The 60948-nt window shown below is 48.9% G+C and overlaps 2 protein-coding genes and 2 long non-coding RNA genes across 9 annotated transcripts; 3 read left to right on the top strand and 1 right to left on the bottom strand.

The window, feature by feature from the left end:
• Nucleotides 1–13706: 13706 nt before the first annotated feature.
• Nucleotides 13707–22133, top strand: LOC116759887. The gene is made up of 3 exons (XR_004351562.1): nt 13707–13794; nt 21271–21327; nt 21486–22133. It is a non-coding gene; the product is annotated as an uncharacterized LOC116759887 (long non-coding RNA).
• Nucleotides 22134–24905: 2772 nt separating this feature from the next.
• Nucleotides 24906–33767, top strand: LOC116759886. Its single transcript, XR_004351561.1, has 4 exons — nt 24906–25192; nt 29103–29144; nt 30036–30078; nt 31359–33767. It is a non-coding gene; the product is annotated as an uncharacterized LOC116759886 (long non-coding RNA).
• Nucleotides 33768–38368: 4601 nt separating this feature from the next.
• On the top strand, nt 38369–50846 carry DBNL (drebrin like). Of its 5 annotated transcripts, none has more exons than XM_032642981.1 (13): nt 38369–38522; nt 42169–42224; nt 44126–44238; nt 44850–44924; nt 45928–46074; nt 46868–46945; nt 47256–47407; nt 47515–47563; nt 47970–48063; nt 48666–48761; nt 48864–48976; nt 49211–49307; nt 49789–50846. In XM_032642981.1, exons 1-13 carry the CDS (start codon nt 38440–38442, stop codon nt 49926–49928), a joined length of 1293 nt encoding a protein of 430 aa, XP_032498872.1. In that variant the 5' UTR covers nt 38369–38439; the 3' UTR covers nt 49929–50846. The 5 variants fall into 5 exon arrangements, with proteins under 5 accessions (XP_032498872.1, XP_032498874.1, XP_032498873.1 ...); XM_032642983.1 differs by having other exon boundaries at nt 47988–48063; XM_032642982.1 differs by having other exon boundaries at nt 47518–47563.
• Nucleotides 50847–50985: 139 nt separating this feature from the next.
• PGAM2 (phosphoglycerate mutase 2) lies at nt 50986–58311 on the bottom strand. Of its 2 annotated transcripts, none has more exons than XM_032642987.1 (3): nt 56467–56477; nt 53342–55514; nt 50986–51890 (listed from the first exon to the last, which is right to left on the bottom strand). In XM_032642987.1, the coding sequence occupies exons 2-3, from the start codon at nt 54039–54041 to the stop codon at nt 51724–51726; spliced, it is 867 nt and encodes a 288-aa protein (XP_032498878.1). In that variant the 5' UTR covers nt 54042–55514; nt 56467–56477; the 3' UTR covers nt 50986–51723. The 2 variants fall into 2 exon arrangements, with proteins under 2 accessions (XP_032498878.1, XP_032498879.1); XM_032642988.1 differs by having other exon boundaries at nt 51694–51890; nt 53342–53522; nt 53628–58311.
• Between the last annotated feature and the right edge of the window lie 2637 nt (nt 58312–60948).

The following is a 60948-nucleotide window of genomic DNA, read 5'->3' on the forward strand; positions in this document are numbered from 1 at the left end:
TTTCATCAATTCTTAGTCATTATCTTTTCAGATATTGCTTCTTCTCCATTTTCTCCTCCTTCCCAGCTGGGTCCACAATTACATATATGTTAAACTTTCTCCATCTTCTGTGTTTCTTAACCCTTCTTCATATTTTCCATCTCTTTGACCTTTTGCTCCATTCTAGATAATCTTTTCAGTTCTATATTCCAGTTCACCAGTTTCTTTTCAGTGTGTCTAATTTGCAGTTAAACCCATCCATTACACTTGTGATTTTAATTATATTTTGTTTTGATTCTCTTCCAAATCTCATTCGTCATTTTTTGTATATATATTCAAGATTATCTTTTATTTCTTTCAAAGTGTTAAACATAGTTACTGTAAAATCTGTGTCTAATAATTCCATTTATTTAAAATTCTTGAAGGTCTGTTCCAGCTTTTTTTTTTTTTTTTGCATTCATGAGGCCTTGTTTCTGTTTGTTTTATTTTTGACTATCAGATGCTCATTTTTCTTGGAATTTTATTTCAGAAATTCTTTGAGGCCTGGAATAAATGTGTATTCTTCCAGAGAGGATTTCTGTTTGTGTCTTCCAGGCTCCTGGAAGGACTCCCAGTCCAGGATTACTCTAAATTTACTTCTCAATTTTCAGATTACCCAGACAGTATGAATTCAGGCTGTAAACTCATGTGAAGATCACTTATCACTTTGATATTCTCTGTTCTTCTGCCTCTGTTATTCTGCTATTGATTCCTTCTAGTGTATTATTCATTTCAGTTATTGTATTGTTCATCTCTGTTTGTTTGTTCTTTAGTTCTTCTAGGTCTTTGTTAAACATTTCTTATGTCTTCTTGATCTGTGCATTCATTCTTTTTCTGAGATCTTGGATCATCTTTACTATCATTACTCTGAATTTTTTTCAGGTAAGTTGCCTATCTCCACTTCGCTTAGTTGTTCTTCTGGGGTTTTATCTTGTTCCTTTATCTAGGACATATTCCTCTGCCATCTCATTTTTTCTAACTATCTGTGATTGCAGTTCCTGTTCCACAGGCTGTAGGGTTGTAGTTCTCTTGCCTCTGCTGTCTGCCACCTGAGGCTGTCTGGTGGGAGGGACTGGTACCTGCCCACTGGTGGGTGGAGCTGGGTCTGGTTCCTCTGGTGGGCAGGGTTGTGTCTGAGTGTGTGTGCATTATTGGGTGGCTGTTTATTAAGGAAGACACTAAGCAGCCTGTCTGCTGATGCATGGGGCTATGTTTCAGTCCTGTTGGTTGTTTGGCCTGAGGTGTCCCAGCACTGGAGCCTTCAGGCTGTTGCATGGTGCCAGGTCTTGGTGAGAACATGGCACCCTCCTAGAGGGCCCACGCCAATGAGCACTTGCCACAGCCACCACCACCAGTGTCCCTTTCCCCACAGTGTGTCACAGTTGCCTCCTACCTTGCAGGGTACCCTCCAACAATAGCAGCTAAGTCTGACCCAGTCGCTTATGAGGTCACCGCTTTTTTCCCTGGGTCCTGGTGCACATGAGACCCTGTGTACACCCTCCAAGAGTGGAGTTTCTCTTTCCCCCAGTCCTGTGGTCAAACCCCAGTGGCTTTCAACATCAGACTCTCTGGGGGCTCTTCCTCCCATTCCCAGGCCCCCAAGCTGAGGAGCCTGACATGACGTTCTGAACTTTCACTCCTGTAGGAGAACTGCTGTGGTATAACTATTTTCCACCCAGTGTGTATGGGATTTGATTTTATGGTGATTGCACCTGTCTTACCATCTTTTGTGGCTTCTTCTTTGCGGCTTCTTCTCTGCCTTTGGATTTAGGATTTAGGGTATCCTATCTTTTTTGGTAGGTTCCAGCTTTTTTTTGGTCAGTGGTTTTTCAGCAGTTAGTTGTGATTCTGGTGTTTCCATAAGAAGGGGTGAGCTCACATCCTTCTACTCTACCATCTTGCCTCCTCTCCTTCCATAAACTCTTTTCAGGGACATATTTTGTTGATATATTTTTTTCCTTTGAATGGGCCACACTTTCCTGTTTTTTTGTATGCCTTGTAATGTTTTTGTTGAATACTGGACATTTGAATCTAATAATGTGGTAGCTCTGGAAATCAGATTCTTCCCCCTTCCCCAGGGTTTGCTGTTGTTGTTGTTGTTGATTGCCATAGGCTGTCTCTGTCCTGAGAATCAGCCTAAGGTGTAAAGTTAAGGGCTTATGTCTTTTCTGAGACTCTTCTTAGGCATGCGTAATCACTTTCTAATTTTACCCATATATGCAGTTGTTTTTTAATAGTCTAGCCTTTAATGTCTGTCTCCCAAAAGAGGAAAAGCAAAAAAGGAAGGGGGGATGAAGAGTGCTGGCCTTTAAATATCTTGAAAGACACTTGAGCCAGATGGGGTAGGGGCTTGCAATAATGGGAGGAGGTGCAAAAACAATGGCTCCCCTCTAGCTCTATTTGTCTGCACCTCTGTGATCTGAAGCAGCAATCAACAATCATATAACAGATCCCTGATATTTGAAAGAAAAGGTACTTGTTGCCCACCCTGACTCTCACAAGCTGGGTGCAAGTTGCTCCAGGAACACAGTCACACAGATTGTGTGTTGGGAATTGGTAGCTGCTACTCTGCCAAGTGCTGATTATTGACAGAAGTTTACCATCCAAGGGTTCCCCTAAAAGTTACCTGTGTTCAACAGACTCCAGAGCTCCAGAAGTTACATCAGATGATTCTGCTGGTGCAATTTTTGCCTAGTTGGGTAGACAGGTTCCTGGTGTTTCTGGCTCCACCATCTTCCCAGTAGCTTCCTTTTTTAAAAAAAAAAAACAACAAAAGTTTTGTTTTCATTCATTTTCTCTGTCATTTTTCTAATTTATATTTCATTCATCATCTCTGTTCTAATCTTTATTATTTATTCCTTGTGCTAGTTTTTGGTTTAATTTCTCCCTCCCTTCTAAGGACAGTTTGGGGCAGATTTAGGATTCTTGATTGACACTTTTGGGTGTTTTTCTTTTGGCACTTTGAATATACCAGCCCACTGACCTCTGGCTTCCAAAGTTTCAAGTGAGAAACCTGCAGATTATCTTACTGAAGATCACTTCTATGCGATGAATCACTTCTCTCTTGCTGCTGTCAAGATTTTCTTTTGCTTTCAACAGTTTCTGTGTCTCAGTGTGACCTTTTTTGAATTCATCTTATTAGGAGTTCATTAAGGTTCTTGAGTGTTTATGTTCATGTCTTTCTTCAAATTTGGGAAGTTTTTAGGCATTATTTCTTCAAATAATCCCTTTGCTCCTGTCTGTCTCTCTCTTCTTCTGGGACTCCCACAATGCATGTTGATACTCTGGGATCTAGTGAGTTTTTCATTCAAGTTACTGTACTTTTCAGCTCTAGAATCTCTTTTTGGTGTGTTCTTATACTTTCTCTTTATTCATAGTTCCATTTTGTTCATACATCGTTATCTTGACTTTCTCCGTGTATTCCTTTAGTTTTTTGAGCATCTTTAAGACAGGTTTTTTTAAATTCTTTGTCTATTGGGTCTGCCATATGACCTTTCTCACCAGTTTCTGTTGATTTTTTTTTCTTTGCATGGAAAAAATTTTTTTCCTGTTTCTTTGCACATCTTATAATTTTTCCCCTGAAAATTTAATATTTGAATCTAACAATGTAGTAAGTCTGGAAATCAGATTGTTCCATTTCTCAAGGGTTTCCTTTCATTTTGTTTACTTTATTGGTATTTTTGTTGGTATTTTTATTGTTATTGGTATTTTTATTGTTTTATGCTCTCTCTCCCAGGGATAAGCCTGAGGTATAAACTTAAGGTCTTATCAGGTCTGAGTCTGTGTTTTTCCTTAGACATGCATGGTGATCTGTACATGGGTTGCTTTTGAATGGCCTAGTCCTTAAATGTCTCCCAAAATAAGGAGAAAAGATAAATAAAGATGGAGAGAAAAGTGCCAGCTCTTTAAATCTCCTAGAAGTTGTTTCAGCTGTAGGGCTTGGGGCTTGCAACAATGGGAGGGGTGGTGCAGCAATGACTGCCCAGTTCTGTGTCTGTACTTCCATTATCAGAAGCAGCAATCAACAATCAGAAAACAGGTCCCTGATATTTGGAGGACAGGGTCCTTATTGCCCACCTTGGGTCAGCAAGCTGCATGTAAGCTGCTCCTGGTCCAAATGCACAACTGACTGTCTCAGAGCTGAAGTTGGGGGATGGGTAGCAATTGCTGAAATTGACCAAAATTAACTGCAATTTCCCGTTCAAGCCTTCTCCTTGAAGTTGCAAGTCTGAATAGACTTCAGAGTTCCAACATAGCTATATCAAGCAGATTCTGCAAGTATAATTGTCCAGGAAAGAAGACAAGTTTCCCGGCACTTCCTACTCTGTCTTCCCAGAATCCCAAAGCTCTTTTTATATATTGCTGAATTCCACTTATTAATGTTTCATTGAGGATTTTTTGCATCTGTATTCATGAGAGATATTAATCTGCAGTTTTCCTTTCTTCAATGGTCTTTGTATGGTTTTGGTATCAGGATAATACTGGTCTCACAAAATGAGTTGGGGAATTTCTCCTTTTCTGCTTTCTGGTAGATAATGTGTAGAATTGCTTCTTCTTTTAATGTTTGGTAGAATTCTCTGCTGAAAACATCTGATTCTTTCTTTGGAGTTTTTATGTTTTATTTATATTTTATTTATTTATTTATTTGGCCACACTGCATGGCATGTGGGGTCTTAGTTCCCTGACCAGGGATTGAATACACACCCCTTGCATTGGAAGCATGGAATCTTAACCACTGGACCGCCAGGGAAGTCCCTTCTTGGGAGGTTTTAAATTAAAAACTCAATTTCTTTAATATTTATTTATTTATTTTAAACATCTTTATTGGGGTATAATTGCTTTACAATGGTGTTTTAATATTTATAGAACTATAAAAAATTTATATTTCATATTGGATGATTTTTGAGGAATTAGTCCATTTCACTTTAGTTGTCAAATTTATGTAAATTATGTAAATTATTTATATTTCCTTATTACTCCTTTGAGATCTACAAGATTTGTAGTGGTATCCCACTTCATTTCTGATATTGCTAATTTGCGTCATTTGGCAATGTTATTGATCTTTTCAAAGAACCATCTTTTGCTTACTTTCTCTATTGTTTTTCTACTTTCAATTTCATTATTTCCCTACTTCTGCACTGGATAGGATCCTAAAGTGAGAGCTTACATGATTTTCTTGAGACTTTCCCTTTTTTCTAATGTAAGAATTTGGTGCTATAAAATTTTCTCTAGCACTACTTTAGTTATAGCCCACTCATCTTGGTATGTTTTAATTTCATTTTCATTTAGTTCAACGTGTTGTTTTTATTTCCCTTGAGAGTTTCTATTTGACTCAAGAGATTATTTAGCAACTTGTTTCCAACTGTTTGGAGATTTTCCTGTTATCTTTCTGTTACCGATTTTTAGCTTGGTTCATTTGTGGTGAGAACACACACAGTATGATTTCAATTATTTTAAACATGTTGAAGTTTGTTTTATGGCCCTATCATGGTAAGTGGTCTATCTTGGTAAACTACCCACGGGAACTTGAAAAGAATGTGTATTCTGCTGTTGTTGGGTGAAGTGCTGTGTGTGTGTGCATGCTGCATACTGTTAATTTATGGTACTGTTGAGTTATTATATAACCTTGCTGATTTTCCATGTAGTTCAGTCAATTATTGAAAGAGGGGCATTGAAGTCTCCAACTATAATCATGGGTTTGTCAATTTCTCCTCTCAGTTCTGTCCATTTTTGCTTTATTTTGCAGCTCTGTTGTTTGGTACATACAAATTTAGGATTGCTATGTCTTCTTGATAGCCTGACCCTTTTAGTATTATGAAATGCCCCTCTCTGACCCTAGTAATTTTCTTTGCTCTAGAGTCTACTTTATCTGACATTAATGTAGCCACTACAGCTTTTTTCTGATTAATGTTTGCATTGCATATCTTTTGCCATCTTTTTACTTTCAGTCTACCTATACCATTAATTTTGAACTGAGTTTCTTGTGGGGAGCATATCGTAGGGTCTTGTTTTTTATCTACTCTGTTCTTCTCTTTTAGTTGGTATATTCAGACATTTACATGTAATGTAATTATTGATATGCTAGGACTTCAGTGGGGTTTTTGGTTGCATTTTGTTTCTTTCCTCTGTTTTCTTCTGCCTTTTCTTCTGCCTTCCTTTGGGTTACTTGTACCTTTTTTTCTTTTAGAATTCCATTTTGCTTTATCAATAGTGTTTTTGAATGTATCTCTTTGTATACACATTTAGTTGTTGTATTATATTATGCACATATAACTTTTCATAGTCCTCTGCTGTCAAGATTTCACCAGTTTGAGTGAAGTGTAAAAACCTTTCAATCCTTTCAGTTCCTTTACCCTCTGTCATTTATAATACAATTGTCCTAAATATTTCCCGTACATGCTTTGAGATCCATAGACAATGTTACAATTTTTGCTTCAATCACCAAATGTAATTTAGAAAACTTAAGAAAAGAAAAAATTCCATTGTATTTAACTAATATTTTTACTCTTTCTATTGTTCTATCTCCTTTCCTGATGTTTCAAAAATTCTTCTTCTTCTTTTCCTTTCCAGTTCAAGAACCTCCTTCAGCCCTTTTTTAAAAATATAGGGTGGATCTACTGGTGACAAACCCTTCTAGTTTTCCTTCATCTGAGAATGTCTTGATATCTATACACTTTATTCCTGAAGAATATTTTCACTGCATATAGAATTCTTAGTTATAGTTGTTTTCAGCACTTGGAAATGTGATGCCCCTTCCTTCTGGCCTCTTTGGTTTCTGATAAGAAACTTGCTGTAATTCAAATTGTTTTTTACTTATAGGTAAAGTATTATTTTTTTCTTTCTGCTTTCAAGATTTTTCATCTTTAGTTTTCAGAATTTTGACTATGATGTATCTTGGCGTGATATTTTTGGGGGTGCATCCTATTTTGGGTTAGCTCAGCTTCTTGAATCTGTAGTTTTATGTCTTTTGCCAAATTTTTTTTTCAGTCATTATTTATTCAAATATGTTTTCAACCCCACCCTCTTTCTCCCCTCCCTCTGGGATGCAGATGAGATAAATATTAGATCATTTGTTATACTACCACAGGTCCCTGAGCCTGTATTCACTTTTTTTTTCCAATCTATTTTTCTCTGGTTAATTTCTATTGTTTTATCTTTACTTTCACCAATCCTTTCCCTATCATTTCCACTCTGCTGCTGAATCCTTCTAGTGAGTTTACTATTTCATTTATTGTAATATTCAGTTTTTAAATTTCCATTTGGTTCCTCTTTATATTTTGTATTTCTTTGCTGAGACTTTCTAGTTTTTTGTTTCAAGCATTTTCAGAATTTTTTAATTAAAGTGTTTTTATCATGCCTGCTTTAAAACCTTTGTCAGAAAATGCCCATCTCTGTGTCATTTCTGGTTTGGTGTCTGATGATTACCTTGTCTTTCTCAAGTTAAGATAGTCTTGGTTCTTGGTATAATGAGTGATTTTCAGTTGTACCCTGGACATTTTGATTACTGCATTGAGACTCAGATCCTATTTAAATCTTCTGTTTTGCAGGCTCCTCTGACATCACATCAGCACAGAAAGGAAGACCCCACCTCAATTCTGCCAAGTGGGGGTGAAATTCCATCACCCTGGCTGGGAGGGTATGATGATTAATTTTATATGTCAGTTTGACTGGGCTATAGAATGCCTTGATTGTAAAGATTATTTCTGGATGTGCTGTGAGAGTGTTTCCAGAAGAGGTTAACATTTGAATTGGTGGACTGAGTAAAGCTGATGGTCCTCCCCAAAGTGGGTGGGTATCATCCAATCTATTGAGAGCCTGAACAGAACAAAAGCTCAAGTGCAAATGCTTGAGCTGATACCAATCTTCTCTTGCCCTTAGTGTTCCTGGTTCATCTCTTCTTCCCACCTCCCTCTAGTTTCTCAGGAGAACCCTAATACGAGGCATGGGCGGTGGGGGGAAGAGGGGAGAGTGCCTTGTAACTGCTCCCTACATGTTCATGACTTTCATGAACACTATGAAGGAGGAAAGGTCTCATTATTATTGGGTGGCCATGACAATCCCAGCTTCTCTTGGTCTTTTCTGAAATCATCCCAGCAAGACAATCATGGAAGTCTAGGTTCCCCACTTAACCTTTGCTGAGGGGGATGACGGCCCATTTTGTTCCATGGTGTCTGGCTGCAGTAAAGCAGTTATTGTCTGTAAGTTTTCTGTCTTGCTAAGTTGGCTCTTTCCTGGTCCTTGTTTATTTCCCCCCCAAATTCATATTTTGAAGCCCTACCCCTGAGTGTGGCTGTATTTGGAGATGGGGCCTCTAAGGAAGTAATTATGGTTAAATGAGGTCATAATGTTGGGCTTTGATCCAATAGGGCTAGTGTCCTTATAAGGCACACCAGAGAACTAGTGTTCTCCCCATGCAGCCCCACTCCCTATGTACGTGCACCAAGGAAAGACCATGTAAATATATAGTGAGAAGGAGGCCATCTACACACCAGGAAGAGAGCCCTCACTGGAAACCAAGTCAGCCAGAACCTTGATCTTGGACTTCTGACCTCCAGATCTGTGAGAAAATACATTTCTGCTGTTTAAGGCATCCAGCCTGTGGTACATATGGTAGTCCTAGCAAACTAATACAGATTCCCTTGGCTCAAGGTTTTAAATGGGGTTGCAGACAAGCTGTCAGTCAGGATCATCCCAAGGCTTAAATAAGGAAGGATGAATTTCCAAGCTCATTACTATGGTGTTGGCAGGATTCAGTTTCATATGGGGTGTTGGGCTGAGGGCCTGTTTTTCACTAGCTATTGCTAGGAGGCCTGTCTCAGTTCCTTGGCAAAGGGGCCTCTCCACAGGGCAGCTCACAATATGGCAGCTGGTTTCCAACACAGTGAGGAAGTGAAGGAGCAAGGGAACAAGAGAATGAGAAAGCAAGAGTGTCTGCTCAAGAGAGAAGCCAGTCTTTTACTTAACCCTAATCTCAGCAGTGACATCCCATCACCTTTTTGATTCACTAGAAATGTCACTATATCCAGCCCACACTCAAGGAGAGATTAAGAAAGGGCCTGAATACTAAGAGGTAGGTATTGTCAGAGGCCATCTTAGAGGCTCCCTACAAGCTTTCAATGGCCAAATTTGGGACAATTTGAGCAGCATAATAAATGACACTAATGGATTAAAACTGATAGAATAAACATCCATGAGTCCATACTGTTATAAACAAAATAATTGAGTAAATAAATACAGATCTTCAAAATATGGTGGGGTTATGTCCTGATAAACCCATAAGTTGAAAATGCATTTAATACACCTAACTTATGGAACATCATAGCTTAGCCAAGCCTATCTTAAATGTGCTTAGAACACTTACGTTAGCCTAAAGTTGGACAAAGTCATCTAACACAAAACCTACATTATAATAAACTACTGAATATCTCATGTATTTTATTGAATACTATGATGAAAGTAAAAATCTATAATGGTTGTAAGGGTACGGAATGGTTCTAAGTGTACTGGTTGTTTACCTCCCTGACTGTGTGACTGACTGGTTCACTGCCACTGCCCAGCATCACAAGACAGTATCATACTACATATCACTAGCTCAGGAAAAGATCAAAATTCAAAATTCGATGTACAGTTTCTACTCAACTTCTATTGCTTTCACACTGTCGTAAAATCAAAAAATTATAAGTCAAACCACTGTAAGTCAGGGACTGTCTGTAAATAAATGGAGGGGAAAGGACAGCTCTTCCTTAGAGTAGAATTCCATTTAACAAAGGTAGAAAGAAAACAGGAAATAGAAAATCACCATTTGGTAAATACCACAGTAATAATTGCTGTGAGCAAGAATGAAATCTAAAATTACTGGATGAAACTCTGATTTAAAAAATAAGGTAAATGCAAAGTCTTAAAGTTTCTCCCCACAAGCTACTTATTAATTTAAAAAGAAAATTTTTTAACTTTACAGTGGAGAAATCTGATAAATAACAACTTAACAGAATGATCAGACGTAACCATTAATGACTTACCAATTTCACGTACCTCTAACATGATGCACCAAGAAGGGCACATCACTTCTGTAATCGTCTTGCCAAAAATGCATCAATCAGAAAACCCAAATTGATTGATTTCTCATCAATCAGAAAACCCAAATTGAGGGACATCTTACAAAATAATTTTCCCATACTCTTCACGTGTCAAGATCATCAAAGATCATCAAAGACAAAGAAAGACTAAAAATTGTCTAAGATTCCACGAGGCTAAGGCGACAGGATAAACCAACACAACATGGGATCCTAAATCGGATCCTGAACCAGAAAAAAAGACATTGCTTGGATAATTTTTTTTAAGAACCATCTTTTATTGAACTATTTTATTTTTAAAAATTTTTATTGGAGTATAGTTGCTTTACAATGTTGTTAGTTTCTACTGTATAGTAAAGTGAATCAGCTATATGTATGCATGTAACCCCTCTCTTTTGGATTTCCTTCCCATTTAGGTCACCACAGGGCACTGAGTAGAGTACCCTGTGCTATACAATAGGTTCTCATTATTTATCTATTTTATACATAGTATCAATAGTGTATATTGACCCCAATCTCCCAATTCATCCCACCCCCCTTTCCCCCTTGGTATCCATGTTTGGATAACTAATGAAATTTAAATGGAGTCTGTAAATTAGTAAAGAGTATTGTATAGATGTTAATTTTCTCAATTAAATAATTACAGTTATGTAATATACTAACATTAAAAGCTGGATGAAGGGTATACAAGAACTCTGAGTATTGTTATATTTCAAACAACTTTACAGACGTATAATTTACTCACTAGCAATCCTGCTCTCCCTCAGCCCTAGGCAGCTACTAATACACTTTGTCTCTAGAGTTGCCTATTCTGGACCTTTCACATAAATGGAATCATACGGAAATGGAAGCTTTTTGTAACCGGCTTCTTTCTTTCAGCATAATGTTTTCGAGGTTCATCCATTGTTATGTGTTGAATTGTGTACCCCCAAAAGATGTTCAAGTTCTAATCCCAGTACCTGTGAATGTGCCTTTATTCGAAATTTGGATCTCTGCAGATGTCAAGTAAAGATGAGGTCATTAGCTGTATTGGGCCCTAATCCAATGATTGAGTCCTCATAAAGAGGGGAAATTTGGACACAGCGATAGATACACTTAGAGGGAAGATGAGATCAAGACACAGGAAGAACACCATCTGCAAGCCACAGAATGCCTGAGGCTACAAGAAGCTAGAGGATAGGCAAGGAAAAGATTTTCCTTCACACCCCTCAGAAGAAACCAACCCTGCCAATACCTTGATTTCAGAATTCCAGCCTCCAAAACTATGAGACAATAAATTTCTGTTAAGCCTCCCAGTTTCTGGTACTTTGATATGGCAACCCCAGAAATTGAATATATTCATGATACAGCATATTATCACTACCTCATTCCTTTTTATTGCCAAAATTATTCCACTGTGTGGCTGTATGACATCTGGCTTATCCACTCAACATCTGGGTTATTTTGACCTTTTGGCTAGCATAAAAAATGTTGCTGTAAATATCTGCATACAAGTTTCTGTGTGGACATGTTTTAATTTCTCTTGGGTATATGCCTAAGAATGGAATTGCCAGGTCATATAATTCTATGTTTACCTTTTTAAGGAACTGCCAAACTATTTTCCAAAGTAGCTGCACCATTTTATATTCCCACCAGTGAAGTGTGAGGGTTTCAACTTCTCCACATCCTCATCAACACTTGTTACTATCTGTCCTTTTGAACATAGCCAAGAGAGTATGAAGTAGTATCTAATTGTGGCCTTGATTTGCATTTTTGTAATGACTAAGGATGTTGAGCTTTTTTTGTTTTATGTGCTTATTGGCCATTTCTATATCTTCTTTGAAGAAATTTCTACTCAAATCCTTTGCCTAGTTTTTAATGAGTTTATCTTTTTTATTGACTTGCAAGAGTTTATATATTCTGGATACTGAATCCTTATCAAATATATGATTTGCAAGTATTTTCTCTCATTCTTTTTGCTTTCTTGATGGTGCTGTTTGAAGCACAAAAGTTTTACATTTTTATGAAGTCCAATTTGTCAACTTTCATATCTTTTATTATATTTGCAAGACTTCAGTACATCTAAAATTACTTCAACATAAAAAAACTATAAAAATCTATGTAAAAAGTTTAGAAGACTATGTTCTAGACTACCAAAAGGAAGGAGAAGTGGAATTTTTCATTTGCTATTCAACACAATTCTGTTTCTTTTCTTTTTTCTAGATTATACAAGTGATGCAAATTCTCTGGAAATTTTAGAAATTAACATTATTAGTAAACTCACCATACAAGGATAACCATCACTGTCACTGAAGTTTATAGTCTCACACAAGCTTATAAACACTCATAAAAATTAAGGATCATTTGTTCTATGAGGGGCGAGCCATGTAAACAATGTGGGGATGGATGACTCATGGACTAACAGGAATTTGTGTTGCCATGCTACACCAAGGAGAGGTGGTGCCCAACCAGGGCCATTCAGCGGGCAATGATTTGAACTGGCTTTACAAGGTGAATGATGGCTGTGCTTTAGGGGAAAAAGAGAGAGGAGGTTTTCTAGAGGGCAACCAGGAGTAAAGGAATGTCAACGGAGCAGTGATGTAAACCCCTGATAGTAAGCCAGACTGCATGACACTGGATTTTGAAGGGGCTTCCATGGCATGGGATGCAATCCATGCAGGCCACGGGGCATCCTTGAAGACTTCTGGACAAAGATATGGCCGGGAACCATGGAAATGTCTGAGATACATTTTATATTCTGCGTACATCCTGGTTGGTCAGAGACAGCCTCAGATTACACCTTTGGTCCTGGAGTTGCACCCCCTTTCATTCTCAAAAGTGCCCAAATTTGGAGGATAAATATTATCATCCACACACACACACACACACACAAACACACACAACAGAACTTTCACAGTTATCACATTTATTATGCGAAATGCACTGAGATTTTGCATTCTATTTTATTTCATTAAAAATATATATATATTGGTTGCAACCCATTAAACTGACTTTGACACACTAATAGCTCCTGGCCCAAAAACTCTGACCTAGATGCCTGTCAGGTCTTGGGAAAAGGGGGAAGAAGACAGTTAAGTTTGGATATGTACAGTTTAAGGCCGTGGTTCTCACCCTTGGCAGTGCATCAAAATCAACTAAAGCATTACTGAAAATGCACATCTGCAGTTCCACTGCATATAAAGCTCTACTACGTGTATTTCTACGGAAAGAGCTGTAACATATTTGACAAATAACACATGAAAGGGGATGAATACTTACAGAATTAAGTTCAAAGCAGAACCACTACTTTCAGGAGTATGTGACAGCCTGGGATGGAACACGGCGGGGGGGTGGGTCAGAGGGCATGGTTGCGGTACCTCCTGGGTGCTCGGCGGGTCCCTGTTAAAGCAACGACCGCCCCTCTCTCCGCCAGCCTCCCTAGACCCTCACTGACCCGGGAGGTAAGGTCGCGGGGCGGCAGAGATCAGTGGAGAGGCAACCGGCGGCGCGGTCGCTCCGGGTCGCCAGAGCCTGCATCGCTCGCCGGCGCCAAAACGCGCCGACACGCGCCGAGACGCGCCACAGGCAGAACACCGCCCCATAGTGCCCCGCGGCGCGCACGCGCAGGCGGCCGTTCCCAGCTTGAAGCCCAGCGCGGCGGCCGAGCCGGCTAGTGGCCGCCTCTGGCAGCGGGGGCAGGATGGCGCTGAGGCGGACCCAAAAGGTAAGGAGTCCTCCCGCCCTCGGGCTCCTGGCTAGTCCGAAGCGTCGATTCGCGGGCGGGGGTGGCGCAGCCGCCAAGTGAACGGCGGCTGAGAAGGAACAGGGTATGGTCACACCTGCCAGTGAGGGAAGCAGAACCAGCGCCCGCGTGGCCTGAAAAGGGAACCGCGCTGTGCGCGGGGCGGGGCGAGGTCACGTGGGGCTAGCGTGGGGCGGGGCGGGGCGAGCGGAGCGTCTCCACCCGGCACTTGGAACCAGCTGCGGACTCGCCACGCCTTGGGCCATGTGCGCGGGCCTCCTGGGCAGAGTGACGGCGGCTGGCCCCAGAGGAAGGAGGGTATGCCCTTGTCCGGGGGTCTGGAGGGCTGAGCAGAGGAGTCGAGGTTTGAGCTGGGCCCTAAGGGATGAGTAGGGTCTCTGCAGGTGCAGAAAAGGGACAAGGGGATTCGTGGCCCGGGAGAGACGTGGTTGGGCTTGGGGCGGGGAGGGGATGACTGGGGTTTAAGCGCAGCTGGAGCTGGGGATGGGAGTGGGTGGGCCTTAGGGGCAGTGCTGGGATAACTTTTTTGTCCTGTGAGTAATTGGGAGTCCTTGCAGGCGTTTAATATATTAAGTAGAATTTGGAAAATGCACAGCAGTAGAAGAAAGAAAAGGTATTTTCAGTTCTGCCAGATTTCAGTTCTGTTTGTTGACATTCTAGCATATCTACTACCAATCTTTTACCTATACTTAAAATAAATTATGCTATATTTTGTATCCCGCTTTTTCATATAGCATTAAACGTGGGCATTTTTCATGTTGTGAAATAGTATTCATAACTGTAATTTTTTTTTTTTTTTCCCGCTACGCGGGCCTCTCACTGTTGTGGCCTCTCCAGTTGCGGAGCACAGGCTCCAGACGCGCAGGCTCAGCGGCCATGGCTCACGGTCCCAGCCGCTCTGCGGCATGTGGGATCTTCCCGGACCGGGGCACGAACCCGCGTCCCCTGCATCGGCAGGCAGACTCTCAACCACCGCACCACAGGGAAGCCCCATAACTGTAATTTTTAACATTAGCATTCCGTAAGTACATTACCAGTAATTTATTTAATCATTATGTGAATAAACACATAATGAATAAACACACTGGACATGGATGTCAGAGGGCAAGGCACTTAATCATTCCCACCCTCCGTGTCCACATGTTTTTACAGGTGTTTTTTTGAGACTTAGATGATACATGTTTAGTACATGCTTGGCATATATCAAGTGCCCGGTATGAGTTAACTGCCCCTGATATTCTAAATTTTATATAAAGTAAATAATGCTGTAATAAGCATCGTTGTGTGGTGAGCTTAGGCTTGATTGCCAGAGGTGAGATAGCAGGATCCCTAAGGGTATGGCTCCTTTTTAATAAACAGCTCTCCAAAAAGGAGTGTTTTCGGCAAATTATTCTCTGAAAGAGGTCGTCTGTCATCCTAGGACTTTGAGACAGGTGAATGACATGCTCAGATCTGTGTTGCAAAAAGAGCCTTCTGGCTCTGATGTGGCCTGGAGTGGGCCAGACACTGGAACAAAGGGAGAGTGGAGGGTATTGTGAAAGTCCAGCAAAGGCTTCATCCGAGTGAATGACCATGGAATGGATACCGAGGCAAGAACTGTACTTGGATGATGTGGAAGGGTAGAATTGACAAGACTTGAAGAAGAGTATGTGGTGAAAGTGAGAGAGGGAGGTGCACAAGATGGGTAGCTGGGTGGGTGGTAGTAGTATTGCCTATGTTGGGGAATCAGACATTGTGAGGGCAGGGAGCAGGGTGCGGGAGATAAGGAGGGTAGGTTTGAACTTACATGTGTGAACATGTAGGCTGGTAAGATTTACAAAAAGGAGAACTGAGAGTAACAAGTTTGGACCTTGAGGATGACATGGGAACTGTAGATGTAAGGTGATTGAGGTCACAAGGGCAGGGAGAACTTTCCTTGATAGGAACCAATAAAGGAAGTAAGCAGAGCTGGCGTCACCAGTATGTGACTCGTAACTCGTAACTCATAACTCGTAACGTCTCACTTGCTATGAAGGGCCCTGCCCTTGCTTTAATGCTGTGCAGTCACCGTCTTGAAATTCTCAATAATTTTGACCAAGAAACCCCGCATTTTCATTTTGCACGAGGACCCCGCAAATTCTGTATCAAGACCTGGAAGAAACAGCCCACAGTGGTCAGAAGACATCACTGGGATGAGTTAGGAAGCCCTGGCTGCAAGTAACAGAGACCCAGCCACCCTTGCTCACAGAATTGGAGGTCCATAGAGCTTTGGAAGTGATTTTGGAGCTCCTGCTCTGTTTTTGTGAAATTCTCTAGACTGAGTAGCTCTGGGCCCCAGAGCTCACTGGACATACCCTGGGAGACAAGGAGGCGTTGGCTTCCAGAAGTTCTCAGAAAGCCCAGCAAATCATTTTTTTTTTCTTCACCCCTTGTTATGAATCATTTCACATGCTCTTTCTTGAACCGGTGGATGGTAAGGGGTGCAGCTACTCTTAGACCTGGAGCTGAAGGTGAGTCTGCCTCTCCTGAGGGACTGGAACTGAACAGGAGCTCTTCAGGACAGAGGAAGAGGAGTGGCTGAGGCCTGATCAGGAGGTGGCCTTGCACTGGCTGTCCCCTTAGCTCCCAACCCACAACCCTTGCCAACCAACTTCATACCTTTTTAAAAAGTTTCTTCCAAAGAGTTGAGTATTTGTACGTGAACTTTCAGTTTATTGATAAAGTATTTCCTTCAATTAAATAAGAATTCACATTTAAAAATCTGAATATGTGTCAGTGTAACATTTCTAAACGTCTTCAACAGGGACAGGGATTTATGTGGCAGCATTACATTTATGTTTACATTAATGATTATTTTTTGCTTTTTAAGGCAATATGTATCCTTTAGAGAAAATTTGGAAAATACCCCAAAATGCAATCTTTTAAAAAGTCATCTGGGGCTTCCCTGGTGGCGCAGTGGTTGAGAGTCCGCCTGCCGATGCAGGGGACGCGGGTTCGTGCCCCGGTCTGGGAAGATCCCACATGCTGCGGAGCGGCTGGGACCGTGAGCCATGGCCGCTGAGCCTGCGCATCCGGAGCCTGAGCTCTGCAACGGGAGAGGCCACAACAGTGAGAGGCCCGTGAACCGCAAAAAAAAAAAAAAAAAAAAAGTCATCTGTAGCCCCATGGGATAATTATGGTTAACGTTTTGATAAGATTTCATTCCAGTCTCTTCACTGTGAATGTATGCTTCTGATTATCATAGTCACATGGTGCATCAAGTTTTATATTCTGCCTTTTCCCCCTCTTTTTACCTTAATGTTGTTTCATGACTTTTACTCCTGTAGTCTTTAGAAACTATCATTTTTAATGATTGCATAATACTTGATTTAGCTTTTCAGAAAAAGTTAATTCTTTTTCTGACTATGAATGTTAGTTCTTCAGAGAGAACTTGGAGAATCAGGAAAGTATAGATAATAGCATATTTCATCTGCTCTAAGATGAACTGGTTTTTTACATTTTCACATCTCTGAAGTTGGGATGCTGCTCAAAATCGCTGTCAGCCCAGCAGCAGTTGTAACTTGGTTGTCACCATCTGTATGTGAGAGCCATGTCCCAGCAGTGTATATTGAGGTTAAGTGCATTGTTGGTATGTTGAGTAATTGCTTTAAAAATGTCTTCAAGAAGATACTGTGGGAGGGAGACACAAGAGGGAGGAGATATGGGGATATATGTATATGTATAGCTGATTCACTTTGTTATAAAGCACAAACTTAACACACCATTGTAAAGCAATTATACTCCAATAAAGATGTTTAAAAAAAAAGATACTGTGACTTAATGCTGAAAATAAAAGCTTTTGTGGACACAGGCACAGAAGCAGAACAGTGGGGAATAAGCTTCATATCAATGGAATAAATGTTGCTGGAGAAAGGACTGCAGTTCTTTGTTTCCACGCCAAGCTAACCAGATGCTTCATAGACCACGGAAAGGAAGGTTCCACCTGCCCTCAGGTCGGTGAGGCTGGGTCCCCTTTACTCACCGAGGTTTGTGCAAAGAGATTGTGTATTGTGGGCCTTTGCGGAATGGGTATCAGTGACTTGGAAGAAAACTCCAGAAACAGTATAGCGGAGGGCTGTTGAAGAATTGCCACATCATCGTTGCCTGGAAGGTACAGGATGATAATGAGGACATCCGTGACCCAGGGTTAGTATTGGACTCTAAACGGGAAGGACCAATTTATTGATTTCACTTGTTTTTCCTTTTTGGTGTGTGTGGTATGCATGAGTGAGTGAAAAACAAAAGCATGTGCCCAAGTGAGCTTAAAGCTGAGTTTTAAAATAAAAGTTTTAAGTGTAAAGAATATCATAATGATATCACTTGTGTGTGGAGTTTTTAAAAAATGAGACAAATGAACTTGTTTACCAAACAGAAATAGATTCATAGACAGAGAAAACAAACTTACGGTAACCAAAGGGGAAAGGGTTGGGGGGCGATAAATTAGGAGTTTGGGTTTAACAGATACATACTATAAAATAAACAATAAGGACCTACTGTGTAGCACAGGGAACTATATTCAATATCTTGTAATAACATATAATGGAAAAGAATCTGAAAAAGAAAAAATATATATATGTGTAAGTGAATCACTTTGGTGTAACCCAAAACTAACACAACATTGTAAATCAGCTATACTTCAATTAAAAAAGATTGTTTTTGAAGATAGCAAGAACACAGCCCACAGAATGAAGGAAAATATTTGTCAAATATCTGAAAAGGGACATGTATCCAGAATATGTAAAAATTCTTACAACTCAACAATAAAAGACTATCCAATTAAGAATAGAAAAAAAATGCATTTGGTCTTAGTTTAATTGCCAGTGTGTTTTCTTTCTTAGTTTTATATAAGATGGTCATACATTGAATGAGATCTTGGATTCAGTGAAACACAGTAACAGAATTGAGTGTGTAACTATTTAAAGTATAATGGTTTGCTTAACTATTTTCCTCTGGTAATCTGCTATGCTTTAACCTTTTCCCTTTTCAGGACTCACTTTTATCATCAATGTTATTTATAACAATAATTATTACACAATTTTAACCTGCCTAGTCCTTTACAATTTATAAAATATATTATTTATGTGTTTATTGAATAGGTAATAAATTCCCATGATTCAAAATTCAGAAAATACAAAAGGGTCTATAGGGGAAAGTCTCCCATCCACTCCTGTCCCCAGCCACCCAGTTTTTCTCCCAGGGTGTCATCAGTGTTAGTTTCTTCTGTATTCTTCCATTACTAGATATCTCTATCCATTCTTCATTCTTCTTTTTGTAATACTAATGACTGCATCCTCTGTGAACTGTCAGCCTTGACTCTACTGGGTATACTTGTGTACGGTTATACACATTACAGAATTATAGCCAAACATTAGTGCTGGCCAGTTGGCAGGCACGTGTTATAATTACAACTGAACAGATAATTATACTGAGGCTCAAAGAGGTCAAAGTTATTTTCCCAGTGACAGAGCTGGGACTCAGACCTGGGTCTTCTAGCCTCTATTGGGAAGACACAGGAATGCGATATATTAGTGAACTAGTTTCTTTCAAATCACACTGTTCTTCCTTGAAATGCCAGTTAGCATTTGAAACTCCTTGGTGCTAGTTGGAACCTGTCAGTTGAGCCCCACTTCTGGGCCTTCAGGAATCATCAACTCTTAGTAACCATTCGCCACACGGTTTATGAGGTATATGCGCTCTAGGGACAGAGAACAGCCCATGCGAATGCCTGCAGGTGTGGAGAAACCTACTGAGTTGGGGGGCATTGGCCAGTACTGCTAGCTTTTCCTGCCCCTGACTGCTCATCTGGTCTCTCTGGGATTTGCCTTAGTGCAGAGGGTATAAACAATCCCCTACAGAGTGGTAGTGGAGGTGTGGAGGACACAAAGCAGAGGGAAGCAGGAAAGGAACTGTTCTGTGGTTCCTGGAGCCATACTGCATTTTTTAGCACGTCCTCTGATCCCCTCACATGACCTTAGTTGTTCCCCAAGCTCATTTCTGTTGTGACAACTAGCAATGCTGAGTACTGAGTGCTTACCAAGTGCAACCTATTTAGATACATTAGATACTAGCTAAGAACTGACCGGTGGTATACTGGCAGGTGTTTAAAAACCAACCCTCTGGGGCTTCCCTGGTGGCGCAGTGGTTGAGAGTGTGCCTGCCGATGCAGGGGGCGCGGGTTCGTGCCCCGGTCTGGGAAGATCCCACATGCTGCGGAGCGGCTGGGCCCGTGAGCCATGGCCGCTGAGCCTGCGTGTCCGGAGCCTGTGCTCCGCAACGGGAGAGGCCACAGCAGTGAGAGGCCTGCGTACCGCAAAAAAAAACCCGAAAAAACCAACAACCCTGTGGGATGAAACATGGCCCTGATTTGTAAAACTCGCTGGCTTCTGTGATACACTTATTCCCACCGTGGCCAATTATATTTGTGCATATGTGGGATAAGTACCGGATGGCCAGAGAGGTGGCGGTTACTAGAATGATCAGCGTGCCCAGAGATGATACGGTGGGATCGGGAGGGCCTTTGTGGATGAGCTCAGTTTCAGGCATAGTTCAGGTGAGGAAGAATGTGATCATCCAGGTTTAAACTTCATGTGCGTGCCCCAGACCCTGGGGTTTGCCGTCCCCTGAGGAGTTTCCCTGCCACCTGATGGACCATTACTTGTGCCTCCTTCCTTCTCTTCAGAACCTCTCCGGAAACCCCAGGAAGTTTACCCAGATCTGGAATCTGGGGAGAGTACGGAGTATTAGGAAACATCCTAGTACGTGCAAGCTAGAGCTTGAGACACTGCCCAGACTCTTAGGCCTTGAGGCTCATGCTGGGCTGGGATAATTTTGGGGGATTGTGTCTACAAGTTGGTATCCCATTAAGGGAATCTAGTTATGATGTAATTCCTGTCTCCCCCGTTGGTACATGGGATAGCTGTGCTAGACTGATTGGCATGTGCTTCATCTCCCACTTGGAGCCTTAGGACTCCCATACAACCAGAGGTGTGTAGGGCTGTAGGGGAGGTAGAGAGATTGAAATACAGGAGTCCTGTCCTTAATTGGGCACTTCCGCTGGGCTAAGTGCTTCCACTCAGGAGCCCAGAGCTAAAACCCAGCCCCTGCCCTTCTCCACCTGAGTGGGTGATGGAGCCCTGCCCTCTTCCAGCTCCATGACCTTGGGTAAGTAATTGAGCCTCTTTACATCTCAATTTTCTAACTTATTAAATGGAAATGATAACGATAATACGTATCTTCACAGCCACGAGTAGACCCGTGTTTTCAAGGGTATTGCAGATCACTTGTTAGCCGGGCCAACACACTCCTGAGGTCCGGGAGCCCCTCCCTCTAGGAGAATGCACTTCTGGCCAAGAGGTGTGGGGTGTAGAGCAGCATCCCCAGTTCACACACCAGCTCTGAGCTCGCTGTCTTGTGTTTCAGGAATTAACCGACTTGCAGAGGGATCCCCCTGCCCAGTAGGACCTGTGGGAGATGATTGTAAGTACCTTTCAGGGCTCCAGATCCCAGGAGCCTTGCAATCAAGACCCCCAAATTTATCAGCCCCTCGCGTTTTTTTGTTTGTTTGTTTGTTTGCTTGTTTGAAAAAACCTATCGTTGTTTTCCCTTCATTTGGTTGTGAATTGCTTTTTCACTAGATGCCTTGAGTTCATAGCCCGCCTGGTCAAGATGCTGCCAGAAATCACCATCTCCCTCCACTGGGGCACAAGAAAGCCATCTTATCCTGAGGCACATTGGCTTCTGGAAGGTGCCTCTGACCAACTACAACTTGGGATGTTGGTATAAAAATGGTCATGAAGCTAATCATGGAGGTCCTGCTGCTGTTGCACGAGGGGGCAGAGCTCTGGGGGTTGGTGAGGGGAAGGGTGGGTGCTGGCTCCTGGCCTCTGCGAAGGGGAGGGGCAGTTCTTTAATCCCACTTCTGCTCTTCCCCAGGAGAGACTGAAGGAGCAGCGCTAGCCAGCCCTCTGCCACCCTCTATAGCCGACTGGCCATAGGCCAAGCTGCCCAACACTTGAGTTTCCCAAATCTGTACTCTGCTCTCTCACTTCACCTCCACTTTCTGAGCGTCTTAGGCTCTGGGACACACTCATCCTTTACTGTAAGGCTGCAGTAGCTACAGCTGAAGGAAAAGTAGGCCGGGAAGGGAAAGACTGCGTAAAAGAAGGGTGATGTGCCCTTCAAGGACACTGAAGAATTAAAAACACGAACTCAAACAGAACTTGTACGCCAGTGTTCATTGCACCATTATTTACAATCCCCCAGAGGTGCCCAAGTGCCCATCAACAGATAAATGAATAAGCACAGTGTGGTATATATATATATATATATATATATATATATATATATATATATATATATATATATGATAGCATGTTATTTAGCCATAAAAAGGGATGAAGTTCTGACACATGCTACAACGTGAGTGCACCTTGAAAACATGCCGTGTGAAATAAGCCAGAAAGAAAAGGGCAGATATTGGATGATTCCATTTACATGAACTAACTAGACAAGGCAAATTCATAGAGACAGAAAGCAGAGTCGAGGTTCCTAGAAGCTGAGGGGAGGTAGAAATGGGGAATTCTTCCATGGTACAGAATTTGTCTGGAGTGATGAAACAGTTTTAGAAATGGATAATGGTGGTTTGCTCAACATTGCGAACGCACTTAATGCCACTGACTTGTACACTTAAAAGTGGCTAAAATGACATATTTGATGCTGTATGTTCTAAAACTTTATTATGTTAAAATACAAGAAAGAAAAATTTCACAGAGCTGGAATAAAAGAGGAAGTGGTGTCATGTGTGTGTGTTCCTGCATGTCCTGTGGGCTGAGGCTTAGAGGAGCTGAAGGTGGGCAGACAGAGCCACTGAAAATGGCAGATTCCAAAAGCTTTATGCGAGAGTTTAAATAATTTTTTTTAGAGCAAAACAGAAATGATTCCCACTGCATATGCAGAGTTAATGAACAAGGGTGGCTTCACGTGACTGTTACCCGATCTGTGTTGTCCTTCCAAGCGTCCCACATCTTGCTAACGTGTTTTCCCCTCTTACCTGTTGCTTAAGATAACGTAAACTAGGCTCACTGCTAACATTGGACTGGTGCTCGTGCAGCCTCAGCTTTCTCAAGGTGCCCCTCGTTGCTTCTCACCACACGCACTCTCGCCCTTCCCTGCCGCCCTTGCTGGAAGGTGGCTATCCTCACCCGAGAGGCTCGCCACCCTCTGTACTCAGTACCTGAGTTCTGATGAGGTTCGTACAGCCTTGGAAACTAGCTTACCTTTGGGGGCCATTTCATGCCTGCCCTGTGGGCAAGTAGCCCCTTGCCAGCATCCCTCTGCAATTTCCTTTCTCTTCCTCTCTCTTTTGGGTCCTTCTCTTCTGACTGTGCCCCCAAGCCCTGCTCAGACCCTCAGCAGACCTCAGGGGTTAAAGTGAATGGGACCAAAGTGTCCCAACCTGTTTGCCAGAAGGAGCCACGCATATTAGCTACTCCTCCCCATGGGCTCCTATTCTCTAGTATGTTAATTATCAAAAACACTTATTTAATAAGCAGTTCTATTCTATATTATGATTGGGCAGAAGTGTACCTACCAACTAATGATTAGCATGAGTTGGAATAAAGGCAGTCAAAAGAAAAAGAAGTGACACTTGCATTAGCTCAGGCAGCCTTATTGTAGGGAGAGGTGTTCTCTTCAGTAGCATTTCTTGAAACGTTTATAAAAGGTGTCTTCGGATACCTCTAGGGGTTGGGGAAACCTCTCCTTTGGTCCCTTCACTTGCACCCCCTCTCATGCCTTGGCAGTTTCCTATCCTGCTGTCAAGGGTAGAGTCTGTGAGACATTTGAACAGGTGGCAGGAAACCCAGTACAGGACCAGGTCTGAAACCTTGGGCTAATACTTCCACACCCGTCATGGAGCCGCTAAGACAGAATTCCCTAGAGAATAACAGACCCCTCAGATGCTCTCAGCAGCCCACTCGGGCGGGCAGATAGGTGCTTTCCACAAAGACTGTCCTGGGAGCTTTGGAAGTGAGTCACTGGCCCACTCTAGCCCAGCCCTGCTGAGTGTACAGGAGCTTCCCTAGGGATGGGTCCAGCAATGAAAGTAACCTGAGACTCCAGAGAGGGCAGCAGGCAGGATGTGCCGCAAGAGAAGGCTCTAACCCACTAAGGAGGGAGCCTGGCCTGACCACCTAAGGTGGGGACCTGGGAGGGAAGCACAGGGGAAGCCCCCTTGTTCTTGCTCTTGGTTCTGTCACCCAGTCCCTGGAGCACAGGGCACCACTTGGGGGATATGTGAGAGGACACAGATGGAGGGTGGCCGCATTGAAGCCCCAGGGCCACGGGCATTGATTGGCTCCTAAAAGAGACCCTTTGGAGAGGACTTCAGAGTGAACTGTGAAGAACTAAGGAGAAAGATTTATAAAAGTAATGTGGAAAGTGGCTAAAGCCTACCTAAGGCTTAATTCTATGCAAAGAGAAGACTGAATTGTAGTTTACTGGCACCTGGGTAGTGAGGAATTTAATTTTATTCTTAAAAGAGCTGGCCTCTGTCCCTAGCCGCTGGGAGGCGATCTCTAAAACGTCCTGCCTGATGGGACTGTCTGTTTACCCAAAGGCTTTGACCCATACCAACAATGTGAGTTAGGGTGAGGGCTGGCCACACTAGCTAGACCAGCCACGTGGTTTAAGGTGGAGGCTTTGGGTCATTGCCAGAGGAGCTGGAGACTCAGATCAGCCACGTGGGTAGTCCATTAATCCATCCTGCTTCCGTGATGGAGCCCTAGTGAAAACTCTGCACGCTGAGCCAGGGGTGAGCATCCCTGCGGGCAGTGTTCTGTGTGCTGTCACACATCAGTGCCAGGACTCCAAGGAGGAGGACGGTGGAAGCTCTGCATTTGGACCCCTCCTGGACTGTCCCCGTGAGCTCTTCCCTGTGATAAACTGGAGCTGTGAGTACAAAAGCCTTTCATGAGTCTGGAGTCTAGTCAAATTACAGAACCCCCTGCAGGGGCGTTTGGTGTCAGAAGTGAGGGCAGGCTTGCGTGAATGGCACCCTCTGAGCAGAGCAGCTCCTCTTTGGTGGAGAGACGTGTTTGTCAGGGAGTCTCAGTTTCCCGTCTCTCTTTTGTCTTGCGCTGTTCCACTGGCAGGCCACCATCGTGGGCCCGGTAGGTAGCAGCTGCCGAGGGCACCCCTCGCTTCGCTTGTTGCGCTGTACGCGCTCAGAAATGCACTAATCCACTTTCGGTGTCTCATCCTCCAGAATGACAGTCCTTACCAAGGAGGTGTTTTCTTCCTGACCATCCACTTTCCTACAGATTATCCTTTCAAGCCCCGGAAGGTAAGGACGGGACAGGGACAGCGTGTGATAAAGTCACTGGTACAGAAAGCTGCACCTGGGACTCCTCCCAAGGGCCCTCATCCACCACCATGGGTACGGCCTCCCAGGAGTTAAACACTGGACTTTCAGAATCCATTCCTCTTGTGAGCAAGGCCGGGGTGGTGAGGGCTTCCTCCTGAAGCCGTGGTTTCGGGGGTGCTGCTTGTAGGGTGGCTGAGTTGGGACATGTCTCAGGCTCCAGTTCCCTTCTCTGCAGTCCCTTTCAGTCTAGGACAGGGCTTCTCAGCCCCTGTCCCAGGGACATTGGGCAATGTCCTGGGATATTTGTGGTAGTTAAAGCCTGAGGTGGGAGGTGGGGAGAGGAGAGGTGCCTCTAGTATCTAGTGGGTGGAGGCCAGGAATGCCACTCAGCACCCTGGATTGCATAGGACGGCCCTCAATGTCTGCAGGTGGAGAGACCCTGGTCTGGGGCCCTGGCAAGTCACCTCCTTCCTGCACCCAGAGGAGTCCTACCCTCATGAGACTCACAGTCCTCTGTGGGGGACATTTAGTATGAGAGCTGGGCCACGCAGAGGAGAAGCACAGAGCAGGAAAGTGGGACATGACAGTGAGGGCAGATAGCAGGGGTATCGCCCTGAGCATGGGAGGGCCCACAGGGAACAGGGGGACAAGCCTGTGTTTGGGGGCCGGGAGGATGCCAGAGGGGTGGCCCATGGCATGGGGTCTGTGGCTTGCTGTGGTGCGGAGAGGTGGAGTGGGGGCCGGGCTGGTTGTGAAGGCAGGGCAGGTGGCACGAGGGCAGGCAGAAGAGGCAGATTCTGGAGGCTTCCAAGATGGAGCCAACAGGAGAGGCGGCAGGCCAGATGTGGTCACACGGCAGTGATGTGTATGTGATTCACGTCACTTTTTTTTTTTTTTTTTTTTTTTGCGGTACGCGGGCCTCTCACTGTTGTGGCCTCTCCCGTTGCGGAGCACAGGCTCTGGACGCGCAGGCTCAGCGTCCATGGCTCACGGGCCCAGCCGCTCCGCGGCATGTGGGATCTTCCCAGACCGGGGCACGAACCCGCGTCCCCTGCATCGGCAGGTGGACTCTCAACCACTGCGCCACCAGGGAAGCCCCACATCACTTTTAACATATTTTTATTTTTCTGATTGGAAAATCGATAAAAATTGGTTATTTTAAAATTAGAACATTTGGAGAACTAACATACAGTTGGAAATCAGTCTCCTTATAAATCTATCCCCAGAGGAGATCGCCACTGATGGCCCTGTATACACTCCTCCAGGATTTTTCTTCATACACCAATATATATTTTTATTCTTATCTTTAAAATAAAATTGTCGGTTCTGGTTGTGAATGAGAAAACGGAGGCTTTAAATGGGCACGTCATTTCCTGAAAATGGCGTTGCTCATAGTGGAGGGTGGGACTTGAACCCAGATGTGTCGGCCTATTTCTTTTTTAACTTTTTATTTTGAATTAATTTTAGACTTAGAGAACAGTTGCAAAAATAGTACAGAGTTTCCATATATCCCTGTCCAGCTTTCCCTAAGTCAACATCTTACGTTACTGTAGTACAAGTATCAAATCCAGGAAATCAGTGTTGGCCACGATACTCTGAACTAAACTGACGGCCTTACTTTTTTTTACCAGTTTTCACTGCTGTCACCCTTGTGTTCTAGGACCCCACACTGCATTTATTGGCTTGTCTCCTGCATCTCCACGGTCTGTAGCAGGGCCCCCGTTTCCCCTGGTCTTTCATGACCTTGATGCTCTTGCGAGGCATTGATCAGTTATATTGTCAGAGGTCCCTCATTTGGGGTTTGTGTGATGTTTCCTCAGGGTGAACTAAGGCTTTGCGTTTTAGCAAGACATGCGCAAAAGTCTTGAGTCTGTCTCAGGGCCCCCGATCTCAGGGTTTGTGATATGTCGTACTGCCCCAAGGTTGACCTTGATGGCTTAGTTGGAATCAGACCCCTTACCCCGTGTGTGCACGTTATATCGAAGCCGTGGGAAGAGGCCCCATCGGGCTTCTCAGCCGCAGCTCTTCCTGGGCATTGCCACCAGAGGCCATCTGGTGCCTCCGTATTTTAAATCATGGTTAAATGTGGTTAGGATCCCGGAGACCTTGCCAGCTTTTAGCAGGGGAGACTGGGGTGTGCTGGGCAGAGGCGGGCAGATGCTAAAATAACTCTCTTGAGTATGACTGTTATTCCAAGGGGTTTGGTTGCAAGGCGTGTTTCATGGTCTTGAATGTACTCCCTCGCCCCTTTCCCTGTTGAGAGATGCTGCCGTGTCTTGTAAGGTAGGAATCTTCCATCTTACCTCCTTCATGAGAGTATAAGCTGCTGCTAATCTTTCTTAAAATAAACAGGATGTAGTCCTGTATGTCTCTTAGGCATTTTCAGGATTCCTGACTGCCTGCCCAAGGACAAAGAGAAAACAGCGCCTATTATTAAAAGACTGCAGTAAGCCCTGTGAGTTGGAGAGGTGTAAGCTAAAAAGTCCTGTCTCCTACAAGAGAAGAGGGTGTTTCTGTCTTTTTAAAATCTCCTTTCGGGGCTCCCCTGGTGGCGCAGTGGTTGAGAGTCCGCCTGCCGATGCAGGGGACACAGGCTCGTGCCCCAGTCCGGGAAGATCCCACATGCCGCGGAGCGGCTGGGCCCGTGAGCCATGGACGCTGAGCCTGCGCGTCTGGAGCCTGTGCTCCGCAACGGGAGAGGCCACAACAGTGAGAGGCCCGCGTATCCCAAAAAAAAAAAAAAAAAAAAAAAAAAAAATCTCCTTTCCACAGGAGAACAAGATAAAGTAGACTGACGTTTTGGCAAGAATTTTCTGACTCTGAGGGGGGTCTGGCAAGACTGCGTGATCTTCTTTCTAGGAGATTTTGGGGGATAAGACAGATACTTAGTGCCTGAGACGCTTTGGAAGTTTGACCCGTCCTGGAAGAAATCATTTGGTAATAGATGATAAGCCTCCCATACACACAGCTTCCTCTCCTCATATTGTGAAGTAAGTTGTTTTTTTAAAAAAAAAACAGGCAAAACCCCCACTATTTTATTATAAACTATTTCAGGCATGTAAAATATTGTAGATAATAATATAACGGATGCCCACGTATGCGCCACCCAGCCTAAGAGCTCCATTTTTCAAGGAGACTTCCGAGTCCTTGCCACCGTCCTTCTTGTTGCCCCTCAGAGCACACTACTTTGGGGCAGATGGTGTCAGTCCCGGTGTCTAGCTCAAGTACCCAGCAGGGAATGGGTTGGGGGTCTACTCCTCCGGGTGCCCCCTCCTGTATCCTGTTCAGGTTTGGGGAGGGAGCCCAGCTCATCCAGGACCGTGCAGGGCAGTAAGTTATTTCAACACTGACTATGATATATTTTAGATATACCCAGAGTGGTTGTTTTCATTGCCTCCTCTGATTACAAATCTCTCTTACAGTGTCATGGCACCAGATTTCATTACAGTAATGAGGATAAACGCACATACTCTCAATGGGCACCAGACCTGCTCCATGCTGCCAAGAGTGGCACTGACTCACACTCTGGTGGCCAGATTCCTGGAGCCCACCTGCTGGACAGCCAGGGCTGTTCCACGCTGACCTCTGTGTATCTCTTCCTCATCCATGTTGTAGGACGGGAGAGACGGAGGGAGGAGGTTCTTTGCACTATTAAATCTTCCCCAGCAGACAGCTGTGAAGAACCCTCAGGACTCACCAGGCTAGGGGTTTACGGCCGTGAATGGCACGTTCCCGCTCCGGGCAGCCTTTATTGCATTCGTCCATCAGTCCTCGGTATTTGACTGGAATCAGCAGCATTGCCCCTGTACCAGTTCTGTTCTCTGCTCCACATTGAAAGGAAGTGACCATTATGCACGAGGGTGTCACCCCCTCTGCTTTTCTCTTCCAGGTACAACAGACTAGCGAGAGAGTGAACACAGAAATATGCTATGTAAGTGCCTCAGAGGTTTTACGGGTGACGTTGTCCAAGAGAAGCTGAGCTGAGGTGCTGGCCGAGCCACCCACAGAGCATCATGTCTTCTGCAAACAGACGCTGCTTGCCCACTTTCCCCAACCACAGCATGTTGGTACCACTCTCAGCCATCGTGGTTTTGACAGCGTCATGTCTTTGATGCCAGATCAGCGGTCACTGTTATGATCTGCAGCCTTCCTGGCTACATTGGAATCTGTCCTGCCACCCCGACTCACTGCTCACCTCTTGGGGGGACCTGTGCGCCTCCCCTGCCCGGCCTCACTCAGGCGGCATCGCTCACGGAGGGGATACACAGGGGGCCTCAGCGTGGCCCCTTACCACGTACTCTTGGCCTTTTAGAATTCAGTGCCAGCTCGGGTGCTCAGGGCAGAGCGGGCAGGCTTCCCTCACATCCCGTCTGCTGCAAACCACATCCCGAGGAGTCTCCACTCATCCCAGGAGTTCCTGGGAATTGGGAACAGAGTCACTGGGAAGTGGAGGCCTTACCCCACAGCTCCCACCAGCCTTCCTCGGCAGTGCCACTTGCTGGCCCTCTCCCCTCACACCGAGCAGCGGTAGATAGAAGATATAAAGGGGTATAAAGCACATAACACGCCATGAGAGATGACTGTCCTTGTAGAAGCAAGAGCAAAATTATGAAACCTGGAAAGATTTGGGTTATGCTTTTCTACCCGATGAGGTTTTTATCACCCCTACCTCCTCCCGTTCAGAGCCTCCATGAAGTCCAAGTGTAAGCCAGTCACTGACCAGACACAGGGAGAGAGGGGGACTGTTAAATGTAAATTAAAATGTAATTCACTCATAACCCTAAATGATAACTGACATTGAAGTCTCTTTTTTTTTTTCCAGGCAGAAGAGAAGATATGGAAACTTTTAACAGGTAGCCTGTCAGGTAACTGGCCTCCTCTCTTAAGTTTCTGATGCAACACATTTTAAGACTTGCCTTCAGAGTTCAAAGGTTTGAGATTAGGTTAGTGAGGAGAAGGGTAGGAAAGGGGCTAGTCTAATTAAACCTCCAAAGAGAGGGAGGAAAACTGAGGGACTTCAAACCTCTAATGTCAAATTTGGCCTGGTCTTTCCTAAGGGCGTTTCAAAGCTGGTCCACTCCCAGAACAGCCCTATGAAAATAGTGTCTGGGTGAGTAGGACCAGGGGGTAGAGAAACACTTAAATGCTGCAACCAGATGGCCAGGCCTGTGGAGTTTGGAAGGAAGCCTACAGACCTTGCAGCTGGGGATCAGCAAACAATCGGTGACCACGGGAGGCTCCTCTGCTCCAGAAACTGCCGGGAGAGTGCCGGGATTAGTTACCACCGCTTCCTTAGCAAAGCAAGCAGCAGTCTGAGCCTGGTCTGCATCTACCTTATGGGGATCCCCACTTAGGATCCTCTGTTACCACAGCAAGGCTGCTTTCTGTGTTCCATGGGCCCCGTTCCCTGCCTGTTACCATGGTGAGGGTGGCCCTTTTAATTTTCGTGTCTTTGCTACCCCTTCGGTCTTTACCTAAACAAAATGATAAACGTTAGGTGTCCCCTGGGAACACTGTCATCACACGGCTCTGCCACTTCAGACAGGGGTCACAGTGCTCCTTGAACCACGCGTAACAAAGCACGGGAAGGTAGATTCACGTTTCAGAGACAAGTCAGAGGCTCAGAGAAGAGACCTCCAGGCCCAAGTTGGTGCCATATTTCAGCCTTTCCAGTGTAATGGCTTATGACTCCCAACAAGCTGATGAATTTTCTCAGTCCAGTCAAAATTTCCCCAAGCCTGCTCTCCCTGTTGGAGATCTGTAGTAGAAAAAGTAAAATTATCCCTTTGGGATCCCCAGTATAAATAACCATTCACTCTTCGCTCACTTGAGTCGCGCTCTGTACCTGCCAGAGCCCTTGGACAGGCCACCACAGTGACGCTCCACAGGCCTGTCCCTGGCAAATTCCCTGGACTCTGTCCCCATTGGAAACTTGCTTTTCATGGCTTCCAGGGTTCAGGTCAGTCTGAAGGACAGGCATCTTAGGTCGAAAACCTTATTTTAAAATGCACTGTGGTGCAGGCAGCTCCCGCGTAAGCCACAGGTACACATATCATGTTTCCAAGGCGAGTCCCAGGTCAGTAACTGGACAGCAGCTCTGAAAAGCTAACGGCGGGAGTGATACATTTTCTTCTCTGTGGACCAGGGATATCGTGGAGATGCATGACCTTAAGCAATTGATCCAACATGAACAAATGACGTAGCTCCGGCCGCAAGTGTCTCAGCTTGCAGGACGGTGCCGAGATCTTGATCCTGCGTCAGGCTACGGGAAGACCCAAGAGTTCCAAGAACACGGCACAGGGTCAGTCTCCCGACAAGGGATGAACACACCAGAACACCAATGCCCAACGGCCTGGCAGCTCACAGCTGAGCTGTGCGTCAGCACCGTGGGGTCCCACACCACCCGACTGCAGATGCTCAAGGACGGGCAGGTTTCTGTCTCTGAAATTCAGGAGACAGTCTCCTGGAGTTCCAGAGAGGTGCTTATGGGACTGGTCTGCAGAACTCCTGGCCCGATGCCTGTCCTGGCGGAGGCTGAGAAAGCCTTGAGAGCAACATAGGCCACCCGTCCCTCCCGCCCTCGCCTGCCCATCCCTCCTGTGCCCCTGTTCCTCCAGCTCTTCTCGCTGTGACACATGCTTCCTCCCTGGCAGCGCTGGCTGAGGATTGAATGAGGATTAGATCTAGCCGTGAAAGCTGGTCCTCTGAGAAACGGAGGATGGCTTCCCAGGGTTACCAACCTGGGTCCTTGGACTGTTTAATCAATAGAAATTGATAAGAGACCAGACAAGAAATTGCAGCAAGGCTTTAGTGGGACTTGAGCGGCAGCAGGTGGGAGTGAGAACAAGTAACAGGTGCGCTTGCCCGCTCCCCGAGCCGGAGTGGGCGTGCAGGGGTGGCTTCGGTGATCTGCACACCCCCTTGCCGGTGCTGTGTGCGGGGATCATGTGCAGCCCCCCGCTTTTGCTCCGCGCACCTCAGAAATGGCAAGTGGGTTTTGGCCTTTTTGTATCTTACTGCTCATAACGGACCCCACCTGCGCACGTATGCAGTTATTTTTTAGTCCCTTCGAGTTTCTTTGTATTCTGTTGCTTGAGGAGAGGAGACGTTTGTCCAGGTGCAAGCACTCCAGGAAAGGGTCCCGAGTCCCAGGTCCCAGCCTATCTCGCCAGCACCCGCAAGACAGCAGCCTGGTGCCACGCAGGCAGGCAACGCTCGCCCCTCAGGTCTGGTGTTCTCCCCCGGCCCGTCTGCTGGCCTCATCATGACCACCACCGGGGTTTCTATTCTGTTGCCAGAGAGATTTTATTAAAAACAAAACCAAAAAGCTATAGAAAATCTGCAAAACCCCTATCAGACCAAATAGTGGCTTCTTGACTTTCCTTTAAAAAAAGTCTCCTTATCCCATCTCCACCCCACTTCTCCCAGACTCCCAATTCTCACCCTTCAGAGAGGCCCACTTGGTGCATCCAGCTCCCTACCACAGAGCTTCTCTCGGGGTGCAGGGGCTTGGCTGGGCTCCCCTTTGGGAGGTAATGACAGAAATGCCCTGTTGGAGCCTGCCTCTCACCCCTGCTGCCCACCCCCATAACCGCAACAGCTCAAGGGCCTAGTCACGGGGGGGAAGCCCACAGGCCTCAGGAAGGGGGTGGGAATAGGGTCAGGTCTAATGGATGGACGGGGGAGAGGGTCCTGCAGGCAAAGGGAGCCCTTCAACAGAGGCTGGGTTCCAGCATATTCTGGGAGCTGACTCAGCACCTGGGGATACTTCCGCACATGGCCCTTCCCAAACTGGGGCCCTGTTACCTTCTGGGAGCCAAGGGGTCACCAGGACACTAGGGTAAATGGAATCACAGGGCTGACCTTGCCGGAGAATCACTGAAGGCAGAGGAGTGACAGGATGAATACAAATGTTCATACTGAGTGGATGGCACACTTCATATAAGCTGGTGTGTAAAGCCATTTCACACCCTAGACCCCCAGGGAAACAAGCACCGTCACTGGACCAGAGACCTGTTAGGGGCAAGGACACAGGCACAAAGCTGCATCTATCTAGCCCTCTATCCACGTGAAGAAAGAAGTGCCATTAGGCCTGGGCCCAGCCTGGCCTCAGAGAGTTTGTTCTCGGGAGCAATAATGGCCTGGCTAGGGCACAAGAAAGAAGGTCAGCAGTGCTCAATGGGCAAAATGATCCAACAGCTCCAGAAACAAGGATGCGGATGGAGGCATGCGCCATAAAGTTGAGGGTGGCAGAAGCAAGGGATTTAAGGCTGGCTACCCTTCTGAGGAAAGTTGAAAGTTCCGTGTCAAATGTCCAGCAGTGGGAATTCCCTGGCGGTCCAGGGGTTAGGACTCTGCACGGACCACGGGTTCAGTCCCTGGTGTGGGAACTAAGATCCTGTATGCCGCGTGGTGTAGCCAAAATATATATGTGTGTATGTCCAGCATGCAGGCCCAGGATGCCTTCAGCCTGAAACAGGAGGGACTAACAGAACCTATTGACATCTTTGGGTTTAAAATGTCGGCAAAGGGGCTTCCCTGGTGGCACAGTGGTTGAGAGTCCACCTGCCGATGCAGGGGACACGGGTTCGTGCCCCGGTACAGGAAGATCCCACATGCCGCGGAGCGGCTGGGCCCGTGAGCCGTGGCCGCTGAGCCTGCGCGTCTGGAGCCTGTGCTCCGCAACGGGAGAGGCCACAGCAGTGAGAGGCCCGTGTACCACAAAAAAAAAAAAAAAGTTTTCTTTTTAGGGCAGGAAAAGCAACGATTTCATTTCTCTAACTCTGTAGTAATGTGGCTGTGTGTGGCTGGATCAGAGAGATGTAATCTTGGTGGTTTTTAAGAAAATGCTTTTCTTGCTAATTGACACTTCTGTGGAGGAAGACTTTGAATAAACACCTGTGCTTTCCTACTGATGGCTGTGGTCTGAATGATTGTGTCCCCTCAAAACTCCTATGTTGAAATCTTAACCCCCAAGGTAATGACATTAGGAGGTGGGGCCTTTGGGAGGTGATTAGGTCCTAACAGTGGAGCCCTCGTGAATGGCATTAGGGTGCTTATACAGGACGCCCCCAGAGAGCTCCTTTGCCCTTTCCACCACGTGAGGACACGTGACGGCCATCTATGAACCAGGCAGTGGGCTCTCACCAGATACCAGATCTACCAGTGCCCTGATCTTGGACTTCCAGCCTCTAGAACTGTGAGAAATGAATTTCAGTTTTTGTAAGCCACCCAGTCTGTGGTGTTTTGTTACAGCAGCTCAAATAGGTGGAAACCCTGTGGGACACTGCTGTGGCAATTCTTTTTCTTAACGTTGTTGACTCCTTCTAGGCAGTGGGCTCCGGAAGGCGTTTACCAGCATGGTCCCTCCACACTTGGGCCCAGATGCCTTCAGGACACAGCTGCCCTCAGAGTGTGAAGGACACTGACCATTTGGAGCCCTGCTCTCATGCCCTGGATCTGTTATCCTAACGCACCAGGAGAGCATCAAGAAGTAAAGAAGATCTGAGTCTATCAACATGCAAGAAGAGTATACAGGCTTGTGTGAATGACAGAGCAATTTGCTAAGGAGAAGAGAGAAGAGTCCTAGGAATGACCTGTGGAGACATCTCACATTCTCAAACCAAGGAAAAACCAACAAGAGGGAGATGGCCAAAAGGAAATAGGAACTCAGGAAAAGCAGGAGTGGGAGGGAGAGGGGCGTGGACAGGATCTACACACAGCAGCCAGAGGGACATTTTTTTAAAAATAAATTTATTTATTTATTTATGGCTGTGTTGGGTCTCGGTTGCTGCGCACAGGCTTTCTCTAATTGCAGCGAGCGGGGGCTGCTCTTCGTTGCAGTACGCGGGCTTCTCATTGCGGTGGCTTCTTTTGTTGCGGAGCCAGGGCTCTAGGCACGCAGGCTCAGTAGTTGTGGCTCGCAGGCTCTAGAGCACAGGCTCAGTAGTTGTGGTGCACGGGCTTAGTTGCTCTGCGGCATATGGGATCTTCCCGGACCAGGGATCAAACCCGTGTCCCCTGCATTGGCAGGTGGATTCTTAACCACTGCACCACCAGGGAAGTCCCCAGAGGGACATTTTAAAAACATCCCTAGATCAGGGACTTCCCTGGTGGTCTAGTGGTTAAGACTCCATGCTCCCAATGCAGCGGGGGCCCGGATTCGATCTCTCGTCAGGGAACTAGATCCTGCATGCCGCAACTAAGAACCCACATGCCACAACTAAGAAAGATCCCACATGCCATAACAAAGATCCTACATGTGGCAATGAAGATCCCGCGTGCCACAACTAAGACCCGGAGCAGCCAATAAATAAATAAACATAAAAACATCCCTAGGTTACATCCTCTCTGTCTAAAGCCCTCCAGGGATTCCATCACACCTAAGAATAAAGTGCTCCCCCCTGACCCACAGGGTCCTACAGGATCCAACCCGCACCCATGCCTCCTTCCCTCTCTTCTTCTCTGGCCTCCCACCTCAGAGCTCCAGCACCTCTTGTTCCCCCTGCCTGGAACACTTCTCTCCAGATCTTCCACAGCTGCGTCCCCCACCCTCCCACCCCCATATCCAGTCTCTGCTCCTGTGTTACCTCTGGGAGTCCTTCCCTGATCTGTCAAGCTGAAATAGGCTACCACACGCTACAGCAGGAAGTGGAATCCTAATGTCCCCACCTCCCACACCAGGGACCCCCTCAGCCTTCTTTCAGTGGAGCCTGGGTCTCCCTGCTCTTCCCTCATCAGTATGCATGGACCTGGTCACCACACTGAGCTGATCTAGTGCCAAGACAAAGAGACCTGCCTCTTTAGTCTGCACAGCCTGATTCAGGCAAGGTAGGGCCACCCCCAGTTGACTGAAGTGTTGAAAAGTGCTCCCTAGTAGGCCTTAGGGATCCAGGGCCCCCAGGCTGGGGACTGGCAACCAAGTAGATGAAGGAAACTGGTAATTAGGACGTGTTTAAATAGGAACATTCCCAGAGAAAGAAGAGAAAACAAAGACACGTGGAGCCAAAGAAAATAAGAAACAAGAACAATACGAGTGTCTGTGGGTTGAACTCCCCTGGAATATGGAGGCAAAGGGACTGGGGCGGATCAGAAAGTCACCTGAAGGCCAAGTCTGAGGAAAAACATGACAGCAGAGATGTTACTGAAGACAAAAAATAGACTAGAAATCGGGAGAGCTGGGAGGCCTCCATTTACTAGAGTTCATTTTTCCGAGGCAAACACATTAGCGAAGTCAAAGTGGAGAAACGAGGAGACCTGTACACTGAAGAAGATCCAGGGTGGTTGGGGAGTGAGCAGGACCGCAGACAGAGCTGCTGAAGGCGAGGAGTATTTGGCCAGGACCGAAGGTTTCCCCAGGGTGGGACCAGGTAACTGCTCTGTCCATCAGAGAGATGTCAGAGTTTCTGCCTGTAAGACAAGCAACAGTGATGTGAACAGCAATGAAAATGGCATAACAAATGAAAAGTATTTGTGCCCAAATAAGGTTTACAAGCCCTTAAATGCACAGTCCAGACCCCAAGACCTTAAGATTTTGGTAACTGATTTGTCAGCAAAATCTGACCTGAACTGCCATGAGGCTATTTAGAGTCTTTCTATAACCCACTTGACTGATTTTTCAGACGTCACTGCAGAAAAATGAACACGTTTGATTACCAGACTCTGCTCGGGTTCCTGTGGTAGAGTCTATAGAGTATAAAGGGTATATGCGACATTTTCTGAAAGCTGAACGACTCTGAATTCCAAAGCATGGAATTCTAAGGGGCTATGGGACTGTGGATCTGAATTTTAGGGAAGTGGGGGAGTTCTCTAGGGCAGAGAAGGAAGCTGTGAGCTGCTGTGGGCCGGGCATGTGTCTCTGTTTCCCTCCAGGTAGGTCAGTCATAGTCAGGTGCAGGCTGAGGCATGGTGGACCCCTTCCATCAGTCAGCCAGGGCGTGGAAAGAACCAGGACCATGACGGAGCAGGACCCTATGGGGCCTTCCCAGAGCAGACACCCCGTCCCTGCCACCATGTCCTCTGCCTGCCTCTTGTCTTTAGAAAAACTTTAGCCTTCTAGGCCTTCCCTAAGTTCCAACGAATAAATTTAATCAGAGAAGTGAGAAAATGCAGAAACAAAGGAAAACAGTCAAGCAAGACAAAATAATAATAGTTCAGCCACTAAACAAAGTCAAGGCCCTTTACTGCCTCCTCAAAGGCTATAGATATTATTTGGAGCCATATCCTTGAGCTATTTTTTGCAGATACTGAAGCCCCCACTAGGTGGAAGAAGTTGACTGCGTGCCGCCCACAACCTAGACTGCTTGGAACCAGAAGGTTGACGATGTTGATTACCGGTTACCTCACCACCAACCAATCAGAAGAATGTCCACGAGCTGATCACACACCCCTCAGCCCCCTTGCCTCACCCTATCTTTAGAAACCTTTCCCTGAAAGCCAGCGGGGGGAGCTCAGATCTTTTGAGCGCTAGCTGCCAGGACTCCTTGCTTTGGCGCCCTGCAATAAATGCTGCACTTTTCCTTCACCACGACTTCATGTCAGTAGATTGGCTTTACTGCACTGGGGCCAGTGGACCCAAGTTTGGTTGGGTTAACAGGACCAGCACGGGGCAGGTTCTCATCTCTCCTCCGCCACCGCATCCTCTACCTCACTAGAAAATGCAGGTGAGGTCAAAGAAACACGACAGCACTTTGAGTTAGGTTTGTGGCAGTGTGACCATCACTTAGTGTTCATTTTTATTCTTCTCATTAATTCATGCCTGCTTCATTCATAGATAAAATTTCTTTTGAGGGTCCACACAGAGGATCGGGGGATCCCGTGCCTGTCATGAATCCAGGATTCTCAAGCAAGTGCTTTAACTGCAACAAGAGTTTAAGAATAAAATGCACGGTGCTCCGTGAGTGTAGCGAACAGGGGGCTGGGTGGGGTCCCTCCGCCGGACCCACAAGGCGCGCCCGGGCTCGGCGGGAAAGAGCACGGGAACGCGCAGAAGGCCGCGCCCTCCCTCCACCCCCTCGTCCAGCTGTCTACAGACCGCGACCAGCACGCGGGCCCCAACTCCCCAGCAGCCCTCTAGACGCCTAGCCAGCACTCGCCAGCTCACCCGGGCCCCGCCTGCACCGCTTCCGCTTCCGGCTGTCGGGGCGGGGCTTCCGGCCGACGGGCGGGGCGTTGGGCTGCCCGGGCCCGGAAGCGGCGGCGGAGGCTGGGGCACCGCAGTGTCGGCCATGGCTGTGAACCTGAGCCGGAACGGGCCGGCGCTGCAGGAGGCCTACGAGCAAGTGGTCAACGAGAAGTCCCCGACCGACTGGTGGGCGCCGAGGCGGCCAGGGGCGGGCCGGGGGCGGGCCGGGAGCGGGCTGGGGCTGGGGAGCCAGGGGGCGCGGAGCCCTGTCTGCCCCGCACCTGCGCCACACCCCGGGGGGGTGGCGGTCCCCACCCTGTCACCCCTTGCCCCACCGTGCGTGGGCAGGTTAAACCCGGCGTGGGGGTGGGGGTCCGGTGAGTCCCCAGCCCTTTCCCTCCGCTGGCCTCCGGTCTCGGCCGTACGGGCCTCGTTGATGCATCCTGTGCCTGGCTGTGCTTGAGGGCTTCGCCAGGTTCTCCTTTCTTGCCCGGGGACTTCCGTGGACAAAGGGGCCTTCCACAGCCCTCCCTGAGAAAGCGGAAGCTACGCCCGGCTTCTTCCAAACTCTGTGTTCAGGGATGGCCCTTTAAGGGTGGTCTGGCAGCCTTGCTTTGGAGATGTCAGGCAGGAAGGTGGAGGGGTTTTAAGTCCCTGGTTCCCTGTGAATGTGTATTCGAGAACCTCGCTTTCTCCAAGAAGAATATTCTTAATATTCCTGAGCTATGGGGAGTTGAAGGAAAGGACGATGCTGGTTATGTGTTTAGGAAAAGGTCCCATCTTCCGTCCACCTCCCAGTGACATCCTTTCCTAGGTTGTCGGTGTTAGGGGCTTTGTAGTACTGGAAGCCTGGATCTGAAGTCTCTGGGAGAGCCCTGGGCAGCCCACACATAGGGCCTGCTGTCTGTCCTGCAGCTAGGGTTGTTTTTTGCATGGTAATTATCTGTTACCTTCCTTTTTGTTTAAAGTGTGTTCACTGACCAGTTTTGAGAACTTGTACTTCCAAAAAGTATGCTGAGTACGATCGAGTGAGGTGACCAGCTTTTGGGGTGGGAGCCTTTTCCCGTTGCCAAGGGAGGGGCCCGCTGGGCGTGGCTGAGCTACTGTGGCTCTCTCCACTTGTCAGGTGCTACTGCTTTCTCGTGTCTACTTTCCCTGGTGCCCAGCACAGAGTGGCTTTTGTACACTGTACTGTTGTGACACTGAGGGCATTGTTGCCTTGCCATTCCTTCACCCCCAGGCCTTTTAGGGAAGAGCTTCAGGACACCAGCTGCCTGGGTCTGCAGAATCTCTGGGGCCACGTCGATGTGGGCAGGTCTCCATTCACTAGCTGAAAAAATATCTAGACCCATGTCACTTCCCTGCTTAAGCTCTGCAGTGGCTTCCTGTTGCATCAGAAACAGCCTGGACTCTTTGCCATGGCCGACAGGCTCCTGACCGCCCCTCCTGTTTACCGTGCTATGGTCACACCTGTTTACCACCACTCTAGCTTTCTTTCTTTTCCTTAAACTTGCAAAGCTGTTTTCTCCTCATAGCTCTTGTTCATTCTGCTTCCTCTGCCTGGAGCGCCTTTCCACATCATCCTAGGGGGCTCCCCAAACTTCCTTTCTCAGCTCTGATGTTGCCTTTTTGGAGAGGCCTTTCTGGATTCCTGTCTCCCTGGCTGCAGTACATTTTCCCATCTCCCTGGTTGACTGCCTTCAGGCATGCACCAGACACCCTCACTGGTTTTCTTGTCACCTTTGCTCTTCACCAGAAAGGGTGGGGTGGTCCCCATCTCTGTCCCTGATGTAGGGGTACTGAGAGCGGTGCGGAAAAAGTGGCAGAGGATATCAGAGCAAGAACAGGTGGTCTCCGGTTCGACGGGTCATAACACGTTTCTCATGCAGAGTGGGTGCCCCGGGCCAGGCCCTGGAGCCAGGTGGGCTGGAGAGCAGCCACAGCATCAACTCTCCATACCGGCTCTTTCTCCTGGTTCCCCCAGGTGGTTCTTCCCCTAGATTGTGGCATGTTTGCTCAGTTCCTGCTCCCACTGCACTATCTGACAGTATCTGGCACTATCTGGTGTGTATGTGTGTGTGTGCGTGTGTGTGTGTGTGTGTGTGTGTGTGTGTATGTTTTGTTTCTCTCCCATTAGAAAGTAAGTTCCATGGGCAGGGCCTCTTAGGGATTATTTGTAGCTGCATTCCCATCGCTAGCAAGCAGCAGGGTCTCAGATTAGGTTTTGGGGAAGTGACTGGATTATAAGGTGCCCAGTGCCCCATACTCCTTGTGCTATGTGCCTGCACAAGCCAACACACCATTTTTTTTTTCATGTTGGTTTGAAAGTAGGGTTGTTTGAATGTGGTATGAGCCTCTGAACCGGGAACATTCAGGAAGGTGGCTTAGGCTGGAGCCCAGGGTGGAGGGGCATGAAGTCAGAGGGGTAGGTGGCAGGCACGGAGCGTGGCCTTTGCTAGCTGCTGGATCCCTTCTTGGAAAAGCTAAGCTGAGCGGCCACCTCCGTTTCTTGCTGCTTGTCCGGTGCCCCTGTCTTGTGCAGCCAGGGGCTTCTTTCCTCCGGGAGGAAGGCTGGTCAGGACTCTGGCCACCAGAGTCTGGATGTCTGCCACCACCCAGCCTTCCTTTTCCCTGTTTTTCTGAGTGTTTCTCTCCTTCTGCACTCTCCCCTCTGCTGGGAAGCAGTGGTTCTTTCCTGGCAGTCTGTCCTCCCTCCCAGCCAGATCTCTGGACCTGGGTCTAATTTCTTCTGACTTTCTCAGGCTCAGGCAGCTCTGCCCAGTGGCATTAGCGAGGCCCTGGGGAAGCTGAGTGGAAGTTGACATGGCTCCTGTCAGGCTGTTGACCCTGGAGCTTCTGTCCGGCGCGCCTCAGCAGGCCTGTGCCGTGGAGCGTGGGGTGATGATACCCCAGACCGGGTTTTGCCTTTGACTTGCTGTCTGATGGGTTAGCACCCTCACCTTGTGGTCCGCCAGCACTCCCTGGAGCTGAGCTGCTGCAGAGTTCATGCAGATGTCTGGGCTTCATGTGGACTGCACAGAAGCCGCCTCTTCTAAGATGTTCTCTTTGAGTGACCTTTGTTCTGGTCAAGGGACCTTCCGTGGGCCAGATTTAATACAATTTACCATAATTTATAAGGCCACATCTTTACCAGAGTTCTTATGAATAATTAGGCTTACAGGAGAAGGGCGGTGTGACCCAGGGTCACCTGTGGAGACCTAAGGCTCTGCTAGATACAGCACGTGCCCAGCCAGGGAGCCTGTCTTGTGAGGAGCCTGACTGCGTGTTGAGTCATGGCCCCTGTGGTTTCCAGTGCCATATGCAACCGATAAAAGCCTGTGTGTGCTGGAAGGGCCTCAGGCCAGACAGACCTGCTCCAGCAACCCTTGAGGCTTTCCGGAAGACCACAGATATACACAGGGTCATTGAAAATGCACGTGTTTCTCCTTCCTGCTTCTCCTTGGGGTGCTTTGGTTTCAGGAATATGTAGGCATCTTTTGTTTGTTCAAATGTACACACGTGGTAGCTAGGTGGGTGTTTCACACGTAAATGTGTAGAAGCTTGCCATAAAACTTCACAGCTTAGTTTTCTTCCGGATGGATGTATGCTCCCCGTCTCCATAGGCTTGTCCTCACGACAGGCCGGCTGCAGCTGAGAAGGCTCAGCTCTGGGAGGCCCAGCGGCCTACTGAGGTCCCGCCTTGTAGTTCAGAGTGGGGTCGGGGTCAGCCTACAGGGTTACTGCCAGGCTGAGCTCTTTGGGGCGCAGCGTGAAGCCTTGGTGGGGACAGTGAGCGCAGATGGTGGTAGAGCCTGTTTGTGTTTTGTTTCAGGGCCCTCTTTACCTACGAAGGCAACAGCAATGACATCCGTGTGGCTGGCACTGGGGGTGAGTATGATAAGCGAGGAAGCAGATGGGCTCTTATGGACCATCAGGAGGCAGAAGCCCGGGAGGGAGGGTGAGGCGCGTGGAGGGGAGGGAGTCGTGACGTCACTGCTCCATCTCTGCTGGCATTTCAGCCGCCACAGCGGGAGGAAGGGCACTCAGGGTGCACAGGTGTCCCCTGCGTGTGGCGTGACTGCAGTGACACCTCCCCTGGCTAAGGGTGAGCCTCCCCCACGTCAGTTTCATTCAATGTTCAGGAATTCCCTGGTGCCCTGATGGGGCCGGCTGCAGCCAGCCAGGCAGGACAGAGGCTCCCACTGAGCAGTGTGGGCTCCCCGGCACTCACAGCTCCTTCTGGCCAGCTTTGGGTTTCAGATGTTTCTAAGTGAAAATACCTTCTCCTTGGCTCTCTCTGCCTGGTGGTGCGAGGCAGCGCTGCTCTCTGTCTGTGTTGTAGTTGGAAGAGCTGAGATGGGAAATAGGCCAGCCCTCTCCAGCTTGCAGGCAGCCCAAGGCCTGGCCTGTGCTGCATCCTTAGCCCTGGGCTGCAGCTGGGAGGGTAACAGTCCCACAGAGCCGGGTGCTGGTGGTGGAGAAGGTGTGGACACATCCTTCCCTCTCTCCTCTTCCTGCTGGGCACACCCTCACCCAGGAGAGGTCACATCAGTGCACATGGTCCACTGGGACAGGGTGACCTGGAAAAGTGCTACTCAAATACGGGGTGATAGGAAGTGCCTCGGGAAGAACAGGCTCTTGGCCAGTGCTGGGCAGAGGGGTAGAAACTGCAGGCCCCCCACCTGATACCCCTAACTCCTCGTTCTCAAGGCCAGCTCACCTGACCTGAGTGACACGGCTTCACTGTTCAGTGCATGTTCACTAGCATGTTCTCTGCTTGCCCCATGAATGGTTCTGGTGACTTGTTGGTAGAAAACGTCTCCCTCTTTCGAGTGCTTCTCCTTAATGGTCCTCTTTCTAGAAGGACTGCCACTGACAGTGGTCTCAGGTGCAGTGTGATGCCATAGGGGACTGAGGATTGCAGAGCTCAGCTGAGTTTCATACCACCATCCTCAGTGGTATTCACAGGCTCTGCTGTAAGAGCCCAGAGCAGGGCCTCAGGACTGCCCCAGGTTCCCTGGAGCCCTGTAGCTAAAATACCTGATCCAGGTCCTTCTCACGGTCTGAGGAGGTTTGGGACACCTGATGAGAACCCAAAACTCTAGTACATGCTGGGGCTCACAGCCTGGGTGTCAGGGGAGAACGGCATAGCGTGGCTCATTTCTATGCCCCATCACTCCCTTATCCGCACTCAGAGAGTCTAAGAGCTGAGGCCCTATATGGCGGAGAGTTAACATCTGCTTGGGACCCTCTGGGTGGCCCTGGAGTCTGAGCAGACATGGGTAAGGGCAGGGTGACTCACATCAGGCCCTGTTATTCCAGGGCGGTTTGTGGAGTCCAGGCAATGGTAAAATTGTTGCAGAGCCCCTCCATTTGGAGGTCTGGTGCCTGCCTGGTTTGTAGCATAAATGACATTTTTACTTCCAGAATTACGTGTGGGTTTACAGGAGTGGTTTTTAGACTAGTGTGGCTTAAAAAATCACCTGAGGTGCCTTTCCTTCCTCCCTCCCTCCCTCCCTCCCTTCCTTCCTTCGTCTTCATTGCTTCTTAGGGGCTTCTCTCGTTGTGGTGAGCGGGGCCGAGGTGCTTTTCACAAATGCAGATCCTGGGTCTCATCCAGTTCTCATAAGTCAGCTTAGTGCGGGTAGGCCTAGGAATCTGGTTCAGACGCAGATGGGGCTGAGAACCCTGGTTTAGAGGCAGCTGGGGTTCCCTTTCCTGATGGACTAGGTGCCAGGGTGGGCGTGCGGTGCCTGGCCTGCCCCTGACTCTCCTTGTGACTGCTGCAGAGGGGGGCCTGGAGGAAATGGTGGAGGAGCTCAACAGTGGGAAGGTGATGTACGCCTTCTGCAGAGTGAAGGACCCAAACTCCGGCCTGCCTAAGTTTGTCCTCATCAACTGGGTATGTGGAACTTGAGGGCTTCTGAGTTCTCACCTAGGTGTGACCTGGAAAAACTCCCTTTTCTTCCTTCGTGCTTTGCCTTTTGTGAGTGGAGTGGAAGAGGACCTGATTTTAGAACAGCTTGAATCTGGTGAATGAACAGAACAGTGGATTAATTCAGTGTGGCCCAAAGAATACCTAGGGCCTTGCTAGTGCAGAATTCACTGTTCCAGCCCAGAACGACTCCTGTGAATGGACTCCACGCAATCACAGGGCACTCATGTTCTTGTCCCCTTCAGGGTAGTCATCCTGAGGGAGCAGAGTGCCTGGATTAGGGCTGGGAGGACACTGGGAGTATAGGACAGGGGCTCTAGTGAAGTGGAGCCCCCTGGGTGGGGACTAGGGAATTCTAAGGCAACGCCCCACAGTGGACACTGGCGACCGTCCTGCTCCTAGAACCTCCCTGACTCGGAGGTATGGGGGCTCACCGTGTCCTCTGCTTTGGGGTTGTGGTTTGCTCTTTCCCGGGACACAGGGAAACTGCTGAGTCCCTGGAGTGGGCAGTGGCTTTGGGGGGAGACCTGGGTCACACTGAGGAATTGGCGGGTCATGCTGGGTGTGCTGTGTTGCAGACCGGCGAGGGTGTGAATGACGTGCGGAAGGGAGCGTGCGCCAACCACGTCAGCACCATGGCCAGCTTCCTGAAGGTGAGGGCTGCTCCGTACAGGGCCTCACAGAGTCCACCAGGTCCCTAGGTTCCAGGGTGTGAGTGAGCGGGAATCACAGCCAGAGTCGGAAGTGTGCCTCACATCCCGATGCTCTGTCTGGACTTCAGGGCATAGCCAGAGGCTGCTCTCCTCTTGCCCAGGAGGTAGCCAGAGCCACCTGCAAGCTGGCTTCAGCGGGAAGGAAGGACGAAGGACCTTGAGGAGGCCCTGCTGGAGCTGGTCTTGGGGCGGGGCTAGGCCTTGGGCTGCATTTGTTTTATGAGTACAAACTTCTAGCAGTACTAGGAGGATTTGGACGAGAAGGAAAGCTGCTTCTGCTCTCAACCTCAACGTGCATGTTCCCTTTAACGCATTCTTTGTGGTCCATTTCTGCACGTATTTATTTCAGTCATCATATAATGGAACCTTGTTTAACTTCAGAAGCATTTTGTATCAAAAAGCGTTTGTTGTTCACTTGTCAGCTTACTCTTTGCATTTCTTTGGTTACTGGCAAGGAGGCTCAGGACTTTGTTTTCTGGTTCTGCCAACGCTTCTTCAGATGCACCTCAGTTTCTCCATCTAGGAGCTGAAAGGGAAGGTCCCAAGCTTATTGGTATTTAGTAACAACAAGGTCATAGTTGTAACTTCTCAAGAAGAAATCAGTAACTTGCTTTTTGTAGAAAATGTGCTTGTTTCCAGGTGACTTTTAAGGTTGGATTTCATTCACTAGAAAGAAGCCCTTTAATGCCGGGGCTGTCTTACAGCAGCACAGGACAGGCCACACCGTGGAGGGCAAGGGCCTCCCACGCAGGCTGGGACAAGAGCGATGGGTTTCCCTCAGCTGGTTTTTCTGAGGCCTCGGGGAGAGCGTGCCTTGGTTCCTGGCAGGGTCTCCCGACCCTGAGCGCGGTGCAGCCGTTGCACTGTGCAGGCCGAGGTGTGCGGCCTGTCTTCTCCTGGGATTGCAGTGCTGCTTCTTCATTAAGTGTCACTCCTGCTGCAGGGGGCCCACGTGACCGTCAACGCCAGGGCCGAGGAGGACGTGGAGCCCGAGTGGATCATGCAGAAGGTGGCCAGGGCCTCCGGGGCCAACTACACCTTCCACGGAGAGAGCAGCCGCTTCCATGACATGGGCCCCCAGGCCCCGGTGGTGAGTGCTGTGTGGGCCTGAGGTGGCCGGACAGGAGTGCGCGGTTCTAGCTGCAGACCGATTCGGCCCGCCCTCAGCGCTTTCTCCCTCGGGGGCTGGGCTCCTCCTGCCTGGCTTCCGGTCCTGGAGCCAGACTGAGGTGCAGGTGGTGACCCCGGCCTGACAGGAGCAAGAGCTGCCTGCTGGTGAGGTGGGTGCCGGTGGGCATGAGGCGTGGCCTTTGACCCTGCCTGGTAGTTCCAGAGCCTCTTGTGTGTGCGCAGAGGTTCTCTGCGGGGAAGTTCCATCCACCCTCCAGGCCGTGGCCCCAGAGTGTCCTGTGCCGCCCTGGATGGTGGTTGCTTTGGAGAAACTTCTGGTGGTGGACAGGGCAGGCCCCTCTGAGTTGTGGGCGGACGGACGCCTGTGGGCCTGTGGTCCGGTGCGGGATGGGAGCTGGGGTTCTTGGAGACCCTGTGGGTGCTGCCATGGCAGTCAGCTGTCTGAGGGCCCCTGTCCAGAGGCCTGCCTCAGAACTGCCCCGCCTCCAGGAATCTCAGGCAGGCCAAGGGGCCGTTCCTGCCTTGGCTTCCATCCACAGGGGCCTGGTGCAGCCAGAGACTCCTCCAGTGTTGTCTGGGGTTGAGCTTCCCCACTTGCGGTTTCCAGGGCCTTTCAGGCCCTCTTGGTATCAGTCTGCTTATGGGTCACCGGGCCAGGCGCCACTCCCTCTGCCGGGTGCCATCCTAACCGTTCTTACCTGCGTGCTATGCTCCTGTCGATGACCCTGTAGTGAATTCTCTGTCCGCCTCAGGGCTCTGTGTACCAGAAGACCAACGCCGTGTCTGAGATCAAAAGGGTTGGCAAAGACAGCTTCTGGGCCAAGGCAGAGGTAAGTGCCGCCCAGGGCATGAGGATGAGAGCTGGCATTTGGTCTGGTCCTGTATGCAGCAGACAGGAGGAAGTGGTTTACTCGCTGTGTCTCGGTTTTTCCTACAATAAGCTACTAGATCAGATGTCCCTGGTAGCACCCACTCGCAGATGGTTGAACTAGGGGTCAGAGGTGTTAGGGAACAAGGCCAGGCAGCGAGTGTTGCTGTAGAGCCCACGCTTGACCGCGGCCCGTGCGGGCTGCCTGGGCGGGTCCATGCTGCCGGCAGCGCCGAGGCTGAGGGGGCAGCCGCCTGCGCCTCTCCCCGCAGAAGGAGGAGGAGAACCGCAGGCTGGAGGAGAAGAGGCGGGCAGAGGAGGAGCGGCAGCGGCTGGAGCAGGAGCGCCGAGAGCGGGAGCTGCGCGAGGCCGCCCTCCGGGAGCAGCGCCACCAGCAGCAGGGCGGCGAGGCCGGGCCCCACAGGTGCAGCGGCGCTGCCCCCACCTCCTCTCCCCTCCCGAGGGCTATCCCCCAGGGCAGGGGAGGGTGGGCCGAGGCCGGGCTGCATCTCTTGCCTCTGCCCCTCTCAGCAGGAAGTGTGAGCAGCAGGAAGTGCTTTCGAGGAGCGGAGAGGAGCAGGTGAGTCTTGAGGGCCAGAGTGACGCGCGGGGGTCCCCGATCAGCTGAGGCTCGTCTGGGACAGGTGCACAGGCTGCCTGCTGTGAGCCATGGTGGCCCTGTGGGTCCCTCCAGATGCACACACCCCACCCAGCGGGCCTGAGGGAGGCGCTTACTGGGAGGGGCCTGCAGCCTGCTGGGGCAGATTAGAACGTGGGACACGTGGTGTGTCAGGGCCGTCAGTGGAGAGGAGAGCCAAGGGCAGAAGCTCAGCCCGGCATGGACCTCCGCCTGATGCTGGAAGAGGCCTGTGAGCCCCTCAGCTTTGGTGTTTTGCTTCCTGACCCCCTGCACAGCTGCAGGGAGCCAGGCAGGCCGATGGCTCCCGGATCCTCATTCACTGCCGGCTCTGTGCGCGCTCCTTCAGGAGCCTGTCTGTCCACAGCGAGCACACCCACGGGAGATTTTCAAGCAGAAAGAGAGGGCCGTGTCCACCACGCCCATCTCCAGCCCCCAGCCAGGTGAGACTTCACTCTGCGCCCAGCTATGAGGCAGGGGAAGGCTGAAGGGGAGCCTGGGGTCCCAGGGCAGGGCCCCCTGACTTAGTGACAGATGTATCAGAAGGTGAAAGGGATGAGTAAGGAGAGCCCGTGCTCATGAGGGTTGCTTCTTGCACGGGAGCCGGGGACCTGGGTGTCCCCTTCCTGCTCTTGACGTGGTGGGACAAGAGGGGCCGTGTGTGGCTCTAGAGTGGACACCCTCCAGCCCCGGCCCTGTAAATCCCCCAACGTTGGGCTGTTAGCTGGGTCTCAGGGGCCTGCATCAGTCACCTCTCTGGCCCCCAAAGGCTATATCAGACTGCACTGCTGGTCAGCTCTCCAGCACTGCACGTGGCCCCCAAGGGGCTGCTTGGAGTGTACGATGTGTGTGTGTGTGAGCTGTGTGCACAGCGGGTGGTATTGCTGCAGCTGCTGCATGTCCCTGTCCGCTCCCTGTATGACAGCCACTGTCCCAGAACAGGTCCACCCTCTGGGCAACACAGGGCACAGAAGGGACAGAGAGGACCCGGCTCTTCCCCCTTTCCAGCAGTGTGATGTCTTCGATGTTTACCGTTGGTTTGCAGGCAAGCTGAGGAGCCCCTTCCTGCAGAAGCAGCTCACCCAACCGGAGACCCCCCTCAGCAGAGAGTCAGCTCACGCCACCTCAAGGCCCAGGGCAGGCAAGGCTCTCGGCTGCCCTGTGGGGAGTTGGGGCTGGGAGGGAGACGTGGCATGTCCTCTCCCCTCCCCTGGGTCAGAGTGGGCTGTGTCCTCCCATGCAGATCTCCGTGAGGAGCCGGTGCCCAGTGCCCCTCCGTGCTCGGTGCCAGCGGAAGAGGAGGCCGTGTACGAGGAGCCCCCAGAGCAGGAAACCCTCTATGAGGAGCCTCCAGTGGTGGGTTCTCTGCAGCAGGGCAGATGTGTGAAGGGCCCATGTGCCCGGAAATGCGCTCCTTGGCCGTACCCATTCCGTGGCTCCCTACCTGTGAATTACCTTGTTTAATTTTGGAGCATCCCGTGCCCCGTGTGCCCCCCCCCCCGAGTCTGCCGTGAGCCCTGGTCACAGGCAGGGTTGAATCTGGGTAACCACGATCCCAGACTTCTCTTCTTCTTTCCCATCCGTGGGCAGGTGCAGCAGCAAGATACCAGCTCTGAGCGCATTGACCACTACCCGGGGCTGAGTGGGAAAGGGCTCTGTGCCCGGGCCCTGTATGACTACCAGGCAGGTAATGTGCTGCAGCCCTGCCACCTCAAACCACAGGGCCCAAGATCAGGAGACAGGATTTGCGGACTCCCTCAAGGGGAGAGCCCCGGGGCGTGTCAGAAGTGAAGGCAGGAGGGTGCGAAGGGAGAGTGGGTGGGTGCCCTGCACAGCTCAGGCCTCCCCACATGCTGCGGGCAGCTACTTGCTGTCCACTGGTGTGAATCCCAGTTGCCCACCTTGTCCTAGTGCCGGAAAGTGCGACCAGAGAAGAGGGGCCAGGCCTGGATGCCGGTGCCCCTGCTGACCCTGGGTAGAGGCCTCAGGGAGCAGGCTGATGTGTGGAAGTGCTGTGCTCCAGCCTTTCGCTGGGACAGTGAGCCCAGGGCCGGGCCCCGCAGGAAGGTGTGTGCTGGGGGAGTGGCTCCAGGAGCAGCGTCAGCACAGACTGAGGGCCGGCTGGCCCGGGGCCCTCAGCACCGCATCTGGGCTCACCTTCTTTGCAGCCGACGAGACCGAGATCTCCTTTGACCCTGAGAACCTCATCACGGGCATTGAGGTGATCGACGAAGGCTGGTGGCGTGGCTACGGGCCGGACGGCCACTTTGGCATGTTTCCCGCCAACTACGTGGAGCTAATTGAGTAAAGGGCCCCGACTGCTGGCCGAGGCCAGGGGCTGTGCTTCCCTTCCCCTCCCAGACGCGACTTCCTCGTTGCTGGCAGAGGCGGCGTGAGGGTTGTGTACGGCACTTTTCTAGGAATGGGATCCCCCTGATGAGGGCAGGCCCTCGGGCTCCCTCTGGCTTGGGTGGCTCGGCCTCTGTTGCCCCAAATGCAGCAATAACCTGGTGATCTCCAGACGTGCTTCCAACAGCTTCCCAAGTCCTCCCAGCCAGCCTGGTCCTTGACCCCCAACAGAAGACACTGAGCCAAGCCTGCCCAGGGCCAGCCTCTCAGTGACCTCTGCCCAAGGAGTATGGCACTGCCAGTCTGCGGGGGTGGGTCTGAGCAGGGGCATCTAGAGGGCTCCTTGTGCACTGGCCTTTTTTTCCTTTTCCTCTTGGCTTTAAGGGACAGTGTCTGTAGCTTCAGTGACCCTTGGGAACAGTGAACTTAAGAGTTTATGACCAAAGTCAGAGTGGGTCATGACAATTTTGGTAGCAGTCTTTCTGGAACCTGCTCTGTGCTCCCCATTTCTCTATCCCTCTGCCTGGGCTCTGGGCAGTGGAGATAGGGACAACCAAGCCCCCGTCTAAGTATGTGAAGGAAGAGGTGAAAACATCCAACAGACACTGCGTGTCCTTCCACGTGGCTCACTCTTGTCTGCTGGCCCCGGTGTGCACCTCAGTTGATACGGTTTAGGGAAAGTAACCATGGTGGCCTGTTCCTACTGTCTTTCCTTCTTTCTGCCCCAGCCCATCCGTGCCTGCTTCTGGAGTAAGAATTGCCCCACACCGGCCCTAGCTCCGATCCCTCCTGTTGTAGCCCTCATGTGTGCACCCTCAGACCTCTGACCAACCCTTAGCCACCTGGAGGAGGCATAAAGGTCAATGTGTGACTGCAAGTCAGCCTCCTGCATTTCAGTGCTCGGGGAGGGGCCGAGGGCCCCCCGACCCCTGCCACGGGGAGCCTCCACCCACGCAGGACAGCCAGTGCGCACATGTGCCTGGAGTGAGGCACCTGTACCCACAGAGCACCTGGGGGATTAAGCTCTTACGCTCTGGGAGGTGCCAGGTGGAAGCAGCTTGGGGCAGAGGATGCGCCGAGGGGGCTGTGGGCCCAGGTGGTGGCCAATCCCAGTGCCCCCTCCCCACCTGGCTGCAGATGGCGTTTCCTGTCTTAGGCTGAGCTGCAGGCAGGCCTCACCGTGTCCTGATTTCTTAGGACAGCCTCCAGGGCCCACCCCAGCTATGAAAGCCCCTTGAATCAGGTATTGCCAGCTTTGAGGCCACCTGTGGGCTTGTCTGCCCCTGGACAAGGGGCCCACGTGGGGCAGGGCTCAGGGTACCACCTTGACCTTCCCGCCCTGGGGCAGCCAGGACAGTAGAGGACAACCAATGTGAAGGAAGTGGTGTGTTGGCCACAGTCCTCGCTCGCCATGGGGAGGGCTGGGTCACTTGGACTCTCCCTAAGTGACCCTGGGCACTCGGATTTACAGCAGGCTTGCCAAGTGGCTCTTCTGCTTTGCGGGTCATCGTAGGGGCTTGTCAGGAGCCACTCGATAGCCGGGGATAGGGAGGCTCTTGGCCTCCACGTTCCCGGGGTCCCCGCAGCCAGTGGGGGAGGCTTGGGCAGGCAGCGGGGGTCCAGGGCTGTGTGTGTGGAATCCCGGGCTCCAGGCCCACGGAACGAGCCCTGAGTGAGCACTGGGGGGCGGGCGTCCTGGGGCCACACTGGCCTGAGGCAGTGAGAGGACGTGCCTTTATTGCCAAGCCCACCCTTCACTTGGCCTTGCCCTGGGCAGCCACAGCTTCCATGGCTTTGCGCACGGTCTCCTCGTCACCCAGGAACCGCATGGGCTTGGTGGGCTTCAGTGCCTGGTCCAGCTCATACACGATGGGGATCCCTGTGGGCAGGTTCAGCTCCATGATGGCCTGGTCCGACATCCCTGGACCGGAGGAACAAGCATCCTTAGCCCCGCCAGGCAGCCACCTGCTCTTGCATTTAGCAGGCTTAGTGACCTTTACAGGCCACGGGGCTGTTGGCCAGGCAGCAGCCCTCCCACCCCAACAGCAAGGCCGCAGAAATGCTCCTCGAGAAGGTCAAGGCAGCCCTGAGACAGCAGCCTACAGAAATAGCTGTGGTGAACCGAGGACCTCGCTCCGGCCCAAGCTGGCCTCATCTGGGGTGACGCCATCGGCCCCCTTGGCCCAATGTGAGCTCTGGTCAGACTGGTGGGTGTTTGGGATCAGGAAAGACCTTAACCACTTAACTTCTAGAGAGTTCTAGTTTCTGGACGTCCTAAGCAGTGGAGCAGGGCTGCTCCTGAGAAGGGGGGTGCGATAGGGACGGCGAGAAGCGCTGCCCGTGGCCGAGGTGGACGCAAGGCCCTGCCAGGTGAAGAGAGTTCTCTGTGGAAACCCGACCCAACTCTGCTGGCCTCCCGAAGACCTGGCCTGGAATAGCAGCTCGACCTTTGGTATCGCTGTCATCCCGCCCAGCCCGCTGGTGCAGGGAGGCCTTAAGGGAACATGCTCTGGGCAGTGGGAGACCCCGGTCACGTTTGCCTTGGTGCATTCGTTTCTCCTGGACCAGGCTGCAGGGAGCCCCCAGAAGGGAGGGAGGGCAGGTGGTCTTTCCATCTGCGAGGCTCAGCACCAGCCGTGAGGCGTCTGTGTGGACTCAGCCTCAGGAAGTCCTCAGAAAGGCAGACGGGGGCTTACTTGGAGGAAGCCTGTCATGCTGGGAGGGGCTCCTCCCCTTTTAGTGGAAGCCAAGCTACCAACCTAAGGTCTCTGGCATTCTCCACACCCTGCACCTGTCTTTTGACTAGTCTTTTGCCCCGAGTGGGTGAGCTGGGGTGTGGGCAGGGTTGGGCAGGGCCCCACTCTCAGTCCCATATCCAGCAGCTGCCAGTGAAGTGACTTGACCAGGGTCACTCAACAAGCTGGGATTTAGAGCCACATGGCCCTGCCTCTTCAGGGGTGGGTGTCCTTGGGCAAGATGCCACCCCTGGGCCTTCCCTCCTCTCCCCTGAGGCTTGTGTTGGGGAAGCCGGGCCAGCTGTGGACCCCTGAGCAGGGCCTGGGCCCTGGGTCAGTGGTGGCACACATTTTCACCCAGAATCTTCAGAAGGAGACTCACGTTACACAGTGTCTGTCCCAGTACACACGGCAGTGGATGGTTCGTTCTTACAGAGCTGTTTTTTCAAGTGGTTTCTCACCCCACCCAGTCCAGTTCACAGTTTGGAGGCCCTGCCCGGGGTGCGGATGTCTGTGAAGCCGCCTCGGCGAGGCAGCCGGCACGTTTACGAAATGAGCAGCTGGGGGCTCGCTGGTTCAAGGGGACGTGTCACCCCACCCGCCTCTGCCCACACTCTGTGTTGAGGATGGGCCTCACCTTCCAGGTGCTTGACGATGCCCCGCAGACTGTTCCCGTGGGCTGCAATGAGCACTCTCTTGCCAGCCTTGATCTGGGGGACGATCTCATCATTCCAGAAGGGCAGAGCCCGGGCGATGGTGTCCTTGAGGCTCTCATGCGTGGGCAGCTCCCCTGGCTTCAGGCCTGCATAGCGACGTGCCTGGGGGCATCCGTGCTGCTGTTCACTCCCCAGACAGCCCCCAGCCCCCCAGCCTGGGCCCCCGTCCCCAGACCTCCCCTCCAGCCCCGCACCCCAGCCGCTCACCTTGCTGATGGAGTTGTAGTAGGGGTGCTTCTCATCCATGGGGGGTGGAGGTATGTCAAAGGAGCGCCTCCAGATCTTCACCTGCTCCTCCCCGTGCTTGGCGGCCGTCTCCGCCTTGTTGAGGCCAGTGAGACCCCCGTAGTGCCGCTCATTGAGGCGCCAGGTGCGCACCACAGGCAGCCACATCTGGTCCGTTGTGTCCAGGATGGTCCAGAGAGTGTGTATGGCCCTCTTCAGCACCGACGTGTAGCAGATGTCAAATTCCATCTTCACGTCCTTGATGGCATGGGCCCCCCTCTTGGCCTCCTCAGCCCCCTTCTCGCTCAGCTCCGCGTCGAACCAGCCGCAGAAGCGGTTCTCCTGGTTCCAGGTGCTCTCGCCATGCCGAACCATCACGAGGCGGTGGGTGGGCATGGTGGCGGCGGAGGGCACTCGCGGACTGCAGACAGGGACAGGTGACCCCCAGGCGCCCCCAGCTTTATAACGATCCCCAGCCCCCGCCCCCGCCCCAGCCAACTGCCAGTCAGCATTCCAGGCCTGACGGGCGGCAGCAGGTGGCCGGCAGCAGAGCTGGGTGGAAGGCAGGCCGAGCGCCGGACTGGAAAAAGGGCCTCATCAGCCACCAGTCCCCACGTTCCCAGAGCCCAGGCTGGGCGGGGCTGCTGAGCAGGGCTGGGCATCAAGGGCAGAAGTCCCGGCCTCCAGCAAGCCTGAGAAGGAGGCTAGCGGGAACAGAAGGACTGGCCGGGGATAGACTACCCCTGAGGTCGTGGTCCCGAGCCCCGTCAGCCTGCCGGCTGCTCTCAGGGGTTGCCGCTGTCGGGCAGGGGCACGGGAAAATCCCGACTGCTTCCTCCGAGTCACTCAGCGCAACCGGAGACAAGCCCGCGTCTCGGGAAGTACACTAGCCTGGTGTCAGAGGGAGCCAAGGGTATGAGTATGCACGTGTGCCCGCCCACCCACACGTGCGTGCCTAGGTGCGCGTGCACGTGCTGCGCACGTCCTACTGCATGTACACGTCCGTGTGCCTGGCGCTCACGTCTATGTTGCATGTGAACGTGTGAAATGCCAGGAGGTTCCCCCTGGGGTGCTGTTCTGCTCCCCCGTGAGTGGGGTCTGTATATTGGCAGGGGACCTTACCCGGGACTCCTGACCCCCGTCCTCAGGTCCCTCTGCCCTGGCAGGCTCTGTGCCCAAGCCTAGCCCGCAGAATGAGCCCTGTGGAAGGCTCTGGCTGACAGCCAGGCCGGGAGGAGCTGTGCCGTCATCTTCACACGGGAGGAGGAAAGGTTGCTGTGGGCAGAGCGGAGGAGCTGGTGAGGACCGTAGCCCTGGGGAGAGGTCCGGCCTTGTGGGAGGTGGCAGCAGTGTAGGGCAAGGGCTGAGCTGGGCAGAGCTGGGTTTCCCGGACAGCCAGGGGTAGCTGGGGGCCTGGCTGCTTGGGCCAGAGAGGAACAGAAGGTGTTCTGCTTTCGCATCCCTTTGTCAAGTTCTTATCCACATGTGCCACACTCTCCCACCCTAGTTACCTTCACCCCAGCCAGGCTCACTCCTCCCAGCTGAAACCACCTTTGAAAAGAAAAAGAAAAATCCAGGATTCATGTCCCCAAGGAGCCGCAGAATCAGAGGTACTGGTTATTAGATCTGTGCCCAGCTCATCAGGAGTGCCCAGAGGTAGGCTGAGGTTGGGACTAGGGGGCAGTGTAGAGTTGGGTGCAGGCCCAGGACTTCTGCATTCAGGTTTTGGGGGACAAGGGCTACTGCGATCTGGGCTGTGAAGAAAAGAAGCAGAGCGGCGGGGTCAAGATGCCAAGTTGCAGGTGCACCAGCAAAGAACCAATTCTCATAGAACAGCAAACAGGTGTGTGGCAGAGAGGCATAGAGGGGCTGGGCCTTGTGTCCTGACGAATGGGAATCACTGGAGAGTCTGAAGCATGGTTATGTTTTAAAGTCACTTGCCGCTGTGGAGGCAGGATCGGAGGCCAAAGGCCCTGGTAGAGGTGGTGGCTTTGGGATAGGTGAGAACAAGGCTGCTTGGCCTGGGCTGGGTGCAGGTGGCATGGTGAGGAGCTGCTAGACTGGGGGGGCCACTGGGGCCATACTGCCAGCCAAAGCGGGGGACGGGACACGCCTTCCTGCCTGTCTGATGGCTGTTGAGAAAGCCAGGGACCGCAGAGGAGAGTTGAAGCCTGAGAGGACTAGACACAGCTTCTAAGCCTTGGCTCACTCCAGCCTGACTCTTACTCATTCAAAAAGTGTTTGTTGGGCATGTCTGGCGTGCCAGCGCTGTTCAAGCACTGGGCGAGCAAGGCCCTGCTCATGGGGATCTCCATCCCAGTCATGGGAGATGGACAACATGTGATGTGTGGCATGGTAGGCAGCGATGAGGTCCATGGAGAAGCAAGCAAGGGGGCAGGAGGGCTGCTGTTTCAACAGGACCGTCCTGGGAGGGCAGAGCGAGCACCCTCCACTGGTCTCTCCGCATGACCACAGCTGTAAATCCTGGACAAAGGCAGAAAGCAGATCTCGGAGAACTGAAAAGTAAGCAGCAGGCAGATGAAGCGGATCAGATTCCAAGTTCCATGGTGAATTTACCATTTTTTTCTCCCAGGATTGCCCAGCTTGAAACCTAGAAGTGCCCCCAATGTGGACAGAAAGGGCTCCAGAGAATCCCTCTGGTCCAAGGAACAGAAATAAAGTTCCTACAGGCCCCTTTCCTTTTTCCCCTTCTTACCCACCACAGCTCCTGGGCAGTAATGTAGAGGTGGCAATGTCAGCCAGGCAGGCACCTGAAACCCTGAGAGAAGAGCTACCCTCTAACCCGAGGAGGTGAGGCCACAAGAGTGTATGGCAAACACGTGCTGCTTTCTCTCTCCTCCCTCCTGCAGCTGAGGACTGGATGCAGCTGCAGGAACTGTGCAGCAAGGGGGGGAAACTAAGGCCCCAAATTTCTGGCTGGAAGTCTTGGAAAGCAGGCCCCAGGGAGCTGTTAAGTGTCAGGTCAGGCATGAAGAGGAGGGAGGTTAGGTGAGTGATGCAGTACAGTTACAGGTGAATTCCTGGGCTCCCTGTACTTGTGGGCTCTGACCCAGGCTGACCCACTGGTGACCTGATTACCTGCCAAAACAATACGATCTACATTCTCCTTAGAATTTAAACAGACTCTCAAAATAATGTTCAAAATACCTAGGACAATTTTGCATGTGACTGTCCAGTTCTCCCCAACCATTTATTGAATGTCCTTTCCCTATTGTATATTCTTGGCTCTTTTGTTGTAAATTAATTGACCATATGTGGGTGGGCTTATTTCTGGGTTCTCCATTTCTGTCCTTTGGTCTATATGTGGGTTTTATGCCAATATCATACTGTTTGAGCACTATAGCTTTGTAATATAGTTACAAAGAACTGTGATGTCTCCAGCTTTGTTCCTCTTTCTCAAAATTGCCTTAGCTATTCATGGTCTTTTGTGGTTCCATACAAATTTTAGTGTTTTGGGTTTTTTTTTTTCTTTTTTGAGAAAAATGCCATTGGAATTTTGATAGGGACTACATTGAATCTATAGATTGCTTTTGGTAGTATGGACATTTTAACCATGTCAATTCTTTCAATCCATGAGGATGGAATATTTTTACATTTATTGGTGTCATCTTCAAATTTTTCATCAATGTCTTAGTTTTCGGTGTACAGATCTTTTACCACCTTAGTTAAATTTATTTCTAGTTGTTTAATTCTTTTGATGCAATTGTAAATAGGATTGTTTTTTTTAATTTCTCCTAGTTGTTAGCGTATAGAAACAGACTGATATTTGTATATTAATTTTATATTCCAAAACTTCATTGAATTTATTTACTAGTTCTGACAGTTCTAGATTTCTTCTAGATTGTTGAATTTGTTGGCATAGTAGTTTCTTATGATCCTTTGTGTTTTATCAGTTGTAATGTATCCTCTTTATTATTTTGTTTGAGTCCTCTCTCTTTAATTGATAAGAGTAGCTAAAGGTTTGTCTATTTTGTTTCTTTTTTCAAAGAACCAGCTCTTAGTTTCATTGATATTTTCTGTTGTCCTTTTAGTCTCTGCTTCATTTATTTCTGCTCTGATCGTTGTTACTTCTGTCCTTCTGCTAACTTTGGGCTTTTCTAGTTCCTTCAGGTGTAAGGTTAGATTGTTTATTTGAGCCCTTTCTTTTTCTTAATGTAGGTGTATATTGCTATGAGCTTCCTTCTTAGAACTGCTTTTGCTGCATCCCATATGTTTTGGTATGTTGTATTTCCATTTTCATTTATCTTAAGATGTATCTGGGTTTCTCTTTTGACTTCTTTTTTGACTCATTGATTGTTCAGGAGTATGTTGTTTAATCTCCACAGGTTTGTGAATTTTCCAGGTTTCTTGTAACTGATTTCTAGTTTTACACCACTGTGTCAGAAAAGATGCTTGATATAATTCGTCTTCTTAAATTTATTAAGACTTGCTTTGTTGATATTATCCATCCTGTAGAATATTCCATGTGTGCCTGAGAAGAATGTGTATTCTGTTGATGGATGAAATGTTCTGTATATGTCTGTTAAGTCAATCTGATGTAATGTGTAGTTTTAATCCACTGTTTCCTTATTTTCTGTCTGTATGATCTATCCATTTTTGAAAGTGGGATATTAAAGTTCCCTACTATTACTGTATTTCTGTCTACTTTTCCCTTTATGTCTGTTAATGTTTGCTTTATATATTTAGGTGCCCTTATGGCAGGTGCAAAAATATTTTTAAATATTTGAAATTACTCTTATTGGATTGACCCTTTTACCTTTATATAATGACATTCTACGTCTCATACATATATAATTTTAAGTGATTTTAAAAAAACTTTTATTGGAGTATAATTGATTTACAATGTTGTGTTAGTTTCAGAGTGTACAGCACAGTGAATGAGTTATACATATAGCCACTCTTTCTTAGATTCTTTTCCCATATAGGCCATTACAGAGTGCAGAATTCCCTGTACTATACAGTAGGTCCTCCTTAGTTATCTATTTTATTTTATTTATTTAAGTATAGTTGATTTACAATGCTGTGCCAATCTCTGCTGTGCAGCAAAGTGACTCAGTTATACACATGTATACATTTTTAATAGTCTTTTCCATTATGGTTTATCACAGGATATTGAATATAGTTTCCTGTGCTATACATTAGGACCTTGTTGTTTATCCATTCTAAATGTAATAGTTTGCATCTACCAACCCCAAACTCCCAGCCCAACCCTCTCCCTCCCCCTTGGCAACCACAAGTCTGTTCTCTATGTATATGAGTCTGTGTTTTGTAGATAGGTTCATTTGTGCCATATCTTAGATTCAACATATAAGTGATATCATATGGTATTTGTCTTTCTCTTTCTGACTTACTTCACTTAGTATGATGATCTCTAGTTGCATCCACATTGCTGCAAATGGCACTATTTTGTTCTTTTTTTATGGCTGAGTAGTATTCCATTATATATATATATATATATATATATATATATACACACACACACACACACACACACAGACACACACACACACACACACACACACACACACCATCTTCTTTATCCATTCATCTATTGATGGACATTTAAGTTGTTTGCATGTTTTGGTTATGTGAACAGTGCTGCTATGAGTATAGGGGTGCATGTATCTTCTTGAATTGTAGGTTTGTCTGGGTATATTCCCAGGAGTGGGATTGCTGGATCATATGGTAATTCTATTTTTAGTTTTCTGAGGAACCTCCATACTGTTTTCCATAGTGGCTGCATCAATTTACATTCCCACCAACAGTGTAGGAGGGTTCCCTTTTCTCCACACCCTTTCCAGCATTTGTTATTTGTAGACTTTTTAATGATGGCCATTCTGACCAGTCTGAGGTGATACCTCATTGTAGTTTTGATTTGCATTTCTCTAATAATTAGTGATGTTGAGCATCTTTTCATGTGCCTACTGGGGCTTCTTTGGAGAAATGTCTATTAAGGTCTTCTGCCCATTTTTCGATTGGGTTGTTTGGGGTTTTTTTGTTGTTGAGTTGAATGAGCTGTTTGTATATTTTGGAGATTAAGCCCTTGTCTGTCTCATCATTTGCAAATATTTTCTCCCATCTCTTGGGTTGCCTTTCATTTTTTTATGGTTTCCTTTGCTGTGCAAAAACTTGTAAGTTTGATTAGGTCCTGTTTGTTTATTTTTGTTTTTATTTCCATTGCCTTGGGAGACTGACCTCAGAAAACATGATTTATATCAGAGAATGTTTTGCCTGTGCTCTTTTCTTGGAGTTTTATGGTGTCTTATGTTTAAGTCTTTAAGCCATTTTGAGTTTATTTTTGTGCATGGTGTGAGGGTGTGTTCTAACTTCACTGATTTACATGCAGCTGTCCAACTTTCCCAGCACCACTTGCTGAAGATACTGTCTTTTTCCCATTTTATATTCTTGCCTTCTTTGTCGAAGATTAATTGGTGTGTGGGTTTACTTCTGGGCTCTCTATTGTGTTCCATTGATCCATATGCCTGTTTTTGTACCAATATCACACTGTTTTGATTACTGTAGCTTTGTAGTATTGTCTGAAGTCTGGGAAAGTTATACCTCCTGCTTTGTTTTTTTCCTCAGGATTACTCTAGCAGTTCTGGGTCTTTTATGGTTCCATGTACATTTTTGGATTATTTGTTCTAGTTCTGTGAAAAATATCATGGGTAATTTGATAGGGATTACGTTAAATCTGTAGATTGCTGTGTGTTGTATTGCCATTTTAATGATATTAATTCTTCCAATTCAAGAGTGTGGGATATCTTTCCATTTTTTTGAATCCTCATTTATTTCATTTATTAATGTTTTATAGTTCTCAGCATATAAGTGTTTCACCTCCTTGCTCAGGTTTATTTCTAGATATTTTATTTTCTTGGTGCGATTTTAAAAGGTATTGTTTGTTTTTTTTTACATTCCCTTTCTGATATTTCATTGTTAGTGTAAAGGAATGCAACTGATTTCTGAATGTTCATCTTATATCCTGCTCCTTTGCTGAATTTATTTATTAGATCTAGTAGTTTTTGTGCAGAGTCCTTAGTGTTTTCTATATATAGTATCATGTCATCTGCATATAGTGACAGTTTTACCTCTTCCCTTCCAATTTGGATACCTTTTATTTCTTTCTTTCTTTTTTTTTTTTTTTTTTGTCTGATTGCTGTGGCTAGGACTTCCACTACTATGTTGAAGAGAAGTGGTGAAAGTGGGCATACTTGTCTTGTTCCAGATTTTCGTGGGAAGTCTTTCAGCTTTTCACTCTTGAATATTATATTGGCTGTGAGTTTGT

The sequence above is a fragment of the Phocoena sinus genome, chromosome 9, assembly GCF_008692025.1.
Source record: "Phocoena sinus isolate mPhoSin1 chromosome 9, mPhoSin1.pri, whole genome shotgun sequence".
NCBI classification, from domain to species: Eukaryota; Metazoa; Chordata; class Mammalia; order Artiodactyla; family Phocoenidae; genus Phocoena; species Phocoena sinus.

Bases quoted from the DNA above. Each gene is read 5' to 3' on its own strand.
- PGAM2 (XM_032642987.1), bottom strand. From the start codon at position 54,041: ATGCCCACCCACCGCCTCGTGATGGTTCGGCATGGCGAGAGCACCTGG. The intron at 51,891-53,341 runs GTGAGGCCCATC...CCTCCGGTCCAG, and splicing joins CATCGTCAAGCACCTGGAAG to GGATGTCGGACCAGGCCATC.
- DBNL (XM_032642981.1), top strand. From the start codon at position 38,440: ATGGCTGTGAACCTGAGCCGGAACGGGCCGGCGCTGCAGGAGGCCTAC. The intron at 47,564-47,969 runs GTGAGTCTTGAG...GCGCTCCTTCAG, and splicing joins CGAGGAGCGGAGAGGAGCAG to GAGCCTGTCTGTCCACAGCG. The intron at 48,762-48,863 runs GCAAGGCTCTCG...CCTCCCATGCAG, and splicing joins CACCTCAAGGCCCAGGGCAG to ATCTCCGTGAGGAGCCGGTG.